Here is a 72,089-nt window from a genome sequence, read left to right as displayed (position 1 = left end):
TCTACCTTTAATCGGCATGCTTGTAATATGAGATCGTAGACTTTTTCACGTTATCTTTCGTGATAATCGTGGTTTATCAAAAACTAACGTGAGACCACGTTAAAATTGATTATATTAGAAGTGGACTCATCGTATATAGTACCCAAAGGCTCTTTGATTTCACCACGCGTTTTCTTTCCAAAGCAAGAATTGAATCGCCAACCGATATTGGATCTTTCATGTGCGGCCAAAAGTAAGCTATTCACCTGAAATTTTGTAATCGTCGAATACAGGTACTTATCGGTGTGTTCCAGAGAAACTTTCATCATTTATCAACGCAAAATAACAGCGTAACTGACGTCGCCTGTCCGGCCGGTGTTGACTGCTTTGCTTGCTGGCCTGTGGGCGCTGTTGCTCAGCGGTCCACCGTCCGCCATTCCCCTCTACTGATTCATTGTTGGCAATCTTCAATTATGGCATATCAGGTTTTTTAGTGTACGCTTGTAGCAATCAGCATCATCGCATAGCGGATAAAAATACCGCAACTGCGTTGCAACATCAACTGTGTACACTGACTGAAGGAGAGATTGTTATCACTCCACCGTTTATCAACGCGTTGTATAATAATAGAGTGCGTCTGCATTCCCGTTCTTATGTGACAAGTGTGTAGTGAGTCTACTACTACCGCACTGCTGGCCGTCGCTGCTATTTAAAATGCAGTTCACGTTCGCACACTTTTCGACGTCTATTTTTAGTGAAGTTGTACGCTGGAGTCCGGTTGGCCGCTCATTGTGTTGAACCACACTTTAAGCCACTGTTCCATTCTAGACAATCGCCCTTGCCTTGTCGCGTCCACAATCTAGAGTAGCCCACAAATGCACCGTGTTCTTTGCCTAATCGCCCGCTCATCCATCTTGGCAGGGTCGAAATGTGCGGAAAGTTCGTTGCATATTAAAAGTATTGTGTGAGGAATAGACGCTTAGTGAATCATAATGATGATGAATGTGGCGGTAATAAACAAACTTTTATAGTCCTATGATCTCATTTTCGTATAAGGCATAATATTGTATACTCGTATTAATGAGCTTATGGAACTTTCAAAATATTTACATACTTATGTGTGCATTAGTGCATATTTTACTGCGTGGTGAATAAAAAATAGACAAAATATAATAATGAAGGGCTAGCTTTGGATAGAAGCTATTAAATACTTAAAAATGCATATGCTTCTTTTTAAAAGCGGGTCGTAGAATCGCGTGATAACTACAAGTACATATATTAATTTTGCTAAGACATCTTTTTTACTGACCGATATTTAGGCTATAAATTCAACCGGAAGTTTTGAATTGGTATATAAGGTACATGGCGGCTAGGGTAAGTGTTGATCTGATTTTATCCATTTTAGGCACAAGGACCCACTCTTTCTTAATTTCTTTAAGATACGTACAGGATTTGAGAACAAAAACATGTATTAATAATCGAAAATCACTTTATTGTTTATCAAAATATTTGCATACGTTTGAACCAATTTTCGAAGCACTTTTGCCGCACAGATTGAGGGGTTCCAAAACATGAGTTTTGAACGCATCAACCGCCTCTTCAGGTGTCGAAAAACGTTGACCTCTTTGTTTATTTTTAACATCTGGGAATAGAAACAAGTCATTCGGTGCCAAGTCAAGACCATATGATGGATTACTTCATTATCGTGGTAAAGATTGATCCGTCTTCGACGGTTGGTTTTTTGTATGCTGGTTCCACTACTGCCTGTAGTTGCTGCTATCTTGGTCATCCTGCAATATTAATTTGCGCACAGCATCAATAGGAACAACAACTAATTTTGGAAAACTTTAACAAAATCCCTCTTGGAGTGACCTGCAGCCTCGATTGTATTGATTCACTATAAAATCGATAAACATTAGTCCTTGATGAAGTTTTATCATCAAAAATTGAATTAAGTTCAACCATGTACTCTTGATGAGTTAATCCAAGTCGAAATTTGCTAAAATTATTAGCGCGAAAACGTTCGAGATTTAAATCCATTTATTGGCCGAGCAGAATATTTTAAGTTACTGTAAACACTACAAATAACGCTCGTTTGTCAAAACGTTCTGAGTAAGCATACCACCAAAAATGTAAAACTTTACGGTGAGATTGTGAGTTCCCAGAATGCAACACTAGTGTTGCCAAATACCGAACCAAAAATGCAACCTACGCATCTCACATATTGTCCAGTATATACGGTATCAAGTGAACCAGAAGTTCGAAAATCTTTCTGTTAAATGTATAAAATATATAATGGGATCTAGGGAGAGTAATAAACCGATGTTATCGATTCTTCGCATAACAATATATAATTTTTAGAAAAAAGATGCTCTCTGACCTTCATTTGGTTTCCTCACAGATTGAGCGATAGTCATAGACACTGTGATCGACGCATTCGATATATGGCGACAAAAAAATTTATTGTTCGATTTTGACTATTTTCTAGCCTGAAATTGTATGCCTTAAATACCCTTTTTGTGCAAAGTTTTATTTCGATAACGTCATGTGTTCTTGATTTATATACTGTAAGGTGAAATAATACTATGGAATTAAAAAGTTGCTATATGGGAAGTAGGCGTGGTTGGTGGTTGTAGATCAGTTTCACCCATTTTCATAACGTAACATTGGGACTGTTATGTCATATGGGATTGTTATGTACAAAATTTAGTTGAAATTGCTTAAGTACTTCCTGAGATATAGTAGTACTTCATCCAAAGGTTGGATACGCCTTAAAAACCTTCCGTATCATCTTGGGTGCCAAATTTAATGTCTTTCAGGTGTTACAAACTACTGTTATGTGAACACATAATACGGTATTTAAATATCAGTCACTCAAGAATCTTTGCAATGAAAGAACGTGTATGAATTGTTAAGTGGCTGATAATTCGAAATATGGCGAATATATATATATGTTTTTTTCTTTCAAACTCATCGTTATAACTGACAACAGTCATGATTTAAAACATTCAACTTGGATAATAGTTTCGGCACTATCAGTTGATGATTTACAGGTAAACTTCATTAAGGGCAGTCCCTACCGTACCGGTATATCATTATACTAAGTACTACATATAAAGGGTGATCCATTTTGATGTTCCCTACTTTTTTAAAGAAAAAAACACTGAAACTTCAAATTTAAGGGGGAATGTTTATTTTGAGATTTTTTCTTTCAAATGTTGGTCGCGGTTACGTCTCAGATGGTCCATCCGTTGAGTCTAATTTTTGAAGACTTTGACTCGAGCATTCGACTGGTAATTGGCGTGGCGCCGTCTGTTGAAGCCAACTGTCGCCGAGACCACGAGCTTCAAAATCATAGACAGTTACGTTCTCACCGGCCTCATTTTTGAAGAAATATGGATTGATGATATCATCGGCACACAAACCACACCAACCGTTGTTTTTTCTTGATGAAATTGCTGATTTTAAAATATATGTATATCAATGCTCTTCGTCCCAAATGCGACAATTTTGCTTGTTTTGAAAACGTCGGATCTTCTTGGAACTTTCCAAGAGCTCATAGAGCGAAGCGATGTTGCTTGGTAAGGTCGAGCGGCTTCAGCACTTGCACTAGTTTTATTTTGTACGTTTGCAAAGTAAGATCTCTCCGTAAATTACGATAAGTCGTTCCAACGTCAGTTCGAGTTGCTGCGAACGGCAACGAATCGACTCTTCGCGGCCTTCGTGTATATTCTCAGCTACGGCTGCTATATTTTCTTCACTGCGTGCTGGATGTGGTCTATTCGGTCAAATATTATCCAATAACGAACGCTGGGTCTCAAGATGAGTGATGGTGTTGCGAATGCATGTTCAGTGGGTTGATTATGTTGACCATAAGTTGAGCGAAGCGCGCGAAACACGTTCTTTACAGAACGTGAATTTTCGTAGTAAAGTTGAACGTTTTGTAAATGTTGTTCAGGCGTAAGTCTTTTTATGATAAAATGCCAAACAATGCTAAACAAAAATAACATGACAGCTCGACTCGACTCAGGCGTGACCTGTCAAAAAAAAAAGCTTTCGAAAAAAGTACTTTTATTGGATCACCCGTTACTTACACTATACAGGAGATTAAGAAAATTTCTACAAGTCTTGCGCCTGGCAACATATCTCTAGTTCCCTTCAAGCTTACAAAATTACACAAACTACAAATAATGACGGTGATAGTGTTTGATATAGTACAGAAGTTTTTGCTTACTACCGTGAAAACGTTCCGCCTATTCGGGAGCCAAATCATTTTCTAACAAGATCTTATTATTCACACAGCGAATATCGGACAAATATTTGTATGGTTTATAAGAAACTTCATTAGCTATGTAATCAAATTTTTACGAAAACTGTTGTACTGAGATTTGAAACAAAATGGTGGCTACGATTGTACATTTGCGGCCATATTTCGTATATTAGTATGATCCTAGTCCAATTTTGAAAAATTGTGTATACAAAAGGCTCAATAATGATGGAGGAATCCACAAAGCGCTTTAAACTCAATACGAATCTGCTTAGGTATTTTGTTTCTATTTCTGCTGTTTCATCTGGATGCACAACGGTTAGTTAAAATCCCTAAAATTGAGGAAACGCTAACCTCTTGATGGCGAAGAGCTCACTACATCTCTTCCAATTTACCTCGGAACGGAACATCTTTCCGAGTATGAGTGTTAGTTGCAGACTAGAGCTCGCCAACCTCTTGTGGGGTTCATCCATTCAGTTCATAGTAATCAGCGGAGCTCCGACTTGAACACATTCTGCTGATACTGGGACAGAAGTGAATTTTCACAAGGTCATAAGCTTTATATTTTATGTCCGTTTATCAGGCATAATTTGTACGAAATACTACCAGAATTGTGTCCATGTCCGGTCATTGGACCGTTTTAATGTCCGGCTATAAGAATTTATTGTGTATGAAAATATTAATGAACAAGTAAGGAAGGGCTAAGTGCGGGTGCAACCGAACATTTTATTATACTATATTTTTTAATCAAAAGCATTGAAAAACTTTAAGGTGTAAAACCAATCATATAGAGTAAAGTCAGCCGGATGTTCGAAAATCCTGATATTAGTTAAATGGGGGCTAGGCCAAATTTTCGCTAAAATTTATCAACTTGTATTTTAGACACAAAGATACACTGTTATGAGTAAAACACGCTCTCTTATTTTCATTGAGATAACTCACATATTGGCTGATATATGCGGTACGTAGTCCCACCGGAAGTTCGAAAATCTTTACATTAAGTATATGGGAGCTAAGGGAAGTATTGGTCCGATTCAACCCGTTTTTGACACACAGACATATCATAATAAGAGGTGGATTATTCCTTAATTCAGTTATATAAATCACACTTTGACCGACATTTTCGATCAAAAGTCAACTATAGGTTCCAGGGTCTAAATATTCGTACTTAGGGGCTTGAAACAATTTTTGCTCATAAGATTGCACACACTAAAGACATTAATCGTGCAAAGTTTTATCCTGTTATAATAATTTCTTCTTGATTTATATATTGGAAACTGAACGAGTCAAGTGGGGTTTAAAATTGAGCTATAAGGAAAGTAGGCGTGGCTGTTATCAGATTTCGTCCATTTTCACAATGTGACATACGAATGTAAAAAGAATGCCGCGTACTGTGTGTTGTCGAAATCGGTTGGTCGGTTCTCGAGATATGGGATTTCACTAAAAAGTAGGCGGTGCCACGCCCATAGTCCAATTTCCACACTACTACACATAAGGCTTTCTCATACTATTTCTCTTGTAAAATTTAATGTCTATGGGATATTTGGTTTTTGATTTATCGCCCTTCGGTAGAAGTTCTTATAAGATTTGTACTCAGCAAAATTCGAATGAATATTAAACTTGTTAGAGGTTTTCCCTATCGTGCGACTTTTTTCAACCTGCTTCTGGAGAAAATAGTTCGAGCCGCAGAACTAAATAGAGAAGGTACCATCTTCTATAAGAGTGTACAGCTGCTGGCGTATGCCGATGATATTGATATCATCGGCCTTAACACCCGCGCCGTTAGTTCTGCTTTCTCCAGACTGGACAAGGAAGCAAAACAAATGGGTCTGGCAGTGAACGAGGGCAAGACGAAATGTCTCCTGTCATCAAACAAACAGTGAGACTTGGCACTCACGTCACTGTTGACAGTCATAACTTTGAAGTTGTAGACAATTTCGTCTATCTTGGAACCAGCGTAAACACCACCAACAATGTCAGCCTAGCTACTTCGGACTGAGTAGGCAATTGAGAAGCAAAGTCCTCTCTCGGCAAACAAAAACTAAACTCTATAAGTCACTCATAATTCCCGTCCTGCTATATGGTGCAGAGTCTTGGACGATGTCAACAACGGATGAGTCGACGTTGCGAGTTTTCGAGAGAAAAGTTCTGCGAAAGATTTATGGTGCTTTGCGCATTGGCCACGGCGAATACCGCATTCGATGGAACGATGAGCTGTACGAGACATACGACGACATCGACATGGTTCAGCGAATAAAAGACAGCGGCTACGCTGGCTAGGTCATGTTGTCCGGATGGACGAAAACACTCCAGCTCTGAAAGTATTCGACGCAGTACCCGCCGGGGGAAGCAGAGGAAGACAAATTGTCGCAGTACTTCCACTCCATTGGAAGGACCAAGTGGAGAAGGACCTGGCTTCGCTTGGAATATCCAATTGGCGCCACGTAGCGAAAAGAAGAAACGACTGGCGCGCTGTTGTTAACTCGGCTATAATCGCGTAAGCGGTGTCTACGCCAATTAAGAAGAATATCAATGAAATTCTTTATTCCTGTGAAAGTATATTCGTTCTACTCCATATGTCACCATTGCATTCCGAAAAAATTACGGTTTGGTGCGGTTTATAGGACGGCGGCGTCATTGGGTCGTACTTCTTCCGTGATGATCAAAACCGGCACGTTACTGTGAATGGGAATCGCTACCGCTCAATAATAATAATATTGGATGATATGGACTTGGATAATATGTGGTTGGAGCAGAAGGGCGCCACAAGCCACACAGCGAATGTCACAATCGATTTATTGAAAACAAAGTTTGGTGAACTTGTTCTGTCACGAAATGGTCAAGTCAATTGGCCGCCTCGGTCGTGCGATTTGACGCCGTTAGACTACTTTCTGTGGTCTATGCCAACAAGACAGCGACGATTGATAAACTTCGTACTAATATCGAACGTGAAATTGCAGCAGTATCGGCCGATTTATGCATTAATGTATGCTTGTGTCGAAAATTGGATTCAGCGTCTGTACTTCTCCGTCGAGTTCAATACATAATGGCATCGAATGTATTTTCACAGGAATAAAGAATTTCATTGACATCCCAAACCAAAAACGTTTTTGTTATACTCTCGCAACAAAGTTGCTAGGGAGAGTATCATAGTTTTGTTCACATAACGGTTGTTTGTAAGTCCTAAAACTAAAAGAGTAGATATAGGGTTAAATGTATATACCAAAGTGAACAGGGTGACGAGTAGAGTTGAAATCCGGATGTCTGTCTGTCCGTCCGTCCGTGCAAGCTGTAACTTGAGTATATATTGAGTGATGAAACTTGGTACACGTGTTTCTTGGCTCCATAAGAAGGTTAAGTTCGAAGATGGGCAAAATCGGCCTACTGCCACGCCCACAAAATGGCGGAAACCGAAAACTTATAAAGTGTCATAACTAAGCCATAAATAAAGATATTTAAGTGAAATTTGGCACAAAGGATCGCATTAGGGAGGGGCATATTTGGACGTAATTTTTTTGGAAACAACCCGTTACTAAGTTTTTTGTACATATCTCGGAAACTACTATAGCTATGTCAACCAAACTCTATAGAGTCGTTTCCTTCAGGCATTTCCATATACAGTTAAAAATGGAAGAAATCGGATAATAACCACGCCCACCTCCCATACAAAGGTTATGTTGAAAATCACTAAAAGTGCGTTAACCGACTAACAAAAAACGTCAAAAACACTAAATTTTACGGAAGAAATGGCAGAAGGAAGCTGCACCCAGGCTTTTTTTAAAAATTGAAAATGGGCGTGGCGTCGCCCACTTATGGACCAAAAACCATATCTCAGGAACTACTAATCTAATTAATTTTACAGCAAAATAAAAAAAAATATGTAAATGACGGATAATGAAATCTCGATTATCACTTTATCATGCGAGAGTATAAAATGTTCGGTGACACCCGAACTTAGCCCTTCCTTACTTGTTTTATTTATAAAAACTTTTGTAGCACTATTATTGAAAAACCCGTTATCTTAATTTAGTACTTAGTTTTGGCACTTTATATGTTTTCGGCTAATGGCGATTTGTGGGCGTGGCAGTGAGATTTTCTTTGTACTAAGGAACTCACATACAAAGTATTATCAAGATATCTCAATTTTTACTCAAGTTACATCTTGAACGGACGGACAGACGGACGGACAGTCAACCGGATTTCAACTTTTCTCGTCATCCTGATCAATTATATATACATAACCCTTTAATCTATCTTGCTTAGTTTTAGTTGATACGTACAACCGTTAGGTGAACAAAGCTATAATACTCTGTAGCAACTGGTCGCATGAGTATAAAAAGTTGTGTTCATGAAATTTGTCCTATTATGGGAGGTGTCCGATTACAGGAATTTCACTGTATAAGTATTCATAATAGGAAAGCCATGTCTCATTTGGGAACGCAGCTCTGATCATTACACCAAGGCGCCAAATAGCCTAATTATCGCTTTGATAAAGAGCGAAGTTTTAATTAGTTTTACATGTGAAATTAATATATTATACATGATAAAATGATAACTATGATCAGTTATATAACCAGCGACCATACGTCAAATCGAGCAGTTAATGTTTATATAAGCTTTAATTAGCAAATTATATGTATGTATGTATGTATATAATATAATCGATTTTAGTTGTATAGTCCATATATATATTTTGAAAGTGGTCTTCATCATTGTAATCAATTGATTTGCTTTGTAACATTTTCACTACAATTCCAACTATTCCACTGGCTCGAGCTCGTAAAAAAGCCGGCACATTAAATTACTCGAACAAATTCGTGTTTACATAAATACGCAGCTGCTTCGGCTGCGTTCGTTTGAGGCTTTTTTGCACAGCATATCTCAAGTAATTTTACTACGATTTTTCGTGGCACATTCATGACTACTCGTACATACAAATGCACGTGTGTATGCGGGTGGATGTGCGGATGTGCGGGTGCGGTGAGTGGAAGCACTGGCCGAGTGAATGGCAGCTGAAATGTGTATCCGGTGCGATTGCAGTGGGCAGCTGGGCGCACAGGTGGCCAGCAGTGGCCAGTTTTTATTGCGAGCTACTTGCCACCACAATCAATCGCAGCGCCACGACGAGCGTGTCTCGGCGCCATATGAGTGAGTAACTGTAAATGCACGAGCACTACTGAATATAGTGAATATATGTAGCGCTAGTAGCTTTGGAAAATGTATCTGTTTGTGCAACTCAAAGCGTAAAAAATATACATATATATGCATGTATATGTATATATGTATCGAATATCAAATTTTCCGCAATTAAGTAACGCGTTTTCAGTTGGAAGCGATTGTGGTTGGCTTCAATCTAACGGTATGTTACACTAATTAGCACAAATTCCTTTTCGAAACCAAACAATTTTCACTGCCCGATCGATACACTTGTAATGTGTGTGCGCTTTTTCGGTGCTACGCAGCACCACTTGCCACCAACATAGCTGCCACATTACGCAAACATAGCACAATTAATTGCAAAACCGCAAGAGTGGAAAATATTAACAACAAAACACATACGCACAGCTAATAAGGAGCGTTTTATTTGCTTTTTCAGCGTTTGTTTGCAAGCGATTGCAAAAATTTCGTACGCGTTGTGCGGAAAGTCGCGTCTGTTATGCCGGAAAATTTACAACGAATTGAAGCTATCAACTCAACGCTGTTCGGTCCCTGCACGAATTTAGCTGGCTGGCTGACCCTTCCCTCCGCCAAGCGATAAGATAGTAAGCGCTCTGCAAAATGTCTGTAATGTTGCTGTTATTGTTGTGATCATTGTTGTTGTTGTTGTTGATTTGTTTTTGTAGCCGTCTTCATTCGTAGTAACAATGGCACAAAAGAGCGGCTGTCTGTGTTGGCTACAAATGTTATTATTGCTATCGCACTGTGTTTGTTGTCGCACGTAGGGGTTGCTGCCACTTCGGGAGCCTACAAATCAATCCGTCTCCGAAGTGAGCAATGTTGTTTCTTTTCTGAGTTTTACCCTTTTACGCTTCAGGATTTCTAATATTACCGTTTTTATTATATATTAGCGAATAAAGTGCAAAGAAATCGCACTGTCATAAAAGTAAATATTCCTGGTCTATTGCCGGAGGCACTCCAAAGAAGTAACGGGACGAAATTTTGGTACTGCACATATTATTTCTATTATTCTTGCTATGTACTTAATGCTCATACTAATATTGCTTTTAATAAGCTTCTTCAAAGCTTTACTTTCCACGTTTACTCGCAGTGGTTACTCGTAACTTTAGTGTTTTGCTGTTGTTGAGTGGTGGGTGTCTATGCTACTGCTACTGAGTATTCGGAAAGCTTTCCAAGCTTTTATGTTACGCTTTCACACAAGTTGGCGGCACTAATGAATTTTAGTTGCGTATACGGCACGGCGTTTGATATTTTGCGGTATCTCTTATATATAGTATCTTATACGGACTTATCTAAAGCTTAAAGTTAAAGGGACGAACGGATGTTCATAGGTTTATCATATTTGGTTTAAGTGAAACTATATCATATCATACCAATAACTTTCCATTTTCGGAACTAAATCTGTTTATCAATAAATTGTTTTAAGATTTCTCAACTATTAACCGATATTTAAACGGACGGTTGGAGGATGGAGCCATGTTTAGAAGTTTACGCGAGTGAGGAAAGTTCTCTAAACGCCTTTCATATGGGAGTGGTCAGAAACGATTCTTTTATATATGGCTCAAGCACTTCTGGTATTATACCAAGTATCCTCTGGGTAGCCAAAGAACGTCGTTTGAAGGCAAGCCAAAGTGAGAAGGCGAACCATCCTTACTTACGGTTGTGCGCTGGGTTTGGAACTCTCCTCGTAAAAAAAAACACTTCTTTGGACAGCCTCGGATGAGAGAGCCCGCTTTTGATGATGACACTGCTAACGTATTAAGGATTACGATTTAAGGGAATACACCTAGAATGTCGGGTCTCTTATTTGGGAAGGTGCCGCTGTCCAGCTGGTTGACGTTCTCGAGAAACAAGTAATGAGACGAGTAGATCCTTGTGGCATTTACTACAGTGACCATATAAACGAGCGCAAATTCGGTGTGGGGTGCTGGTGCTGGGAGAGAGGCTCCATCGCCGAGTTCTGGCATTAACCCCAGTAGATGAACGTTTAGCCACAACCAGAACATGGTCGAACGAAAGTATGCCCGAAAGCATGTGTTCTCTAATCAGTGTGGCTTTAGACCTGAAAAATCAGCAACTGACCAAATCTTGGAAAAAAAACCGTGAAAAGGCGTGTCGACACCACCTCTTCGTTCATTTCAGAGCACGAAAAGAGGCTGGCTCTATCGTGCTATTTCTTCAATCTACACCTGCAGAAAATAATTGGAACTGCAAATTTGAATAGAGAAGTACAACCTTGAATAAGATTGTACAGCTGCAGTTGAAAAATAAGGTCCTCTTTCGACGCACAAAGGAGAAAATTTACTCACCATCCCCGTCCTGCTATATGGTGCAGAGGCATGGACGATGACAATATCTGAAGAGTCGACTTCAAGAGAATGATTCAGATGAAGATTTATGGTGCGAATGGCAACGGCAAATACCGCAGTCGATGAAATGATGAGCTGTACGATATATACGACGACATTGACATAGTTCAGCAAATTAAGCGGCTGCGGTTACGCTAGATCATGTTGTCCGAATAGATGAAAACACTGAAGCTCTGAAAGTATTCGACGTAGTACAAACGGACGGACTAATCATATATTACTGGATTTTGCGATTTTGTCTCGGCCTTTATTCCGCCCTACGACTAGGTGATGCTAACTTCAGCAATGCTTAAAAAAAAACTGGGCGAGGTCAGGTAAAGGAGAACCGGTTTTATAATAAGTTCGAAGGCGAACTCAAGACACACCGTCTGGTGAAGCTAGGACATAAGCGCCAGAGGTGAGTCTCTTTTGATTTCATTGGTATCGAACAGCTATTTATTTATAACAGAGGAAACTCCCCTACTTCTGTACCTATGGGCAGGAGAGAAGTTCTTAACATCACCTTGGCATCAAGGGAAATTTCATTCTTGATCCGTGAATATGAGGTTCTTAATCGTAATTTTTTTTCTGATCAAAAGAAATTAGTTTTAACTTGCATAATTAACCATATACAAACTTTAGAAGCAACAATTGGAACTTTTTTGTAGGAAGTTTCAATCAACTTTCCAGGTTGCGCCTTAATGAGACTATAACCTATCCGACGTCTTCAGTTATATTAGGTTGTCAGCGGCATTTTCGCTAGTTGGCGCTGAAAGCGCGTAGTTCTAGTTTTATTCGTCGCATCGGGTCATGCTATACCTTTTTGGAAAGCTCATTTCGCGCGCTTAATTGATTGTCGTTTCTTTTAAGTCGTTCGTGAGTTATAGCGTCGCAAACATGGAGCAAAATAAAGAGAAAATACGGCATATTTTACAGTACTACTACGATAAAGGCAAAAAAGCATCTCAAGCCGCCAATAAAATTTGTGCAGTTTATGGACCCGATACAGTTTCCATTTCCACCGCACAACGATGGTTTCAACATTTTCGTTCTGGTGTAGAGGTGGTCAAAGATGCGCCACGCTCCGGAAGGCCTGTCGTCGAAAATTGCGATAAAATCGCTGAATTGGTCGAAAGAGACCGGCATAGTAGCAGCCGTAGCATCGGCCAAGAGCTGGGCATGAGTCATCAAAAATTCATTTCAATTTCAATAAAAAAAAATTCAATAAAAATACAGCAAGACTTTTTTGACAACTCATTACATGTATGTATGTAAGGTAAAGGGAAACCCCTTTGGAGGGTTTTTTACATTGGAGCTATCTGGACGTCGAGTATTGAGGAGTCGCTTAAGTTACTCTCGGACGCTCACTTTTCACGAAACCAATTTAGTGTAGTCCATTGGAGAGCTTCGAGAAGGCTGCCGTCTTTGACCTTTTAGATGAGCGCCGTCTCACATAGATTCTGAACTCATTAAAGCCTGTTAATTAACTAGGACTGGACGGTATCATACCTGCGCCACTTCAGCGAGTGGAAAAATTGTTACATATCTTGTCGGACGCAAATTGCCAAAGCTGTGTGTAAGAATGCGAATTGGAATCATCTAGGCACTTTCTTTTCAACTCTCTAGCTCTTAGGTTGAATAATTTCGGTTGAAATATTTTCGACGAACCTGGCGAAGTTGGAAATCTGCGTTGGATTTTCAACCAAAATTTTTCAAAATCTCATGCTCACAGCTTTAAATCGCCCAATATGCAATCTACCTTGTTGAAGTCCCAATTTTCGCACCTTACGACTGTACACGTATTTGAATTCGTATATCAAGATCTCCATAAACAACATGCAATTACTTGGTCAGTGCGTGCCGGCTCCCATCTTTGATCTTTGCCGCTACTCAAGTGCTGTTTGTATGTTGTGTGAGTAAGCGCCATTTCAAAGCGCACATAACGGTGTCTGCAGCCACATCCGCAGCTAATTCCTCCTAATAAGGAATCCGAACCGCAATCAGTGCTGCATGGCTGCTTCAGCCCTCACGGCGTGTCAAGCGGCGCCTACCCATCTTCCGGGCTTCTTCGACTAACCGTTAACTTATAAGCACACACTGGCTGCGCTGGGGCGAAGAGTCCGTACGCGGCGCCGGCTAATTGTGATGCAGTTGCGTCTGCGGTTGCCAGCTGTTCCACTTAATCCTCGCTTGTTTGTGTGCGTGTGTGTGCGTGTACTTTGTTATTAGTGGATTTGCAGTTGTGTTTGTGGCTTAAAGCATCTGCAATGTATTTATATACGTTGTGTGCTTGTCTGTCTGTGCGCTCGCTTTGTTTTTGCCTGTGTCTTTATGCGCTCTTAATGCACTTCATTGGCAAGTTGAAGTTTCCAACGGTTGCACTTAATTAATTCCGAACTTTTTTCCTCACAAGCCCCCCTCTTCTTTCGACTTTTCATTTGTTAACTATTTGTTGTTGTTGTTGTTACCTGCAAACGGTATGCACTGTTGCAATTGCGGCACTCACTGCATTTGCCGTTTATTTGCCAAGGCAGCGCTGTTGTTTGTGTTGTTGCTGCGGTTCAGTGTTTGTTTTGTTAGTTGGCAACTAGCGGAAGATCTCAAAAATGTTATTGTTTGTTTTTATCATTCCCACTGCACGTTTTTGCCCAGCGCTCACGACTCTATCTATTCGAATTCACTTTGCAGGTAATTTACCTGATGGCACAATTCGCACCAACTCAACGAGAGCGTACGAAGAGCGTACCATCACACCACACCCCCATCACCTCATGCGCATCCCAAAGCGGCCGTTAGAGTACTTATGCAGTAATGTTCAATTGCATTAATTAATTTCGCTTGGTTTACTTTGTGGTGAAATTACTCGTCGTGCGTTCCCACCCCCTTAAATACCAGAACGCATTTGTAGGAATATAACCAAGTAGCAGGGTATGCAAATGTTATATTATTTATATTCAAACTATGTTATGCCGCTCTTTTTGGAATTTATTATAATTTAAGAATAGATTTTGCAAAAACAAAGAATATCGGAGCGTCTATTATAACCCGTTAACTGGTTTACTGGATACTTTGATAATTGGATCGGTTGCGCACCACAATGTGCAACAAAGACGCTAATGCCACGGTATCGAAGAAGCCCGAAGGTGTCCATTCTCCATCGCGCTCAACAGTTGGAGCTGTGCCCAACCACTTTATGGAAAATTTCGTGGAATTTAAGTGGAAGCCCAAAACGAGGTGACCACCGATCCCGATTTCCTAAAGAAAATTTTGTTTGCCTCCAAGTTCGTGCGATTTACCACAGCTGAACTATTTTTGTGGGGTTCTGTGAAGTCGCTTGTCTTCGCAGATAAGCCCGAGACTACTGACTCCTTGGAAATATATATTCCGAGCCAGCCATGCAATCACTTGTCATCAAACCATTTGAAATATAATGGAAACCCTTAAATTTATAAAAAAAGTCAAAGTCTGAAGCTTAACCGAACTTTTCCTGCACTTTTTTATTTTTATACCATAAGTTTATTGTTTTAAATACACCTATGTTTAGAATACTAAATCATAGAAGTGTTTTGAAGAAAATTAAACATCTAAACATGTTTGTGATGGGTTAATGATTTTGTCGATACATCATATATCCTTCTTCTTTACTACGGTTATTGCCGAGCTAACAACAGCGTGAAAGTCCTTTCTTCTTTTCGCTTGGTGCCAATTCTTCTCCACCTGAGTGGAGGTCTTCCTCTTCCTCCGCTTCACCGGCGGGTACTGAATCGAACATTCAAACCTTGAGTGTTCTCTTCCATCCAGACAACATGATCTTGCCAGAACTATGTCAATATCGCAGTATATCTCGTACAATCCATCGTTTCATCGACTGCGGTATATGTCGCTGCCAATGCAAAATTTCATTTTCGTCGAAATGATAAGGAAATGTCTAAAAAATTTCAGATGATGTCATTTTCCATGCTCGAACCATTATCTCCTAGGACCTTTGTCCTCACGGTTCATCCGAACTTGTCAGAAAGAGGACTTTACAAAACCATATATCAATGCAAATCAGTGTTGAAGAGACGACCGACTCTGTCGTTCCTAATTTAATTTTTATTGAAACCACTCGTATTACTTGTTGGTGTTTTGATGCTTTGAAATGTTTCAGTAAACGTTTCCAAGATTTAAAACAAAATTTAATATTTCTTCTTTGCATTTTACGACCGATGAAAAGTTTCATTTTCAAAGGAATCAACAAGTCAAACTGACCGATGGGTGTTTGCGCCACCAGAAACAGTGATATTTAAAAAGTTCTGTTTCTTTTGCGACAGACCTTGTATGTCGTTGCCAATGCGTAAATGATCTAAAATCTTCCGCAAAAATTTTCGCTCGAATACTTCTAAGGCTGATTCATCAGATGATGTCATTGTCCATGCCTTCGCACCATATAGCAGGACGGGAATGATGAGGAACTTGTCGGAAGAGGACTTTACTTTTCAATTGCCTAATCAGTCTGAAGTAGCACGTGTTGGCAAGTGTTACTCGTATTCTGCGTTGGATTTCAAGGCTAATATTGTTGGTGTTGATGCTGGTACCAAGATAAACGAAATTATCTACGACTTCGAGGTTATGACTGTTAATAGTGACGTGGTGTCGCGCATGCGATGACGGCTTGTTTGATGAAAGGTGATATTTCGTCTTGGAGTATATTGAAGAAGTCGCACGATAAGAAGTCGACTTGTCTGAAACTTCGTTTAGTATCGAACGGCTCGGAGAGGTCCTTCTCGATCCTGACGGAGCTTTTGGTATTGCTTAACGTCAGTTTACACAGCCGCATTAGTTTTGCGGGAATACCAAATTCAGACATCGCGGCATAAAGGCAGCTCCTTTTCGTGCTGTCAAAAGCAGCTTTGAAATCGACGAAGAGGAGGTGTGTGTCGATCCTCTTTTCACGGGTCTGTTCCAAGAGAATTATTGCCTCACAAAAATTATATTAAAATAATAAAACAGATAAATAGGTGAAAGGACTCTTAAAGTTATGAATTGAATACAATTTAAAACAGTATGAAAGCTAAGGATCAGTGTCTAAAGTTCAATGAATGACATCTTATAATCCTTGTCCTTGGTGTCTAAAGTTTTAAAAATTATAGAGAGTATCACTACGGTTACCAATCTGTGATAATGACTTATGACTTATAATAAGGCCTTACCATTCTCTGTTATCAAAGCAATGAAAAAGAGTATTTCTCAGCAAGTCTGTATCTTTATGTGGTTGTGCGAATAATTTCATATTGTCAAGTTTATTGTTGGAAACCTTCAGTCAGGCAATTATATAGTATATTTTCTCATACTAAACACAATTTTCGTACATAATCAAACTCTGAATCAGTTTAGTTCCAAACAAATACATTTCTACCACACTTGCTGGCCAATGCATCTAGTGTGACGCCATGAATAAATTTAACAGTTGGTTGTAAATATAGATGTCTTGAGTTAAATTAGAAGTCCAGGCGGTGGACAACTGTGCACCGTATTTTTTCGCACATCTAACTTCATTCACCGGCTCCACTCCTCCGGTCGATTGCCTTCATTCTTCATTCAATTTCCTTTTATACTTCAAGTTTATCACTCTCACGTCCATTGAGTGCACTTTAGTAAAGTTAAATTTCTCTTGTACTCTGTTAAATTACTTGCCTTTCCTACTTTGCTGGCTGGTATTTGGTCAACTCACCGCTCGCCGGTTGTGGCCATTTTGCTGGCTTAATAAATTTGGCGCAGGTCATGGCAGGATGGAAGGAGTCTGCCAGGTAAGACGACAGTCAACATTTGTTGCTTGTCCTTATTTTGCCACTGGTTACTGTTATGACAGTCCATGTTTTTGCTTTTCTTTTGGCTGTTGTTGTGTACTTTAAGTTTTGCTTGTGTTAAAATTGAATTTTTAAATGAGTTTCAGTGATTTCTCGTTTAAGCTGGGGAAAGTGTAAATTTATGTAAATCGATTCTCTCGCCCTCAAGTAGCCAATCTAAAGCTAAAAATGAACCAGAAGGCGTGCTGAACTCTGCAGCTGAAGAGCAAACCTGCGAGCATGCAGTCATTTAAGGAAATAAACAATGCATATAAAAATGCTAATGAAGGCTATGCAAATTAGATTCATACGGCGTAACTGGATGGAATCAAAGATGTGATAAAAAGCTCTCAAAACATCGAGATACGTCAAAAAATAAAATTCTCTTGCATGAATTATATACATGAATTGCTTGAGGTGGCGGGTGTATGAATGTATAGATTACAAGGGATTGGGAAATGGGCCTACCTTAACTCAACTCAGGTTTAAAATGTTTAATTATTTGTCCCCCTGGAATTTATCATTATCTGGGTCCTTTCGCATTTCTGACAATTATAAATATCCCTTGCATCGAATTTTATAATGCCGCAGCACATTTTAGCGTTGAAAAAGTTTCTTATAAACTCTATTAGCTGCTCGGAGTCAGCTTAAAGCCTTTAGGTTCGTCTAACTTCCCCAAATTATGCTTTCGATCCTACTCTTTGACCAACATCGCAAAAAAAATTTTTTCGAATAGTGTTTACCGCCCTGGAGGGCATGTCGAGCAGGTGCTAATGAAAAGCTTCTCGTAAAATCTATCAGCTATACAAGGTCTAAAACGATGTACAAAACGCAAGGTGGTAGGAGAGTGAGTTTTGTGAGGAGACAAATAATTGAAATACCTGTCAGAATATATATTCAATATATAACACACACAGCGTACAATTATTAGGTTGTCAAATATCTCCCTTCCGCCTTTTTGTTTTTTGACTTTCGCGGCTATGTATAAAGCGTTACAGAGCTCGTATTTAGCAATACTATACATCTTTGGTCTTGACATAACCTACAAAACGACGCTATGCTTGATTAGTTATAGACGTGTAAACATGAAGTTCACTAACGCCGAAATTCGCGCTATAATGAGGATGGTACCCTATCACTTCGAACTGCGGAGGAATGGTTTCGACGATTCAGAGCGGGTGAAAACGGCACCATGGATAAGCCAGCCGACGGAAGACCTGTGACGAAGAATATCGAACAAATCATGGAAAACATGGGGTTAGACCGGCATGTGGAATCTTGTGACATCACCCAGAAGACAGGGGTTAGTCACCAAACCATTTTAAACCATCAGCAGAAGGCTGGATACACAAAAAAGCTTGATGTTTGGGTGCCGCATGATTTGACTCAAAAAAACCTTCTGGACCGAATCAACGCCTGCGATATGCTGCTGAAACGGAACGAACTCGACCCATTTGTGAAGCGTATGGTGACTGGCGATGATAAAAGGATCATATACGACAATATCAAGCGAAAACGGTCGTGATCGGAGACCGGTGAATCGTTCCAAACAGTGGCTAGGCCGGGATTGACCCATATGGCCAGAGGCTTAATTCTACCATCTACTGTGAACAACTGGAGCGCTTGAAGTAGGCGATTGACCAGAAGCGTCCAGAATTGGCCAACAGGAATAACCACCAGGATAACGCCTGAGCAACACTTCGTTGATGACTCGTCCATGGGAGGTTCGCATCACCATACAGCCGTCTAGATTACCACCTGTTCCTGACAATTAACTCAAAAGAAGCGAAAAAATGGTTCTTCGTAAATAAGCATATTTGAACTAAAAACAGATTACGAACGAAACGGCGCATATTTGAACTAAATCCGATTACTGTAACGGCGTTGAATAAAGAGCAAAAAGGCGGAAGGGAGATACATTATTGTACAACCTAATATAAGCTACAGAACGGTAATGAGCATCACGTATGAAGATCGATTTGAAGTGTTTGTATAAATGACTCTTTAGAACGTCGGCTTGCATTAGAGATCTTCGATCTTTTTTAACGCTCACTTGTTACGTGTTTAACAAGGTTTTTGTATATAATGTACATCATTCCAATCTAATAGACAGACAACTTTTGTTCGTATTTAGAGAAAATACGTAAGTTGTACGGCCAATGGGATTTAATCTACCTAAGCCTTGCTAGTAAAGTCCGCACGGTCTTAGTTTTATATAAAATATTATGCAAAACGGCGGACTTGTGAAAAATAGTTCAATTCTTGACTGAAGAAAATTATGAAAATTTTGTAGAAAAAGTTATACTAATGACGATGAAGCTACAGTTTAAATATCAAATGGATACGTGCGATCATTGTCAGCCGATTTGATAAAAGCGTTGTTGATCAGAACCCCTTTTTCTTTTGCTTCTATACCAACTGAACTAATATTTTTAGGATCCTAAAGTGTACTTAAAGTTAAAAAGTTTTTTCATCATATAAAATTTGTTCATTAAAATCTCCCATTTCCTCTATTGTTCCTTATGCTACTTTGAATAGGGTATATCAAGTTTCCCACGAAATTTGTAGCTCCCAGAAGAAAGCATCAGGCTCTATAAAATATATAACGGCTGAACCCTTTGGAGGTACTTTTTTCAATATCCCTTTTTTGACAGATCAGACGTGAGTCGTGTCTGGTTTTTTTTTACTATTCGCAACACCATCACCCATCTTGAGACTCAGCATTTATTATTGGATAATATTCGACCAAGTAGACTACGTCCAGTATGCAGTGAAGACAATATAGCAGCCGTAGCTAAGAGTGTACACGAAGACCGTGGAGACTCGATTTGGCGCCGTTGGCAGCAACTCGGACTGACGTATGGAACTTAAACTTAGCACATTTTACGTCGAAATCTGAAATTGAAAGCATACAAAATTCAAGTTTTGCAAGAACTGACCTCTCACCTTCCAAAGTGACATAGCTTCGCTGTATTGGCTCTTGAAAAGTTCCAAGAAGATCCGATGTTTTCGAACCAAGTTTTGTTCAGCGATGTGTTAAATTCGCTCGATGAGTACGTAAGCAAGCAAAATTGTCGGATTTGGGACGAAAGGCTACCTGAAGAGATTCAAATGCTGTCATTATATCCTACAAAACAATGGTTGGTGTGTTTTGTGGGTTGGTGGAATCATCCATCCATGTTTCTTAAAAAAAATGATGCCGGTGAGAACGTAACCGTCAATGGCGACCGTTATTGTGCCATGATAACCAACTATTTGATGTCTGAAATTGAAGCTAGTGATCTCGACGACATTTGGTTTCAACAAGACGGCGCCACTTCCCACACATCGCAACAATCAATAAATTTATTAAGATAACACTTCGGTGAGCATATGTATAACTCACGTTTTGGGCCGGTCGATTGGGGATATGTAAAGTCTAATGTCTATGAGGATAATCCTGCTTCAATTCAGGCCTTGGAACAAAACATCATCGAAAATTGGACTTAATGGATGGACCATCTGAGTCGTAGCCGCGGCAAACATTTTAAATAGGTAATCTTCAAAAAATAAATGGCAAATAATGTTCTTTCGAATGATAATAAACATTCCCCATTAAGTTTCAAGTTTCTGTGATAAAAAAGTAGGGAACCTCAAAATGGATCACCCTATACAAAAATGATCGCCAACGAGCTAAATCGAAATAGCCTTGTCCGTCTTTCCGCACTTGTTTGCGTATATGCAAAATAGTTCCTCAGTTTTTGAGATATCGATCCGAAATCTTGCCCCCACCGTTTTCTGCCAAAGAAGCTGTTCATATAGCTGCCAAAAACTGAAGGATCAGAATTCAGCCCTTGTATGGAAATTTTGTTTATTTTCATGAAATTCGACATGAATTACATTGTCCAAAGCAGCGATGAAATCTCTGAAAAAATTGTTCATATTGTATCGCTACTGTATGGAATATTTTGAAGAGTATTATTACTTTAGTGCAAACGAAGTTGACATTTTTTTTTGTAGAATTTGAATCTGGTCCGTCCATGGTTTTTCAGTTAACTATTTAAAACGTAGTGGTCATTTATGCTCAATCTCAACTTCTTATGACAAGAACGTTAAACTTTAGTTCCTTTAGGGTTGAGTTGATTAGTCGAAGAGAACGAAACCCATTTACTTCCTCGGACTCCGACTCCTCCTATTTGGCTTCTTCCTTCTGTTCGACAGAGCAGAGACAGAACTCCTTGACTGACAACACAATCTGGTGCCGAAGCAATAGTCTGGTAAACCAAACGATACGGGGGTCAAATTAGCAACTCCATCTTGGAATTTCGCACGCAGATCTTCGAAAGCCTCTAAACTGGCACGATCGAATTTCAGTTAAATTTCATTCAGCTTGACTAAATCATTGTCGGCAACTAAACACAAATGGCAAATATTCATAATGCTACGAAATTTCCAAATTTCAATACTGCCAATTCCGAATCCACACCCTTGGACCGTCTCCGCATTCAGCTTAGAGAAACTATTATGATAACTAGAACTGCTGCTTTTATGTGACTCACTTGCGTTAACTTTGCGGTTGAAACTTTTCCAAGGTGCAAACTTATCGCAGCGAGTATTTAATTCATTTGCAATGCCAAAAGCGACAACAACAAAACCACCAGCAGCAGCAATGGCAGCAGCAACGGGAGTCTAAGCGGCCACCATTGATACAGCAGCAACATCAACGGCATCATAACCATCAGTAACAAACAATAATCATTATACTGGAGATTATCTAAGTCGTCTACTGCGTTGTCTCTGCGCAGATACGAACAATTGTTTCTGCTGCCTGCTAATGCTGTTGTTGTTGTTGCAGTGCGAGTTTTGCAAGTTGGCAAGTACGTGGCAAGCGTAACTGAAACCATTAAAATTTTAATCGCAAATGCTTGAGGGCAAAAGAGTGTTGCCAACTGTGCTTATTTCACAAGTTTTTGAGGCTGCCGACACAAAGGCATTTTTTGGAGCACAAACACGGACGTTGCGTTGCGGTGAGGGCAAACGACTGGCTGATTGTTAGAAGAGGCACAGACGTACTGTAAATTAAAAGCGACTGAGCGTAAAGGTGAGTTGCCAAAGTGAGGGCGTAAGGGTTGCCGTGTGTTTTGACTGCGTGCGATAAGTGTACCGGAGATGTGTATGCGCGTACTTTGAGTATGTGCCACGAGCTGTCTGTGGTGGCGTGCGAAAGGGAGCGTGGCACGTCTAATGTGGATTATTATTGCGGCGCACACACGCACACTTGAGCTCGTTAGTTATAATAATAATAATTTTTGCTGCAAAAGTTTTAAGTTGAATTTATTTAAAGCAACAGTCGTGGCCGCAACTGAAATTGCCGCAGCAAAAAATGCTTAGCGAGCGCGTTACCAAAACAGAAAGTCCCCAAAAGCAGCAAAAGCTGCCACGTAAGAAATATACTGCGTAGCATCGAGCGCCTGTGGCAACACGGCGTTTATTTTATGCGAATATGGTGAGCCGAGCAACGGAAGTGGCTGCTCAATTAAAGCAAACCATTTCAATTCAAATTCAACCTAAATTTTATAGAGGAAATAATTGCGCCGAAATTGAGTTGTGGTGCCACGCCGACACGCTTCTTATCTGCCGGCATATTTGCGTGGAATAAATAAGCGTGGCAGCAATGAAATGATGTTCAACTTGCGTCCCATTTAATGCTTAAAATTCAAACTCAGGCATTTAAGTCGTAAATTTTACATTTTGAGGACATTAGCCTTTTGCCGACTACCAACTTAGTGGCACCCGCTCGCTGTCCGCTTCAATTAAGCAACGTTGACTGCATTTCCATGGGGACATAGCGGCAAATGCCATGACCATTGTGGAGGCGCACTAAGCATTCTGACTCCCACTAATTTATGTGTAATTTGAATTAATTCAGGAGCGGTCATGCATTTTTGGCATGAAAACATCTCGCACTCATGCAAAAACACTGCGAACCTGACTGCCACTAAATTATACTATGTTATATACCATACATACATATTATACCCTCATTTGTGGTTGTAAATCTTAGACGCTCGCATATCTCGCACTGCTTTGACTGCTGATTTGTGGGGTGTGCCGGCCGGCATATCGTAGTTAATTTACATATGAAAATATTTACGCTGCGCAATTCCACGAAGCGCCACGCTGATGATTAGCGTGTTTTTGTAATTACCCAAGAGCAACATTGGCAATGATTGAGATGAGACAGTTAGTGGCTTTGTACAATGACAAAATACTTTTACACACACTTTACATATATAAAATGTGACTATATAACTGTACATTGCCTGTAATTTATAATCGGCTCAGACTATGCTTAAGTGGCTGACACAAAGATAATTAATATACAAAGTATATCTTAACACACCCAAGGTCTACTCAGATGCCTCTTCGATGCAAATATTTCCAATAATTTCGAATCAATGTACAAAAGAACTTTGCTAACTTGTGTAGAATGTCTTGTTTTCTAGTAGAATGCATTTGCGAGCCGCTAAATTTTCACTGATTATATGCCTAGGAGTCCTCTGTCAGCTATTGTCTTGAATGCGCGAAGTCAGTCCGTTGGTACTGAGTATGTTTAACACTCCTGTCAGCTGGCCACGGATGAGATAGGGTCTAAAAGTATGTTAATATTTAAATCTTGATTCTAATTCTCGTTCTAAAATATTTTTGAAAATATTAAACTATATGAATATTCAAGGCTGCAGATCGCGCCGAATCTGTTTCACTTATTTTCCGAATATCTTACTTTTGTTTTATAATTAAAAATATATCGAAGCTATGTATATCGAATTTAATTAAACTTTTCATATGGAATTGGGTTCAAGTCAAGTCTAATGCAGCGTCTATCAAATTGCATTAAAGCAGCAGTAAATACATTTCTTCAGATTACAGCCTTCTTCAGACAGGTAAATATTCACGCCGTTAGCAGTGCAATACTGGCTGAAAGTTTTGGTAAAGGTTAGTTGTTAAATTTGTCTGCAAAAAAGCCTGCTTCAACAGATTTGTGAAAAGATCTAAGGGCTCTGTTGATAAATGAGGTTTTCTTGATTCATGCCTAATAGCTTTTGTCGTCTCAGCCGACCGGCATTCTTTCAAGTAAAAATCAAACACGGAGATCAGTCCCGGAACAGAACCAAACCTAATCAAGGCAACTTCGCTATTTAAGATGATTGAAGATATTCAATGCTTATTCCTATAAAAAGACAGAAACAAGTTACCTAAGTGAGACTGATGTTGATGTTATCCAATTTCAATACTGGATGAGGTTGGGTTAAAAGCACATATCTCGCTCAGTTTTAATATCAAATTGACCAATCATAGCGAAATGGAAATCCTCAACTCGACGAAGGCATTGTTCAGGATGTTCATATGTTAAATCGCTATTTAGAATAAATATTTTAACAAAGAAACAACAATTATGTAAGTTACAGTACCATGAGAAACCGAACTTTAATCCTATTTCCTTTAGAAAAACTTATTAGAATAGTGAAAAATATGTTTCTTGTCCAATCCGTTTTAGTGTTGAATCGTTTGGAACCGGAACGGAGGCCTATTTTCGGTAAAAAAAAAATCAGCTAAATGCACTGGCTTCGCATGTTTGATGTCTCGGTCCTTCAAAAGTTATAGTGCGATTTCGACAATATTTGAACATGTGAAATACGTATACCTTGAGAACACTGATAACTTCATTCATGTTTGATTTATACACCCTAGAGTGGAATAATCGGATGGAATTTGAAATTGTCATACATGGAAAGTTAGTGTGGTTTGATAATCTCACACTTCTTCTTCTTTGTTGTCGTAGACACCGCTTACGCGGTTATAGCCTAGTTAAAAAGTTCTTCCTTTTCGCTGTTTGGGGCCACTTCGAGATTCGAAATGTAGATAGCTCCTCTACACTTGGTGTTCCCAATGAAGTAGAGGTCTTTCTCTCCCTCTACTTTTCTCGGCAGGTACTATGTCCAATACTCTCAGAGCGTAGCTGCTGTTTCAAAATTCGCTGAATTATGTCTATGTTGTATATCTCGTACAGCTCAACGTTCCATCGTTTGCGGTATTCGCCGGTGCTAATGCGCAAAGGACCATAAACCTTCCACAGAACCTTTGTTCCGAAAACTCGCAACGCCGCCTAGTCAGATGATGTTATCGTCCTTGCCGATGCATCGTATAGCAGGACGGAGATGATGAGTGACTTGTAGCATTTGGCCTTTGCTCGTCGAGAGAGGACTTTACTTTTCAATGACCTACTCAGTCTGAAGTAGCACCTGTTGGCAAGAGTTATTCTGTGTTGGATTTGCTTTGCTTTTAATGCTGGTTCCAAGATAAACGAAATTATCTACAACTTCGAAGTTATGACTGTCAACAGTGACGTGGGAGCCTAGTCACGAGTGCGACGACTGTTTGTTTTATGACGGGAGATATTTCGTCTCGCCCAAGGACCCATTTGCTTCGCTTCTTTGTTAAACCTGGAGATAGTAGATAACGGCGCAGTAGTTATGGCCAAAGATATCACTGCCATTAGTGTATGTCAGCAGTTGTACAATCTTCTAGAAGAATTTACCATCTCTATTCAGCTCAGCAGCTGGAATTATTTTCTCCTGGAGTAGATTGAAGAAGTCGCACGAAAGAGAGTCGCCTTGTCTGAAACCTCGTTTGGCATCGATCGGCTCGGAGAGGTCCTTCCCGATCCTGACGTCAGTTTACACATTAGTTTTGCTGGGGATATCAAATTCAGACATAGCGGCACAAAGGCAGCTTCTTTCGTGCTGTCAAAAGCCTGAGGTCACACTAGTAAGATTCATTCAGTTGGTTGACGGTGGGCTTTAATCCTTAACACAGTACGGTCGATAGAACCTTATATGCGATGTTGAGGAGAGTTTCCCTTTCTGTGCAGGTACTAAAAAATCAATTTTGAGTAGCATCGCTGAAGTTTGCAATTCTCACTTTTGACCGGTTTTTAAAGGAAAATGCTCCTATGTGCGACGGCGAGTGTTGCCAAGCTTACTTATTACACCCGAATCTATAAAGTCCATCCTTATTATCGTCAACAAATTTGGGTTTTTGGTATGTAATGTAATGTTCCTTTTAGGTTATACATAATTCTGTTCTCATTTCGATTAAAATATGCTGTTAAAACAATCTCTTATATATCATCAACATTTCTACGACCTCCACAAAGAGCCACAAAATGCGAGTATCGAAAGTTTCTAAGGAACTCCAACAATGCTCTGTTAATCATTATTCAGGACTTAACAGTTGCAATTATTTAAAGAAAATAATTTTTTGAGCTTTAAGGCAAAAGCTTCTTCATAAAAAGCGCACATTCATCAAACAAGTTTGCTGCACTCAATTTAATTTGACAAAATCTAAACTAAGGACTTCAAAGTTCGCTTAAAGGAAAAGTTTAAAATTTAAAACCAAAATTTAGAATTCTTGCAAGTATTCACAGACCGCTCCATTCTAAGCTAAACATGTAAGGGTGACACTAAATTATCGGTGTTTATGCAAATTTAATGATATATCTGCAACAACTTAAGCGGCTATTAAGTCGAGAAAGCAACCGAGCAAGACCACCATGTGAAAGAGGAAAGATGCGAAAGAAGCGAACATCAAATGCATACATACTATATATAATACACACATACGCGTCTCGTTTGTCGGGCATTTAAGTGATTCAATCCAACTTTTGTGGGCCAACTTTAAACACACTAAATTATATATTTAAATTTATGCCAATGCTCTACAACCGAAGAATGAAAGCACACACTTTGACACACATACCGACACCTTCGTGTGGTGTTCATTCCTTGCTTTTCGATTCTGCTTGCTGCAGCAACGTGTAGTGCAATAATTTGAAAAGTGGAAGAAGAAGTTTCAATTTGGTTTGGGGGGACAGCAAGAAAATGTGTCTGTTCTCTTGCTGCTTGACTCGTCTCTTCATTTTTACAAAAGTGAGCATGTCCGGTGGATACAGTTGGCGTTGAATAGGTGGTACTACTTTATTTTGTAAGTACTTGAATGCAATTTATCCCTCTAGTTTTGTAAGGCATATGGTGGAAGGACTGTGATCTCAACACACATTTTTATATAATGGGTGATCCATTTCGAAGTTCTCTAATTTTTAAAAAAAAAAATCACAGAAGCTTCAAATTTAATTAGGAAAGCTTACTGTCATTCGAAAGAACATTCTTTGTTATATATTTTTTCAAGATTATGTCTTTCAAATTTTGGACGCGGCTACGTCCCAGATAGTCCATCCATTGGGTTCAATTTTCGATGACTTATTCGAGCATTTCGACTGGCAACTGGCAAATGACACCCGTGATGTTTTGCTCCAAAACTTGAATCGAAGTGTGATTTTCCGCATATACTTTAGACTTTACATATCCTGAATATGTAATATTGAAGAAATATGGACAGATGATTCCACCTGACCACAAACCACACTAAATCGTTGTTTTTTTCTGGATGAAATAGCAGCTCTTGAACCTCTTCAGGTTGCTCTTTGTCCCAAATGGGGCAATTTGCTTGTTTACTTACCCCTGTTGCCAGAAATGGGCCTCATCGCTGAACAAAATTTGGCTCAAAAACGTGGGATCTTCTTGGAACTTCTCAAGAGCCCATAGAACGAAACGATGTCGCTTGGGAAGGACAAGTGGCTTCAGTTCTTGCACAAACTGTGTTTGGTACGTTTTTAATTTAAGATCTCGACGTAAAACGCGCCAAGTCGTTGCAGCGAATGAATCTAGCCGTAGGCTGCTATATTTTCTTTACTGCATGCTGGTCGTGGGCTATTTGGTCGAATATTATTCAATAATGAGTGCTGGATCTCCAGATGGGTGATGGTGTTATAAGTAGTACGTTCAGTAGACCCATTGTGTCTAACATAAATTGAGCGAATCGCGCAAAGCACATTCTTTACAGTGAATTTTCGTAATAAAGTTGAACGATTTGTAAACGTTGTTTAGGCGTAAGTCTTTCCATGATGAAATGCCGAACAATACTGAAAAAATAACATGACAGCTTGATACTACTCAGGCGAAATGTGCTCATAAAGGCTATTGAAAAAAGTACCTCTACTTGGATCACTCGTTAGTATTAGTATCCATTTACAGAGTAAAGTTGAAGAACGTGAATGACTTGCTCTTTCCTCTTATTAATAGAGTGACAGCCTCTACATTTGTGATGACAGTTCTAAGGAATTTTGACTAATAAATGGCCACGTTCCGAAAAACTTTAGACTCCCAATCAAAGACGGTAGAATTGACGTTTAATTTATAAAAAAGTTATTACCAGCACACGACTATTTAACGAAAGAGCTTTTGAAGCCGACGGACTAATGACTGAGATATTCAAATACGGTGGCGAGGAATAAATAAAATATTTGCATTTTGCTATACCACTAGCTTGGTTAAAATAGAAAAATAGCTCTCAGACTAGTTTATATTAAAGTTAACGATAGGGCGATCCATTATCATATGAGATAGACTTTGAAAATTTGAAAAAGACGGCTTGGATATTGAGTGGATTCAGACTCGCCAGTTCTGAAATTAGTCTGTGTCGCACGAGCTGGTAGTAGCATATAATGTGAGGTGCCATGTACACAATGGAAAGACATAGAGAACAGAGACGTAGTTAATCAAGAAGAAGAAGAATTCAAGTTTAATACCCAAGTCTTCTTGTCCTAATCCCTTTAGAGGAATAACAAAAATTACTCTTTAGGATTACAATTTAATAAGTTTTTAGTTGAATAATATTTCAATGGGCGGAGATGGGTGGACATAGGCTTATAATTCTACTACCCTGACAGATTCTAGTTCTGAAACTTATAAAAATAGATTTTCCGTCATAATATCCGAGAATAGGTAAACAAAAAGTTTTACAAAACTTCATTCCCAAATAAAACCATCTTTTTGCCGCAGACTGTATATGTATGTCCAAGAATGTATGTTTCATGGCTGTTGCTTATGTATATTTTTTCCGAGCAATATTTCTTGGCCCAATTTTTCTACGTTCGTTTTGTCTTTTTCTTTCTTCTGACACTTGAAGGTGCTCGCCGGAAAATTTTTGCACCGTTGTCAGTTTTGCCCTAAAGAAGCTGCAGTAAGCAATCACCCCCAGCACCAGAGGCAATACTCGCATTCTACATTTGCTTGTTGCGGAAGAGAGGGATTGTTGCAACCAGTTGATGTGGAATGTCGGCGTTGAAGTGCGTTAATGTAAATGCGGGTATTTCAATCTCAGTAATATAATAACGTAACACACACGTACACAGGTACATATATACACATACATATATTCTGTGAAAAGTTTAAGCCGGTAAACAAACAGTTGAAAAAGATAAATTTTGTTGCAAGTGTGATTGCCGGAAGAAGGGAGTTGATGTGTGATGCTTTGCGGCAGAACATATTTTGGGTTTGCTAAGAGAATTCCGCACATTATTTTGCATTGAGCTACTTAGCATAGACATACATATGTGCATGTGTTATTACAAGTGCGCTAGTGATGGTAGTCCTGTAACCATCAATATTAAAGGATTTATGTGGACCACAGCTATCATTCATAACTTTTTTTACTTCTATATTAAATTATATTCAGTTATATACTAAAGTGAAATATACAATTTACATCTAAAACTAAAGTAAGATCTCTCAATTCGTAAAAATCTTGAAAACAGTTATGTCACCGGCAACGGAGGCAGTCGATGAAACGATTAGTTGTGCGAGATATACGACGACATTAACATAGTCCTGTAACATGTCTTGGCTGGGACATGTTGTTCGGATGGAAGAGAACACTTTTGATTCCGTTGCAGAGATCAGGTGGAGAAGAACCTGGCTGCATTTAGTATCTCTAGTTGGCGCCAAAGGAAGAAACGATTGCCGCGCTGTTGAAAACTCGGCTATAACCGCGTAAGTGGTGTCTACACCAATAAAGAAGAAAAAGAAGGTATAGAAAATAAATCTAAAACGTTACTAATAGAAGAATTAAGGGGTTACATGAGTTTCTTCGGGTAAAACACTTTTTAAACAATTTTTTTCTCATATAAAAATGAAATATTTTATTAGAAATCTTGCCAACCGACTTCAAAAACATAATTTTCGAGAAAAACGCGCTTAGCCTACCTGCATCTCCGAAACAATTTCTCGGCTTAATTTGAAAATTTAGAACAATATTCTAGAGGTGTTGTAGAATTTAATTTAAACAACAAAAAATCTTTTTTTTTGAAACCCGTAAACCCATGTAACCCCTTAAAAAGATGTCAAGGAACGCATAACCATAATACTTTCTATAGAGTTATCGAAAGGTCTGTACCTGTGTTTTACTACTTCATTTACCTTAAATGTGTTTCGGTTCTATTGAATAACATTGTAAGGAAGAAATAATGGAAAATATTGGACATTTTATTTTTGCCTCCAAAGCGGGGAAATGGTATGGTACCAAGATTTACATCTCTAACACAAACAGCGTACATATTACTACATACATATACAACAAGTGTATGTAAAGGGTGTTTTTTGGGTGTTAGCTTCTTAGAAGGATGACTAACTAATTCCTGTCAAAATAAGGTATAATATTTTGGAAATTTATGGTCATTTTTAGTTTGAAAAATAACATTCAAGGCCTGCGGATCCACGCTTAAAAATAGCAAATTATTTTTCAAAATTAATTTTTTGTCCAACGTTTAGCAGCATTGCTCTATTTGGACTGCGAAGAATTCTGAATGGACTCTCCAGGGCCTTCTTCATCCAAAAAAGCTACTGTTTACCGTAGTTTACGTGTCGGCAGCCGATACTTTTCCGAACCAAAAGATGGAGTCAGACTAATCCATTCTTGAATTTCTGGTTCAATTTGAATCACCTAAGTGCCAAAAGCTTACTCCAAGACATTCTGCTTTCAATAAACCATACAGCATCTGTAACAGTAATTTTATAACAGGGTATATTAAGTTTGTCACGATGTTTGTAACACCCAGAAAGAAGCGTCGGAGAACCTATAAAGTATATATATAAATGCAAGTCCAGTCCCTCAGTTTTTAAGATATTGTTTTGAAATTTTGTAAACGTTATTTTCTCTTCAAGAACCTGCTCATTTGTCAGAACTGAACGATCGGAATCAAGTTCTTGTATGGAAAACTTTCACATGTGACAATGTATCTTCACCAAATTTGGTATTTATTTTCTAAGGCAACAATGTAAAAAAAGATCGGATCGGTTAACTAAGAATATGGCTACCATAAAAAAAACGTGAACACATAGTTACTAAAAGAAATGCACCGGTGAAGGGTATATTAGCTTCGGTGCAGCCGAAGTTAACGTTTTTTCTTGTTTTATAATAATATCAGCTAATGTTGTTTGACATCGCTGTCTTTGGGAATATGTCGAAACAATCTATGATGATAAACCAACAACTACCAATCTATTGGATATCAAATTCATTGCTTTTTTAAATATAGTCTCGGTGATCACGTGTCTGAAATGTTTGCACTAATTTTTTTGTGTTTTACTTGAAAAAAAATACTAACGCTCTAAAAAAGCACCCTCTGAACAAATCTGTATATCCTTTGAATGACATAATGTTGAAATTGTTTATAAATACAAGGTAGTATGTTCAAAAACGTTCAAAAAAGTTCAAAAAATAACGTATATATGTTTGCTTGGTTGTTGATAGAAGCTTAACAGCTGCATAAGACATATGCAAGGTAAATGTAAGTATTAAATATTTTACTCGCTAAATTGTCTAAAAACACACCCTGCTGGAAAGTAATCTTTTTGGGTCAGTGCTGCTATGAGCAAAAAACAGTAAGACTTAATTTTAAAACTCCTAATTTATTCTTCTAGATCTATGTCGTCCCCTTGCCTTCAAAGTAGTCCCTGTTAGGCCCAACACACTTGTGCCAACGTTTTTTCCAACCCTCGAAACATTTGTTAAAGTCAATTTCCGAAATAGCCATTAATGCGCATACCAATTCACGTTTTAATGTCTTCAATTGACTCAAAAAGGTTTCCCCGGAGCTGTCGTTTGGGTCTCCTGAATAGCTAGAAGTCACTCGTGGCATGATATTAGTTGCAAAAATCAAGATTTGTCGACCCATAATTCCAGCCTCTTTTTACGAATAGCTTCGCGCAAATGTTATGCGGCGTTAGTCAAATAGTATTCCTTGTTGACAGCTTAGCCGTTCGGAAGGAGTTCGGAGGGCACCACACCTCGATAATCGAAGAAAACTATCAACATAACCTTGTTTTTAACCTGCTTTGACGTGGCTTTTTTAGCTTCGGCTCACCTTTGCCACGATGTTCGGCCAATTGATCGTCTTTCTTTAAGTCGTAAGCATTGCTCCAATACTAATCACCAGTAATAATACGTTTCATGACATCCTTGTAGTCGGAAAGCATTGTTTTGCAGATGTTAACGCGACTCTGTTTTTCGAAAAAGTTAATGATTTTGGAACCAATTGTGCTTTCACATTTCTTAAGCTCAAATAATCTTTCAAATGGTTTTCGCTGAACCCTCCGATATTCTAACGATACCAGTAAGATCTCAGACTTTTAATCGTCAATTCGCAAGCACTAATTTCTTTCTTTTATTGACGTTTCGTTCCTCTGTTGATGTTGATGCCTGTCCTGGACGTAGTTCTTCGTCAACGCATTCTCGATCCTCTTTGAAAAATTTGTACCAATACAAATCACTTTTTCGTGGAAAACAACTATCACCGAATGCCTTCACTTACAGTCTGAACGTTTCGTCACCAGTAACGTTTACGACGAATATGCATAAAACTCAGATGTTTGACTTTTTTGGGCACTGTTTCGTAAGCATATTAAAGTCAGGGAATGTCAAGTATTATTTGATGTTCTCTGGTATAGTTACATATATAAAATACTTAATGAAGTGCCTTCTTAGTTGTTAGTGGTCGCTGTGGTTCCTGACTTCTATACTTCTCTTCTTCCTTCAATTAAATTGGCCGTCAGCGTAATCAATATTTGAAGTATGCCGTTGATTTGATGGTCCTTGGCAGGAAGAAACTTCAGGTCTGTTCCGATAACTTATAACGGGATGTTGTGGGAACAAACAACACTTCTTCCATTATAAGCAAATTTTGATCACAAATCTCCCTAGATTGGATTGATGTCAATAATTGATCAGTAAGCGTTTTGCGACGGATCTTTCCGAACGGGCAACCATATTTACAAGCGTTCATACATATCATCTGTTCACATATGCATAAATAAGAAAGTCTTTACGTACGCTTCGACGACTTTTGCTTAGTCTCGTTGTCTTCATTCACTTAACTTTATTTTTGGTTTTCGTATTTGATTTTATTTTGTTTTGTGGCAGGTGAGTGCATAGTCTTTATTTGTGCAGTTGCAGCTTTAAATTTATTTATTAAATAGAATAAGGATGCACACACACACACACACAAACGCACATGAACGAGTGTGTATTGTAAATGGCAGAACACATAACTGTGAAATATGCAGAATGCTGTCAAATATTTACAATTGCACACTCACAGCCGAGGCCAAGCACGAAGAGGCGAAGAAAGATTTTGTCATTTTATCACTTGGCCATCTTCACATGGTTGGCTTTTTAATCGCTTTAATTTTGTGTTTGCCTTAGCTGTGCTTATGTAAACATGTTGCAAACAAATGTTGCGTACACATGTATGCAAAGGTAGAAATTATTTTATTGCAATTAAGCAAAACAAATTTTGGCCCGGAGCGCAATAATTTTGTGCATTTTGGTTGAGCGTGTTTTTTCTGCCATTTTGAGCATTTCAGTTCGAGCAATTTGGCATTTTATGCAAACGAGGTAATTTAAGATTTGCTTTTCAAATTCAATAACGAACTTGCTGGACAGACATGCATATTAACAGCCAATTAAATGGCTACAATCTTCGTTGACCTATATACACACATGCATATGCACTTGTATGTAAACAAAGAGACATAAATGCATAAATTTCAAGGCGATTTCCTCTATCTATCGGCTTTGCGCGCATGAAAAGAAATAATTGTTTAACAGCAAAAAGTAATTTGAGGGGATTTGTCAACTTGATTGATGCAAGAACGGCTTGCACACTCACATTGTGATGGACGTCTGTTATTATCCAATACATATGGCATCTCCTCGGGATGATCTTTAACTTTTGATAAGAGGAATATTTTCTATGTCAAAAGTCCGTACTAGGCTTGATTCTGATTGTTCGGTTTGTATAGCAGCGACGGATAAGGCTTAATCAACTCAGCTCATCACGCTGATCATTTAGATGTACATTGTGACAAAAGTACTAGGAAAATGTAAATCAAAACCAAAATATTTAATTGTTCATCAATATTTATTTTGTCCCCTTCGAGGTAATCCCCACCAGATGTAGTGCGAAAACGAAGCAATTTTCATAAGCACTTTTTGGGATGGCCTACAGTTCCTTCAGCGCATTTTTTATCTCTTCGATCAACTGAAAACGGTTTCCACGGAGCGGCAATTTCAATTTGAGGAACAAGAAAAAATCGAGCAGAGCCAAATCTGGTGAATTCGGTGGTTGATCGTTGGTATACATTGCTTTTGCGGCTTTTAATTTGGACACAATCGTGGTTCGATGCGATGGCGCATTATCACCGTGAAAATCCATGAAATATTCTTCCACAATTCCGGCCGTTTTCGACGAATTTTCTCACGCAAACGCCTCAATACGTTGCCATAGAACTCCTTATTGAAATTCATGATGCACCAAACCACGAATATCGAAAATACAATGAGCATCACCTTGATTTGCGAGCGGCTTTGACATGATTTTTGTGATTGCGGCTCGTTTTTTCCCCTCCATTCCCATGATTGTTGACTTGTTGTAGGGCAAACTCATAAACCCATGTCTCATCGTCTATTATAATGATTTTCGAGCAAGAATGCCTTTCTATACCTACTAACGTTTTAAAGTAAGAGGACTTAAAAAAAAAAAACAGAACAAATGGGTTTTTCAGCAAAGTCAATTTATTTTATTCAAAATAGTCTCCTTCTGCTTCAATACACCACGGTCCAAAAGTATTTCTTTCTTTTATTGACGTTTCGAGCCTTTAGAATGGCTCTTGCAGAACGCTTTTTCTTGATGCTGCATTTTTCCAAAAGGAAGAAGTCGTGGTGCCATTCGACGAGGAGTTTTCTATGACTTTGGTCACCTCGGTCACAAGCGTATCGATGAGACCAATAAAATCTTTGTGGACAATTTTAAAAACTAATAACAACTATCACCGATTTTTGGTTTCACTTACAGTGCTCAAGCACTCTGGCGTTTCGTCAGGATCAGAAACGTTCGACTCGTCACAATATTGTCTTTTGACTTATTTAATGATGTCCTGCGAAAGTCAGGATTGTCAATTTGGGTCGTCAGTCAATTTATGCCAAACCGTGCACACACCTTTCGAAGCCCAAATATTCGGTCAAAACGATAAATCGATGTTTTGAGAAGTTCAATTCCATTTCCATGAATTTCAATGATGATTTCGGCTGACTTTTGTAATTGAAATTGCAGACAAATTTCGATAGAATTTCCGGGTGACCAAGAATTTGATTGGCCCACATGTTGACCGTCATTTTAAGACTACTTTGAAAACGTTCCACTCCTCCACTTTGTTACGGGATAGCAATTATCGCCATAAACTTGTTTCATCAAATGAAATTTCGGTAAAAGTCAAATTTTTAAACAAAAATGTTGGCTCTTTCTTCGAAGCTCATTTTCGACCGATAACACAAACATACCCACACTTAAAACGCAATAACTTCCAATCAATGAAATGTCATGAATTTCTCCACTTTACAATCGATAAAGATACCCGGTCGACATTGTGGGGGGGCGCTAGATTCAAAAAGTTTACTTCACACCTTAAATAACCAAAACCATTTGATCTTCTAACAATCTCCCTGAGATTTTCATGTCCATATCCCTCAGTTTTTAATACTTTTCAGTTTAGTTGAAAGGTCAAAGGTCGTCCAGAACGGGACATGTCTTTAACGATCTCTCGACTGTCTGTGAAGGCTTTGTACTCATCATATCACGGTAAGATATTTCAACATTTGCTCGAAATTTGGTTATAAATGCAAAATTGTAGACAAATTCTTTGTTCGATATATTACCCATTGTGAAAATTGTACCGACTTAAGCAGTTGCTGTAAATAAACTGCTGCCGATAGTAGTTAATCCGAGTTTCAACATAGTTGTGGGTTCTTCCTCAGCTTATCCGGGTGGGTGCTGCGTCGACTACCCTTTGAGCTTTCGTAGTGTTTCCATTCATTCGGATTTGACATGATCTACCAGCGCAGCCGCTGACTGTTTTTTTCCTTTTCATTGGGGTTATTAAATGGGGAGAGAAGTTTCGCTTTTTCACTTCAGCTCAGCTTTCAAACGGAGAGCCGTACTTGGTCTAAGACCGAAAACTGCTTGAGCCATATACAAAATAATCTTTCTGAAATATCCCAAGTGGATGGCGCTCAGAGAACTTTCTCACTTGCGTGAACTCTACATGTGACTCCATCCATCTTATTATAAATCTTAATTTATAAAAAAAAAGTTATAAAAGATACAATATATATTTACAACAAATCCAATTTGTCATGAATTTACGACTTGGTAGATATTACAAATCTTACTGGTTTGGCTATTAACGATAGTTTAATCGCTTTAGAAAATTTTGAACTGTCCAGATATTACTTCCGCAGAAAACGAATTGATTTTAATGTAACTCTAAAGTTTTTAATATCATGTTGCAATCTTTTTGCGATCTAGCTAACGTGTCTTGAAAAAGGATTCCGCGATTTTTGTGGGAATACAAAATAGTGAATAAAAATATGTTGAGATCCTCTGCTATCTTCTGATTGCAACATGACGATTTTGTGTTTTTTTATGATATGAGTCGTTCTGAGTTCAAGTTTTCGATGACTTACCACATTCACTGGATGCTTTGTGTCAAAGCAGACTATCCAAAACATTTCTTCAATATTTTCAACGATTTCTTAGCCGTGATTCCATTGCGAACATAAATTATAAGCAAATTTAAATTTTTTTTTAATGGTAGAAATCGGAAGATGAACTTTTCGCGTCGTAACCAAACAGTTGGCAAATGAATTGACATGACATATTAAACATCACAAGAACATAACAAAAGCTTGTCACAATCTAGAAAACTTGTTCATGATTGATCAGATACATAGAATCAACGCACGAAATATGATACGGTTCTAAATTAAATTAACTCAATTCGAGATAAATCGTGAGTCAAATAAAACATTCACGGTCTGTTTAAACCTTCATTGATATAGAAACAACAGTTGTCAAAATAAGTCTCCAACTCATCATCATCGAAGGTAAAAACGCAATGAATGATGTCGTATAACTTTTATAATTAAATCATCTGTGTAAAAAGATAATTTTTGTCCCAGTGTAGTAGATACTATTCTAAGTTAATTGGGGCATTTCGAAGGAATTTAATAATTTTTTCATGCCTTGGATTATCAATCTAAATTTTTTGTTATCACTATATTCACAATAACAAATTCTATGAAATCAACAATCGTCCCAAGTTGCGGCTGTGCCAAAACTGTCTGACCTATGTACTCATAATCCGCTTGCTGGTGACTCAAACTATAAATTTATCTAAAAATGCTCTTCATCACAGACGATTTAATTAACCTTAAACGCAAAAACTAGAATACTGACAGCGCCTTGAAGTTTTAGCTCCGAGACTTAGCAGCTTTAATTAATACTGACACTAGTAGTAATGGGTTGATTAAGTGCGAAGGGTTTAGTAATAAATATTTTATCAAGTGGAATAGTTAGAAGAAACCGTTGCGAGACAAAGTGAAAGAGAAAGTGAAGCGTCCACTAATCAAACAAACTTCATCCATAAGTTATGGCTTCTATCTGCGATAAATCTGATACTTACAAACATAATTTCTAGTTTCACTTCTTCATAACTCAACTAAACTCGATAACAACAACAACAGCTTTCAATCTTCATAATGGCAAGTTTGGTTGTTGTCTAGTCGCGCTGTTTTTGGTGTGAAAAAAATTGCTTCTGCTCCAGCAGCTTCTCAATATTTCACTTTAATCTTATAGTTTCCGTCTCATAAATCTTTGAAAGCACCTTTACTTGTATACGCGTGCAATGGTCTCACCCCTGGCACCTGCAGTCTTAAGAACTCCAGCCACTTGCGATTACCTGGCCAACGCAGGTTATCGGACGACACCAAAGCCGGCCAATGAGTGGTGGGGTTTGCCAGCCGCTGTGTTGGCAGCAACGTGCACGCATCAAATTTCTTTCAGCTCCGACTTCGTATAGTCACAGGGTGGGAAACAAGTAAGGAATCAGTCTTTGTCGCTCCCGGACGCGGAAAGCGCGCAAACTTTTCCCATCAAAAGTTTTTGGTGCAAACGCTGTGGCAAGCAACTCAGCACGCTGTCTAGCGAGAATACGAGTACTACATATCCATTGCCAACACCGTATCACTTTCTCCTCGGATGGGAGTGAGCACAAAGCGCAGAAGATACAAATCGCACGAAGCCGATCAGCCAGCGGAAAGTAGAGTAAATAAGATTCATTTAAATAAGTTTAAAAGACAGTTGTAAAATTATTATTCTAATACGATCTAAAGACCATAATCGCATTGGTTGAGAGCCATTGTATCGGGTGATTTTTTTGAGGTTAGGATTTTCATGCATTAGTATTTGACAGATCACGTGGGATTTCAGACATGGTGTCAAAGAGAAAGATGCTCAGTATGCTTTGACATTTCATCATGAATAGACTTACTAACGAGCAACGCTTGCAAATCATTGAATTTTATTACCAAAATCAGTGTTCGGTTCGAAATGTGTTTTCCGCTTTTTTATCGACAAATTTTGTTCAGCGATGAGGCTCATTTCTGGTTGAATGGCTAAGTAAATAAGCAAAATTGCCGCATTTGGGGTGAAGAGCAACCAGAAGCCGTTCAAGAACTGCCCATGCATCCCGGAAAAATGCACTGTTTGGTGTGGTTTGTACGCTGGTGGAATCATTGGACCGTATTTTTTCAAAGATGCTGTTGGACGCAACGTTACGGTGAATGGCGATCGCTATCGTTCGATGCTAACAAACTTTTTGTTGCCAAAAATGGAAGAACTGAACTTGGTTGACATGTGGTTTCAACACACAGCTCGCGATTCTATGGCCATTTTGAGGGAAAACTTCGGAGAACAATTCATCTCAAGAAATGGACCCGTAAGTTGGCCACCAAGATCATGCGATTTAACGCCTTTAGACTATTTTTTGTGGGGCTACGTCAAGTCTAAAGTCTACAGAAATAAGCCAGCAACTATTCCAAGACAACATTTCCGAAGAAATTCGGGCTATTCCGGCGAAATGCTCGAAAAAGTTGCCCAAAATTGGACTTTCCGAATGGACCACCTAAGACGCAGCCGCGGTCAACATTTAAATGAAATTATCTTCAAAAAGTAAATGTCATGAACCAATCTAACGTTTCAAATAAAGAACCGATGAGATTTTGCAAATTTTATGCGTTTTTTTTTTAAAAAAAGTTATCAGCTCTTAAAAATCACCCGATATAAACCGATTTAAAGCTAAAAGAAGAAAACGTTCATTAATCGTTTGTAGCAACTACAAGGTCTATCAAGCAAAAGAAACAGAACTTTTAAATATAACTGTTTGGACAACGGTGGGTATATGAAATAAAAAAGTGATCTCTGTTGACATTTCGTTTTAAGACAATTGATAACTACAATCGATGTTATCGATCAAAAAGTGACAGCAGCTTTTGGTCATCGGTCGTAAATGCATTTTGAACAAAGAGCAAATATTAAATTTTGTTTTAAACTTGGGAAAACGTTTACTGAAACATTTCAAATGATGAAAAAAGTTTATGGTGATCAGTGCCTATCCTGTAGTAATGTGCATGAGTGGTTTATGCGATTCCAAGAAGGTCGTGAGGACCTATGTGACGATCAGAAGTCGGTCGTCTTCAGAAGTCAAAAATAAAGACAATGCTGATTTGTTTTTACGATTCCGAGGGTATTGTACACCGAGAGTTCGTCCCACCTGGCCAAACGATTAATGCTGTGTTTTACCTTGGTGTTATGAAGCGTCTTTTGTCACGCATTCGTCGTGCTCGACCACAATACCGTGAGGCAGGGTCTTGGCGCCTGTTGCACGATAATGCGCCGTGTCATCGGTCGACGCTTGTCACTGATTTTTGACAAAAAACTCCATATTAACCATTAATCACTCACCCTACTCACCTGATCTGGCACCCTGTGATTTTTACCTATTTGGAAAACTTCATTTGCCCATGAAAGGACACTGGTTTCAGGACATTTCAGCTATCCAAAAGACGACGACCGATATTCTCAAGAGCATTCCGAAAAATGACCTTAAACACTCATTTGAAATGCTAATTGACCGGGTTAAACGCTGTATCGAAGCACAAGGAAACTACTTTGAATAAAAAAATATAACTTTGAAAAATATTAATTTTTGTTGTTTGTTTTTAACAGTCCTGTTTCTTTGCGACAGACCTTGTATATCACCTTCACAAGTGTAAAAGTTTCTATGCAAGAACTTGATTTTGATTGTTTCCGTTTGTGTGGCATCTTATGGTATATTGGTCCGATATCGACAGTTTCGACAAGTTAACAGTTTAAGGAGAAAAGGAAAAGTGAGGACATTTTCGCGATGAAAGGTCAACGATAAAATGTGAACATGGCTAATTGTATCAGCTAATTATACTGATCATTTATATATGTTGGAAAAATTGATATTTTCTTATATCAGAAACCCATTTTACTAATGAAACATTCGGTGCTCGAACCACCCCAAATAACAATGCGAGAGGGGGAAGTGCCAAATTATCAGAGATAATATTCTACACTGAAGAAATTCATTATAATTGTCCCATAATTTCAAACCACGACCATATCGGTTGAGATTAGTTTCGGAAAAATAAGTGTTGCGATATATAACCCACCTAAACACAATATCAAAATGGACTTGTACACAGAACTTATACTGCAACACCATGGAAAAATTCATCACGGGTGGTGACTTTAACGCAAGACACTTCAATGGAGTTAAAAAGTTACGGACACCGAAGGAGGAGAGAGCTATTTAAAGCTGCTATGGCTACTGGATGCGACTTATGTCTACTGGCAAGCTGACTTACTGACGTTCCGACACAATAAAAACTACCTGACCTGATCGACATTGTCAACAATCGACAAATATCTAAGAAATTCATTGCAATGGAAAATGGAATGGATGGAATTAAATTCGGATCACTTGCCAGTATATCTAATGCTGAATGGCCACAACAAAATCAATAAGGTGGTATCCTTATCTTTCTAATAGGCATAGGGATTGGAAGTATTTCAAAGTTATGCTAGACAAAATATTGATGATGAAGTAAATATAACAACTCAAGATATTTTAGAAAAATGAAGTTCATACATTTACGAAAACTATTCAAGAATCAGCTTGGAAAAAGAGCTCCTGTTCCTAAAGAAAAGAACTTTTATACCAAATATCATTCCGATATTTTAGAACTCATAAAAAAGAGAAACCCACGTTAAAATGGCAATTCACGAGATTTCCTCCTATAAAAGAGAAACTAAACAATTTATTTAAGATTCTCAACACCAAAAAAGTTATTTACAAATCAAAATATTTCTAATTACATATATTGAGAAATTAAGGCCAAACAAACATACGGATTATTCCCTTTTGGATAGCTGGTAAAATATCTTAGGATGCCAATATTGTCGAATACGTCCTCAGAAAGCCAAACGGATCCTGGGCCAGAAGCGACGAAGAAACAGCGAAGGAACTACTATACTGTATCTGCCAGAATACCAAAATGAGACTCCTGACTAACAAAATCAGTACATTACGATTGTAACAATTAGAGAAATGAGACAATCGTGACAAGCAGCGACTGGATATAAAATACTACAAAATAAACGTTAATCGGCAAGAAATCACCCTTAACAACATCAAATAAAATCCTAGTCTACAATCAAACTTTGAAACCTATTTGGACATCTGGAATTCAACTATGGGGATGCGCTGCCCCGTTATATATCGAAGCAGTGCAAAGATTCCAAAACAAAGTTCTGCGAAAATTGAAATGCCCCGTGGTACATATGCAATTAGGATCTGCCTCGTGATCTTCCATTTAAAAATAGTTCGGAAGTCATTCGAAATCGAAACATGCAAAAAAAGGTTACAAAATTTTGTAAACACTGAAGTCCGACAGCTAGAGAGACTAGAAGTAGCATGCGCAGACTGAAAAGAACAACCTTTCATGATCTATTAAGAATCTATTATAAGAATATAACAAATATCATTATATTTAGTTATTAAGTTGTCCCGGGCTGGTGGAAGTAATAGTTCGAAGGTGTCTGGTGGATGTGGTAACACATCTTATTCAATCTGCAAAAGCTTTCGGAGAGTCATCAAACTTGTATGAGGTCTCGCATTATCCTGGATAACCTTTTCTATGGATCAATTCTGGCTTCTTGTGTTTAAGTGCATTACTCGATTTAGCTGGACACTTCAGAATTAATCGTGGTGTTGTCGGACAAAAGCTGAAAATAAACGATTCCTTTGAAATCCCACCAAACAGACAACATAATATTTTTGTATTGACTATTGTCAGTGGTTTAGCTGGCTAATTCTTTTTTTAGACCCTGATCTCTTTGCACTTTACATTTTTGTAAATAACCCACTTTTCGTCGCCAGCAACAGTGTGCTTTAAAATCGATCACCTCTTTAACGTTTGATAAGCAAGTCAAATTTCTTTCTGTAAGAACATGAGAAACTCATATGTCCAGCTTTTGAAATTAAAGGGTCAGTAATGGTAATCTTTTTAAATTTTGTTTTTGCATTTTCTGTTCCCATATACCCTTAGAATTAATGTAGAAACCCACTACATTATTGGAAGGTTTCGAAAAAGGCCCAAAAATAGTAATACCGCTCAACGTTCGGAGCGCTCGGAGTGCGCATCTCAAACTTTAAACGCGTTTTTCTCAAGACACACTTTTTTAAACTGGCGGACATGATTCCGGTCGAACTATTACTCAACCGATTTTGCTTAATTTTTTTTTTTGAAATGTTCACAAAAAGTTTATGTAAAAAAACATGGGGAAAAAAATCAAAAAAAAATCGTTAATTACTTTTTATTTATCAACATTTTTCATGATTCTAGATAGTAGAGACGATAAGCATTCACGTACTTTTAATGATCCAAACATGAGAAATCGTGTCCGCGAGTGAGAAAACGCATCTTTTCACCCAGCCATTTCTCCGACAGATGTAATCAAAAAATTCCGAAAAATTAGTTTAAACACTCCATGATATACCTCACGATATGTGAAAAAGTTCTATTGTAGAATAAAAATTTCTATAAAAAAAATTTCAAAAAAACAGGCCAGATGCCCTACCGACCTTAAGTCTAAATCGGTCGCGATCTCGTGAGTTAAAATTCGACGACGATAATGACATTAATTTATCCCACATCGGCTAATGAAGCTTTATCCACATCGGCACTTCAAAGAAATCGTCATCGATTCGAGTTGCCTTCTCTGGGCATCAGTCGCTAGATTACCTTTTAGGAGTATGCTCCTGTCTTGAGACTCCTAACGACAGTGTGAATGAATTCGGAAAAAACCTCGCTCACTCCCCATATAATGATACTGTTCAAAACTATTAAAAGCGTAATAAATCTGGGTATAGATTTATTGCTCTTTTACGTTTACGCCAGAGACATTAAATCTTACAACCGAGATGGTATGGGAGGACCTTATGAGAGCCCATGTGAAAATTGGACGGTGGCTTGGTACCGCCAACGTTTTGGTGAAATCACATATCTCGGAACCCGACCAACCGGTTTCTACAAAATTTGGTACAAAGTATTCTTCTCATATTCCTATGTCACAGTGTGGAAATGGGGAAATCAGACTACAACCACGCCTACTTTCCATATAACACAATTCTACATTCCACTTGGTTCTTTCACTTTCCAGTACACAATTCAAGAAATAATTAATATAACGGCAGACAATTTTGCACGAATAATGCCTTTGCCATATGCTACCTTATGACTAAAAATTGTACAAATCCAATCAAAACTGTTCCAGTTCCTAGGTACCGAATATGTGGACCCCAGTATCTATAGTTGACTTTTGCCGGAAAATATCATTCAATGTGTAAGATTCACAATTGAAATTTAGAAAAAAATCTTTTCCTGACAATAATGCCTGTGTATCAAAAATTGGTTGAATCAGGTCAATACTTCTCTGAGCCGCCATATACTTAATATAAAAATTTCGAACTACCAATTTACTTGATGTTGAACATATCAATATTTGAGTTCTCTTATTGAAAATAAGTGTTTTGCTTATACCAGGATTTTCAAATATCCGGCTGACTCCATATGATTTGTGATTGTATGTGAGGTACCTTAATGAAACCTGCGGATATTTTTTTTAGTACATGGTTGTTAATAGATAAAATCAGGTCGATACTACCCCAACACCTACATATATACTACCTATAATGATTTTCGTTTTTCTAACAAATCTTATGGCCGAATTTGTCGGCCACTTATGATTTGTATAGAATGTATGTACTATATACATTATATAAAATTGCTTAGATTCCGATCCCTTAGCTGGCGTTTTACCTCTTAAGGTATTTCTTTGGCTTTGATTCTTGGATGTTGCAAAAGTTCGGTTTCATCCGAACTTAGCTCTTTCTTACTTGTATATATGCATTCTCCCTGCGGGTACGGGGGGGACCCCTCTGGATTCGTGGGGAAACGGAATATACCCGCGGTAAGGTATGCCTGTCGTAAGAGGCGACTAAGATCCTGGCCACCAGTCCAGGGCTGTATGGAAGCTCAACTGGTCGTAGCTTCGGCTACAAGGTCAATACCAAAGACTTTAACCTGGTACCACGGGGAGCAGTTGCCCCTGGAGTTCGCTCCAGTCTGCTCATTGGGTTTGGCCCTTTATGGAGATTCGTGGTGGCTGTGGTTAAAACCCAAATCGCGGGAAGAACTGACTTTGTCAGTCGAATGTGGAGTTGCATTGCAACCGGGTGCCGGACCCAAAGTACGGCAGAGGTTTTAGATGGGCCTCGAGCCCTACCAAGGTGGTTAGTGTGTCCATGCCACACTGCCGATTGGTACTGAAAATCGTTACCCAGTTTTCAGGGCGCTGATCGACGCATTGTATTGATCCGTTGTGCTTTTGAGCACCGTGGAATTAAGCTGTCGACAGCAGGATCCCACGTTAAACACTATCAGACGTTGTATATATGCATATAACTCCATATATATCTCGATTAGTTTTAGGTGTTACAAACACTTTTGGGCGAACAAAACAATTATACTCTGAAGCGACATGTTGCGAGAGTACAAAAAGCAAGAGGTGATAAGCGTTTTATATCAAGCGTTTGAAGTGCACATAATATACACAAGGCTCAAATGTACATACATACATATATACGGACACACAATTAAATATATTTATGAATCTAAAGATCGTTATTGATTTACTGCTGCGACATGTTAAACAATTCTGATAAGACAGTTACGCTTGCTTCGACAATTCAATTACGTTTAAACGCGACTGAATATATTTTTTTTATCTTTTTTGACATTTTACCTTTTAATTCCACAATGCCGAAAATAAAACCAGTTGAACGATGCGACATGTATTGATCAATTTGTGCCCAATAAGACGCCACTAACTGAGTCATTGGGTTAAACTCGGAATATGTATGTTTCTTGGCATATCTATCAGATTTAGATAATTTAACAATATTTTTATATAATCACGAATTTTTACTCACATATTAATGATTGTTTATTACCAGATCTTCTTTTGTTTTAAATATAAATCGCGTTGTACCTAAGCGTATTTAAGTATGTGTAAATGTGTGTAAATTAACACATCGCATTAGTTGAGTAAACCAAAGGAAGAAAGCGAAAAATCGTAAAATTGATTGGCGATTGTCAATAAAAATTACTTGAACCACAAATAAATAAAAAACAAATATTATTCGAAATTAATTTTTAAGTATACTGCTGGAGATAACTAATTTCTACATACTTATGTACATAGAATATACAGGGTTTTCCAATAAGAGCAATATTATTTCAATAAAAAGCAAGAAAGAACGTTAACTTCGGCTGCACCGAATCTAATATACCCTTCACAGGTGCATTTCTTTTAGTAACTATGTGTTCCGATCTAAGCAATTTTTTCGGAGATTATATTATTACCTTAAGCAGTAACCCATGTCAAATTTCGGGAAGATACCACGTCAAATGCCAAAGTTTTCCATACAAGCCCTTGATTCCGATCGTTCGGTTTATATGGCAGCTATATGCTATAGTTAACCGATCTAAACAATTTCTTTCGACATTACATTATTTCTATGAGCAATAACTCATATCAAAATTTCGTGAAGATTTATTGTCAAATGTGAAAGTTTTCCATACAAGAACTTGATTCCGATCGTTCAGTTTGTATGGCAGCTATATGTTATAGTGGTTCCATATCGGCAGTTTCGACAAATGAGCAGCTTCTTGAAATGACGTTTGCAAAATTTCAAAACGAAATCTGAAAAACTGAGTGACTAGTTCGTATATATACAGACAGACGGACAGACAGACAGACGGACATGGCTAAATCGACTCAGCTCAATATACTGATCACTTATATACATATATATTTTATAGGGTCTCCGACGCTTCCTTCTGGGTGTTACAAACTTCGTGGCAAACTTAATATACCCTGTTCAGGGTATAAAAACCCACATACAAATCGATACAATAAAGTCCTAATACAAGTATAACATCATTCAAATGGCCTTCACGACTTCTTTTGCAGGCACGAATTCAATGAACCCAATATTCGTGTATGTATCCACTAAATAAAGTTGTGTGTCATGAAAAGCACGTTCTATATTGACTTCTAAAGTTTGAAGAGAGTCTGGTCTATTGCTAAAGACCAATGAATTCAAATAACCTCACAAAAGTTGTATATTTTTGTTAAATCACAACTCTTGAAATAATCGAATCTCCAAATTTTTGTCGCAATAATTCGGTCGTTCACGTGCTGTGTGGAACGTAACCCCGTGTCGACCTTCTAGTTGGAACCAAATGTTATCAAGTTCAACTGCTTCCAATTGCGGTCATAAAAAGTTGGTTATCATCGATCTACTATACTTATACCGCTTTCCATTGACAATAACGGTGTCACCAGCTTCATTACAAAAGGAGTACGAATCGAAGATTCCACACGACCAAAACCAAACCAAACTGTCAATTTAGGTGAATGTAATGGCTGTTCTTGAATAATTTATGTATTTTCTTCGCACCAGAATCGACAGTTTTATTTATTTACCGCACCACTCAGATGAATGTCAGAATCAACGAAAAGATGGCTTTCTTAAAAATATCGTTATTTTTTTCAAGTTATTCCAAGATAAAATCAGCAAATTCGTGGCGTTTACGGTGGTCCAATGATTTCGGTTCTTGAGTGAAAACAATTTTTTACGGATGCAAGCCCAAATCCTTTGGCAAAATCAGCTGTAGTTTGAGACAGTCTTAATTCTTGAGAACGACAAATTGCGGTATTCAGCAAAACTTGCCTGAACGACAGCAATATTTTCATTACTTGAACATTATGTAACGAAAATGTACGCTCCAAATTATTATGATCTTAAAAAGTCATTGTTTGCTGTGATCTATATTTAATTAATGGTCCATATGTGATTACAAATGAAGCCGGTCATAATGTTACATTCAATGTGGACCACTATAGAGCCTAAATATTTATAAAATTTGACGATCTTCTGTTTCAAGGACATTACCATAAATACCTTAAACATAAAAAAATATACGAGTTTGGATGTGATACTTCTGTAAAAGTTAAAAAAATAGATTTTTCAACAAGCGTTGCAATATGCTACAGAAATGAGATGTACCAACGTTCTTATCCGAGTTTCTTTTGTCACGGGATTTTTTTTTTTGGGGATTTTGTGGCACTCCCATAATATAATCTGCCGATGTGCCTTCTTACCAGAACCTCGATCTCGATAAAATCTTAAATCTATTTAAAAACAAGTAAGGAAGGGCTAAGTTCGGGTGTCACCGAACATTTTATACTCTCGCATGATAAAGTGATTATCGAGATTTCATTATACGTCATTTACATATTTTTAAAATACCGTATTTTTGTAAATTTTATTCCGATATCATCATTGGTTCCTAAAGTATATGTATATTATACAGAGAAGGCATCAGATGGAATTCAAAATAGCGTTATATTGGAAGAAGGCGTGGTTGTGAACCGATTTCACCCATATTTCGTACATGTCATCAGGGTGTTAAGAAAATATTATATACCGAATTTCATTGAAATCGGTCGAGCAGTTCCTGAGATATGGTTTTTGGTCCATAAGTGGGCGAGGCCACGCCCATTTTCAATTTTTCAAAAAAGCCTGGGTGCAGCTTCCCTCTGCAACTTCTTCCGTAAAATTTAGTGTTCCTGACGTTTTTTGTTAGTCCGTTAACGCACTTTTAGTGATTTTCAACATAACCTTTGTATGGGAGGTGGGCGTGGTTAATATCCGATTTCTTCCATTTTTGAACTGTATATGGAAATGCCTAAAGAAAACGATTCTGTAGAGTTTGGTTGGTATAGCTATAGTAGTTTTAAATACGTAAAAAAAAGTAACGCCTACTTTTCCAAAAAAATTGCGTCCAAATATGCCCCTCCCTAATGCGATCCTTTGTGCCAAATTTCACTTTAATATCTTTATTTATGGCTTAGTTATGACACTTTACAGGTTTTCGGTTTCCGCCATTTTGTGGGCGTGGCAGTTGGCCGATTTTGCCCATCTTCGAACTTAACCTTCTTATGGTGCCAAGAAATACGTGTACCAAGTTTCAACATGATATCTCAATTTTTACTCAAGTTACAGCTTGCACGGACGGACGAACAGACGGACGGACAGACGGACGGACGGACAGACAGACATCCGGATTTCGACTTTTCGTCACCCATATCAAATTTGGTATATATAACCCTTATCTGACTCTCTTATATATATACATATATAAACATTGTTATGAGGAAATATAAAATAAGCTAAAATTCAAACTTAGCAAATACATATTTCGAATATAACTAGACTCTAGCTCGAAAAATGAAGAAATCTATTTCTTATTGCCGACTCAATCTCTCGAGAAAACTAGTTTGGTCCAATGCTCTGTCGAATATTGTAGTGTTATCGAAGAAGAAAGACAGTATAAATTAGTGAACATAAGAGCAACAGGCATTCAGCTGAACCTTCTCAGTTTAATCACCTGACTTAATTTACTCCCTAGTTAGTACTTAGTGAATTATTTATTTAATATTTGAAGTTGCTTATAACATGTCAGCTGTCAAATTTACGTTATCTAGATTTTCCAATGTTTTCCAACCTATACATACAGACAGGAGGCTATATCAAATGCAAATAGTTGAGAAAAAATTTTGTTTACTCGTTAATTCTTTTTTAATCACTACGACTCTGACTCTGACTCTACATAGACAGTTGTTTAAATAGTGTACTCAACTCCAGTACAGTAGTATTAGCTGGTGTAAAGTGCATTCAGTGCACGATAAGCACTCGGTGAGCTGCGGATTCAAATCCCATAACAAAAAGTATATAAATGCACCCATAAATAGGCTTTTAAGTTAACGCTCAGAAAACATTAGGCTCTGCCAAATTTTGGAGATTTTCTGATCTAAAACTTGAATTATTAAGGTTCGGAAGCAGAGGGCCAACCCTTCTGAGAGAAGAAACTCGGCCCAACATCTTGAAAATCATAGTTACGTGCATTCTTAGTGCAAGTGCCACCATCTCGGTATATGGGAGCACTATACCGTACTATCTTATCAGAATGTTAATGAACACAAACGCAATGAATCGATAGCGAAGTGTTCAGATAACTGTGAAAACGTTTTTACTAAATACAAAAGTTATTGTTTGTTGTAGCTATATTAAGTTTACTATTAGAAATGTAGGCTAATTGTGGCTCTCAACTGTAATACTTATCACCTAGAATTAGCTATTGTTGTTGAAAGCACAGCTGCCACCTTCGAAATCGATCTATTGAGTTGCCGATAGGCAGTATAAGTGACCGCATAGACGTGGAAGTAGTGACGGAAGGCATCGGTCATAATCGGCTTCACCATTTCTCAGAATATTAGTCACAGTAACTGAAGTTCAAAGCAAAACAAATTAAATTGCATATTATTGTTGGAAGTCAATAATAATTAAATATGTCCGTGGATGTGGATGCGGAGAAAGCCAAGCAGGCGCCAGCGTTCGATGATGTCGATTTTAGCAGCGGTTTCGAGACGCAATACCTGCAGGAATATCGCCCCTCGAAGGTGGTGCGTCCGGCACCCCCCGATCCAAGTTTGGCTTGGTATCGAGATACTGCAACGGTGATGGTGGTTTGCTTTCTCTTCGTGGTGCTCATGACTGGCTCTGTGGCGCTGATTCATTCGATTTTCTCCGCTGATCCCACAACCATAGTGCTGCTATTGTTGGGATATTTTGTGATGGCGCTCATCTTCATTTGGTTCGAAGTGTTCAGCAAGAATTTGCGTTGAATATAAAATAAGTAAAACTGGGAGAACTTGGGAGAAGTGTTACGTGAAAAAAATATGGAGTGCTAAATTGTGTAAATACCAAATATAAGTGTATATATGTATGTGTATATATTTACTCGTTTAATATGGCCTTATAATACTATATGGATATGATGAAAAATTAAAGTTTTCATTACACTGGAAAAAATTTATGGAATGAGATTTTAAATTAGACAATTTATTCGGCTTCAGCTTTGGCGGAACTTAAAGAATCCCATAACTAGGAGTAGTACTATGGTCAAATTGTAGATCACACAAAGCACGATGCCAGCGGTTGTCCAGTTGCGATACCAAGGCGGCGGTGGATGGCGGAAAATCGATGGTTCATTTGCTATATCAGCGAGTGTTTTATTTGCTCTCTCACCTGAAAGCGGAAGTTCAATGTCGAGCCTTGTGTCTGGACATTGCGTTTTAATGGCGGTTGTGTTATTGTTGTCAAGCAGATTTGTGGTCGCGGAGATCTCGCTGGGTAATATTGTGCCTGAATCCTCAATGTGTACATTTTCACAATTATCCAGGAGAACTTCGGTAGATTTGCTGAAATGGAATATTTTTTAATATGAGTTAAATATTTATATAAGAAATCAGCTGTTAATAGAAACTAAATACGATTATCCTTTCCCTTCTTTGATCCGTTTGACATACACTCAGACAAAAAAAACCACGCAGTCGAAAATTTTCTAATATTTAATTTTTATTGCTAAAACCGTTCGTCTTTGCGCATGCTTATTGTGGTACTTGCGGTATTTTCTTTTGAGTCAGTTGTAAAATTAAACAAAGTTGAACATGGTGTTGTCAATAGAGAAGAAAGCATAAATCATAATAGGTTGTCAAAAAAGTCTTGCAGTATTTTCGCTAGTTGGCGCTGAAAGCGCGTAGTTCTAGTTTTATTCGTCGCATCGGGTCATGCTATACCTTTTTGGAAAGCTCATTTCACGCGCTAACACGTGTTTGATTGATTGTCGTTTCTTTTAAGTCGTTCGTGAGTTATAGCGTCGCAAACATGGAGCAAAATAAAAAGAAAATACGGCATATTATACAGTACTACTACGACAAAGGCAAAAATGCAACTCAAGCCGCCAATAAAATTTGTGCAGTTTATGGACCCGATACAGTTTCCATTTCCACCGCACAACGATGGTTTCAACATTTTCGTTCTGGTGTAGAGGTGGTCAAAGATGCGCCACGCTCCGGAAGGCCTGTCGTCGAAAATTGCGATAAAATCGCTGAATTGGTCGAAAGAGACCGGCATAGTAGCAGCCGTAGCATCGGTCAAGAGCTGGGCATGAGTCATCAAAAATTCATTTCAATTTCAATTAAAAAAAAAAATTCAATAAAAATACCGCAAGACTTTTTTGACAACCATTATAAAAATAAATTCTCCAAACATCAAATAGCTCGTGAAATGGGCATAAGTGATTGAAGTGTGCGTAATATTATTAATAATTATACGAATTTTAATGCATTAAATTGAAAAAGGGGAGTGGAAGTCCGAAAAACTTAAATTGAACGCCATGAACGACAAATTAAGCGGATGTGTCTTACTGATAAATATTTCAACTCAATATTTTACCAAACTGTTCGGGTTGAAATAACTACACGTTCTATTCAAAATGTCCTGAATAATCATGGATTACGAGCCCTGCCCTGCTACAGTGTGTCGTTAGAAAGCTGTGTTTTACCCACCGTAAAGCATTCGCCCTATCCACCAATAGTGTGGGGGGCTATAACTAAGTTTGGTTATTATTATTAAAAGATCTGTGAATATCGAAAAATATATTTGCAAATGTTGGAAAAAGCTTACGGTGTTTCAGTTTCATCAAAAACACAAGCCTACGAGTGCTACAAAGCTTGCAAAGACGGTTGAAAGATTGTTGATCGTTCTTGACGACTGTCGACCTATTCCACTGATGAAAATATTAAAAAAATGAAAGATATGGTACTTAAAAATCGTCAGGAAAGTGTTAGAGAGGTGGCAAGAGAGCGCGACATCTCTCTCGACTCCGTTCGAATGATTCTGGTGATTATTTTGGGTATGAAACGCCATATTGCTCGATTTGTCCCGATAAAGGTCTCTTTGAACGTGCTTGATCGTGCGAGCATTATAACTGCAAAAATAATATATATAAATATAATGATGCTCAGTTTTTTTCGATATTCATGGTTTGGAGAGAATAAATTTGTTCTGGAGGGACAGAACAAAAAACTATTTAGCCGTATTGAGGCGTTTGCGTGAGAAGATTCGTCGAAACGGAACTGTGGAAGAAAAAAAACTTTGAAAACGACCAAATTTTTTGAAGATTATTTTTTTTGTATCCATTTGGGGTCCATCAAACGAATAGAATTATTTCAGGAAGAGGACGTGTTCTACAGAATACTAAGAATTACAAAAAAAAAAAAAAATAATTTTAATTTGCTTTGTTTTGTATTTTATTTTTAAATAGAGAATTTTTAAAACGTAAAAACGCCTTGAGCTTTAGCAATTTGCTGAGGCGGATAATACGAGTATCGATAATAACAAATTCGCTCGGTTAATGTAGGCTTTGTCATTCGCGATGTTTAACATCATAATTCATAATTTTTTCATGAAGAATACCAAATTTGTTGACGAATGATATTGAAAACCTATATATTCATCAATTTTATAACTTTACTTTTGTCACTGAGGAGTAACACTCTTATTACGCTTCATTTTTCACAGCTAGCCGTCTATATCCAAATTAATTTCATATTTGGATACCTCATTATCTTTGGCATCAGAAAGATGTTCGAAATATGACTTAGTACATTGCGTACTGAGAGTATGGAGCAATTCTCTTCGTCAGAGCTTGAATCCGTTATATATCCTCCATATTCCGAATATGAGAATATAATATGATCATCGCTTTGGATGTCTTAAAAAAGTACGGTTACCGTTTGGCATGGGTCCTCATGTTAGACTGATCAGCCTCCTAACCCACAAGAATGCTTTTATGTATAATAATTTGCGAACAAATATCACTTTGGCCAGATTTTTTTGCATAACATTGACGGACATATTGACATATAAAACCTTCAGTGAGCTGTTGAGGTTTTGTATATCTTGAAGATTTTTTTCATTGTTTTTTATTTCTTATTTACCGATTATTATTTTTTTATTCCATCACAGTTTTTTGTAGTTATATATTGGTAGTCGAAAAATATTTAGGTATATCACTTTTTGCCATTCTGGTCTAGAAATTTAAAAAAATCTAATTATATTTCTATTTTTATTTTCAAAGTTTAACTATTCAAGAATATGTGTACAAAAGGATTTTTCAAAATTCAAATTATTTTCGGAGATATAGGCATTTTTCTGACCCGGCATCCAAACTGGTTCCGGCCGAAACTAATCGAAGAAAAGATTTTACGCGAAACTTTAAACGCGTTTTTCTCAAAACTGACTTTTTCGGAACGATACCCACGATTTCTCAGGTTTTACTGGACCGATTTACTTGAAATTTTTATAGAGTCTTCTTTATAGGCTTGTCTATGGTTGGAACTAGCCCCATTCCCAAATTTTTATTTTTATTATTTTTAAAAAATTCGAAATAGTCAGAAAAAGTGATCCAAAAAAACTTTTTTTTTCAGGCAGTCGCCATTTTGTGAAAAAAAAAATTTCCCACTTTTTCGTAGTTCCGGCCATTGCGACATTATTCTAGATTAATAATCTTTTTTTGTTTGGTTTCAGATAACTAGGAGGGTTGAAATCATGGGTATGGTCACGTGGAAATTTTTAAAGCCCCCCTACTTTGTCAGCTCATAATTTTTGAAATTTTTTACTTTTTAATTTTTTTCTGTACTCTTCTAAAATTAACAAATAACTAATAAAAAAATGGATAGTAAAAATATTAATTGCCTTTTTTTACGATACTTTAAAAATTACCTGAAGTTCATGCTTCTAGACCAGAATACCCCCTTAATCAGTGTAAATCGAAATTCCGAAATTTCCAGAACGGAAGCGAACGAACTATACGAAATGATACAGCATCGTCTCCGTAGTTCCTTTTACGTAATAACTTTTATAATAATTTATTGCTGAAACATTTATAATTTTAACGTAAAATGCTCTCACGAAGCCTCTGATTATCTTAAAGTTTTTGAATACATTATATTTCTCACTTATTCCAACAATAGATCTTTCTTCTGAATCACTTATGCTGCGTTTTCATTTCGTTATTTGGACTATTCAATATGTTATTATTATTTGTGATAGTTATACTATATTTAATTTCTTCGAACGGATGTCGATTTAGCCACAGAGAAATGACAAGTTTCTTTGCTTTCTCTACTGATTTTTTTATATAATAATTGACAAATTTCAACTAGTCTGTTTTGTATTCAACTTTTATTTATATTTCTGATCGCTTTTTCAAAACTAAATAGCACACACTTCAGCAACAGGAATTCAGGTATTTGGAATTATTTTAATCGATTATTTAATTAAATTTCTTAATCTTGCTTCGGATATGAAGTGTAATTCCTCAACAATTCTTGTTTGTCGTGTTTTGCTTCTGCATTAAATGTATTTATTTATTTACCTGCTTTTCTTCTTCATTTTTGAGAATTATGCGAACTGGGACTCCGAACTACAGCGCGTCACTTAAGAAACTGTTGCGGCAGCAGTGAAATGTAAACTTAAGTCCTGTGTGGCCAGTATCTGAAGCGGAAAGTAAAGCCAGTTCAAAATGTGTGTATGTGAATATGTAGTATATAGTACACGCAGCAAAAAATAGTGTGAGAAGTCTTCAAAAATATTATTCTCAATAAGGTGCTATTGGGAACGCATTAGTCTTCAACTTACAACTTTCGAATACATTTATAAACAATGGTGTTAGTTAATTCTAGAAAAAATATTGATGATTTAATTGCAGATTGATCAGCTATAAAATGTTCGAACAGTTGAAAAAGATTGATATACCTTTGTAGTCTTTCGGGTACAAGATATGCCCGCTATTAGTATCTTTATAGATCATGCTTGAATGAACTGTCATTCCCCATAAAGAGATTCAAATAATTATTAGTCAAATGTTCCTTCGCGACTAATTGTGAACTCATTCTGAGCTTGCCGCATTTTCTCATAACACATATGGTCATAAATACATACTACATATATATATATAAGTAATCTTTTATATAAACTGTACGAATGGATACATATAAACAGAAAAAATAAATATGCTGATCAAAACAAAGCTCGAATAATAATAAATAAGCAAATCTTAAAATTGTTTACGCGGCGTATTTTGATAGCAAGAATGTTTGCTATATTACTGGTCATGGGTGCTTTCAGTTGCAACCGGCTGCAGTGCTGCCGCCGGTAAGTGTCCCTAAAGTAGAAACACTTGACTGAGCACTTGACAGAGAATTATAGAGCTGTACGAAACTGGAGATGTGAAATGTGGGATGATGCTTTGGAAATAATGAAATTTGGAATGTAGTCATATTCTGAAGATCATATATGTACATACAGCGTCGGACAAATCAATAAGAACACACGCTGTTAAAAACAAAAAGCAATAAAACAGTTCTATCCCAACCAGTGAAAGTTTAAAATAATATTATTGGCTACAAAAAATATAATCAAAGCCATTGTATTGTTAAAAATTAATTCGTAAAGGTTAAATGGTGAACTACTTTTGAGAGAACAGAAACTACTTCAAATAATTAATAAATATGATTAAAACGGAAGGTAAAATTGTTAGCATATTCAATATTTTGTTGAATAGCCATTGGTTTTTAACACAGCTTGATACCTTTATGGCATTGAGTCGACTAGGGAGCACAAGTAATCTGGGCTAAGGAATATCAAGCTTCTTGGATATTTCCCCACAATTCTTTCTAGTTTTCGACATAATGTTTTCAATCTTTTGCTTGACAACTCTCCACAAGTTCTCTATTGAATTCAGGTCTGGATATTGAGAAAGCCAGATTAAACGTCTTAATAGCAAAGAAATCAGTTTTGTGCAATGGAGTCCTGTTGAAACTGTTACATTAGAGATATCTTCCATTCTGTAAGAGGGAACATAACTTCTTTGAGTATGCGGATGTAAATTAATGTGTCCATATTTTGTTTTATCCAGTGCAGAGGACCCACTTAGCATCTGGACTCCTCATAGCATGATGCTTTCATTGCTATACTTAAAAGTTTTTGCAGTATATTTGGCCTGAAATGCTGCATTTTTCGGACGTCTTACCCAACATTCACTTCCAAGTAAATTCATTTCCGTTCATAGTACGTTACGCCATTTTATTCGGCGATTTTAAAAGACATTAGTTTCTGCGAACTCTATCCGTCAGCTGCGATGGCTTTGTATCATAACGGCACTTTGCGTGCTGTTCTTCAATAAAGTTTATTATACCCTGAACAGGGTATATTAAGTTTGTAACACCCAGAAGGAAGTGTCAGATATAGATATATACCAAAGTGATATACATATATAAATGATCTGTCTGTCGAGCTCCGTCGATTGTCCGTCCATCCGTCCCGTCTGTCCGTCTGTCTGTATATATATGAACTAGTCCCTCAGTTTTTAAGATATCGTTTTGAAATTTTGCAAACGTTATTTTCTCTTCAAGATAAATAAAGACATTAAAGTGAAATTTGGCACTTTACCGGAATCAAGTTCATGTATGGAAAACTTTCACTTTTGACAATGTATTTTCACCAAATTTGGTTCAAAAATGGAAGAAATCGGATAATATTTTACAAAGGTTATGTTGAAAATAACTAAAAGTGCGTTAACCGACTAACAAAAAACGTCAGAAACACTAAATTTTACGGTAGAAATGGCAAACCGAACGATCGGAATCAAAATGGGCGTTGTATGGAAAAAACCATATATTAGCACTTGACAATGAAATTCGGTATCTTTCGAAATTTGGGATGGCATTAAATATGGGTGAAATATAATATCTTCCAAAAACGCTATTTTGAATTCAGATGCCTTCTCTGTGTAAAATATACATTAGCCATGATAGCGGAATAAAACTTACAAACTGAAAAATATAAATGACGGATAATGAACAGAAATCACCTCGTGAGAGTATAAAATGTTCGGTGACAGCCGAACTTAGCCCTTCCTTACTTGTTTATAAATAGTTTTTCCCAACTGAACGAGCACAAATTTGAACATCAGTCTCCTACCTAATCGAGGCAATTCTAATGAAATTATCATCTGCACTTGTAGGTAGTTTTGTCTTCATCGAGCTTGGGGCCTGAATGTTGAAGATCTTCTAATAAGTCTTGCAATTTTCCGAATACTTTGACCTTCATTTTTCAGTTTTTTGCTACTTCCCACTCTTCCGTGCTGCAATGCTTCGCCTTACTCATTATTTCCTAAAGTGTGAAATTATTTGCAACGAGCTTTAGTTCGTTTCTATAAATGCTTACCGAGACAAAAACAAATAAATGTGCCTTGTTACTTTATACAAAAAATACAGGTTTTTCTTCTGTTCTTATTTTATTGTCTTCCTTCACACGCTTCACATTGGCAGTATTCGGGCAATTCCCAAAAATCAATTAACTTCCTAGATGCCAACCATATTTTTATATGCGAATGAAGTGCCACCTGATCCTCATACAAAAAAGTATAACAACTCAATTGAATATTTCTTGATTAAGTGTACTTTTTTTTGTTCGAGACTGTGTAACAAGACTGCATATATGTTTACAGTTTTTCATATGACATTCGAGTTTAATGTTATAGAGAAATATTTACTGGGTGGGATATAGCACTCTTATTCTTCTGTTGCTATGATTCATAACACTAGTTAACAGTTATATTCTGATTGGTAGAGGCTGTTTCTTGCTAACCTCGAATACCCCATAGATTTCTTAGCACATCCGTCGCAAATCCTTCCTTCCTCCAGATTTGTGGAGTAGTATTATATAATTGTAACATTTTGTTGCATTCTCAAAAACGATGTGAAAATAAATGATATTTCTTTTGACCCACTAAATAATTCAGCCTCTGAAGGATCAGAGTCAAGTAGTTGCTCTCTTAGTCAGAGGTGAAAAGACACGAAGACCCTATAAAATATATAAATAAACGATCAGTTTATCAGCGTCCTTTTCTCGTCAAGCAGTTGCTCATTTGTCGGAACCGCTGCCGACTGAACCGATTAAACTTTATTTTAAACTTTTTTATTTGTAAAGAATATTATAGGTTAGCTTAGGTACAACTGAAAATAAAGTTTTTTCTTTTTATTTTATATTTGCTGAATCTACGGTGTGTAGAGTGTTTCTTCCTCTGCGGGTGTTTTCGATTCTCAAGAGGGAATGCAGTTTGCAGCAACGCATTTGCATTAATTTTTGTGTTAACAATGGATTTAGGACAAAGGCTTTGGAAATATTAGTGGAGTGTTTTAACTACTATACTCTAATATCCAGACGATTTTTGGCAGCTAAAAAGGTGCTGATCCATGTTTTTTGGATTAAAACGGTGCTGTTCATCATTCATGTTTTCTGTTAGATTGGCTGAGAGGCGATAATAAAGCCGACTTGAATGCATAGTATTTAACTGTGGAGTACGACCTAACATTGATATAATACAGTGGTTCTTGTCTAAAATGCTTAGAGGTATAACGAGTTCATCGTGGTACATTCGTAATGGATGGGTATTCCCGCGCTATTTACCCTAGATGCGAAGAATGCGTTCAACTCCGGAAAGTGGGTAAGCATAATCAAAGCTCAATATCTCGAAAAAATTACAATGAGCTTTTTTGAAAGTAGGATATTGTTATTTGACACGGACGAGGGCACTCAGAGCTACACTATCTTCAGTGAAGTTCAACAAGGCTTATTCTTAGACCCTGTACTATGGATGTAGATGATGTTCCAAATTAAAATATAAGAAACACTTCGGGTAGTGCAAATAAAATATAATATATAATGCTATATCAAGAATGATGACTAATAGGTGCTGCGTGCGTTCCAGCCGTTAAGCTTTAATAGCAAAAGCAATGAGTTCCGTAATATTGTATGCAGCACCAATATGAATACACTCAATAGGTATAAAAGCATATACATACAAAACAAATAAACACTGTGCATAGGCTCATTACTATACGAGAAACAAGTGTTTTCAGAACGATATCAAGCAACGATGCTGAAGTTATAGGTAGTATGCCGCCCATTGACATCTAGGGAGACGAATTCGCACGATTGAACCAGTAATCAGAGCCGTCTGTAGACGTAAAAAAAGGGGACAGAACCAAAAGTGGCAAACTTTAACCAGAGGACGGTGGAACCACAGATTGATTTCGAACATCCATTCGTGGATAGATAGACAACATGGGGATTTAGACTTCCACCTAACCCAAATACTGTCCACCCAGTCGATATCGATGCTTTAAAAGCTATCTGTTCCAATTCCATATCGACCTTAGTCCGTACTGTCCGACGTGTCCGGATTGCAAAAAAGACTCTGAGCACGTATTCTTTCAATGTCCTCGTTTTTCAAATGGTAGATATGAGTTAGGATTAGGTTACGAGATTACAATCTACACGACGGCTTCCGATGCTTCCTCCTACTATAAAACTAAAAGTCATGTAGTCAACACCGCTTCTACCAGCCTTCTAAAGAGCAACGTTTCGCCCAACAGGCCCCACTAGAATCCTGAGCTCGTCTAGTCAAAGTCCAAGAAATTTTGAACATGTGTGAAAGTGACCCCAAATTTTTGCATAACGTAATCACAGGTGATGAATCATGGATCTCCGAGTATGATCCGTAAAAAGGCCGATGAAAGGCAAGGCTATTCCAAAGAATCCTTTCCGTGACACCTTCAATGCTTGGAAATCGGGCTGGCAGCGCTGCATCGACGAAGAAGGAGCCTATTTTGAAAGTTTTAAAAGAAATTATAACCAATCGTTGTTCAATAAATTTCTTTAACTCGACTCCGTCCAATTACTTTCCGGACAAATCCTGTATATCGTCAAATATTCCTCTTGTGACCAAATAATTCATAAATAACCTGTATATGTACCTGGTTTTTAATACTCATTTAATTTATATTAATTATCTAATTCAACAAATCCTTTAGATTTGTAACGTAAATACATAATGAGGCTTAAACCATGCAGGATTGTTCACTTGTTAGTCCAAGTATAGAGCAAAGATGAGTGCTTTACCCTTAGTTTTTAGTTTTAGTTCCGGCTCAGATGCAGCGGAAACGAATAATTTCGCGGAAAATACAACTCGGATTATTAAGAGTGCAAGTTTTCATATTTTCGTAACAGTTAAATTTTATTTTTTTATTAATTATTGACACACCTATGCTTTAAAAGATATAAGATTCTACACAACCGTTTCGTGAAGGTGCGCGTTGGAAACTGAGCCTGAGATGAGAAACTAATCAAAGCTGAGCAGGAAAAAAATCATCCAGATAATAAAAGTGTGAGCCAAAACCGCAAAAGCCTCACTTTTTATAAACCTTTTAAGCCCGTCTTGTTTTACAATTCACTTTTCACAAAAGAAGTGATAATTGAAGGCAGCGATTGCCACAAACATGTTAAAAATTGGGTTTGAACTTCTACATGTATGTATATAATATTATATATGTGCATATACTTTTATATAGATGTTTATATATGTCAATATTTGTATGTATAATATTACTACGTAGTTTCAAGCTGTATGTATGTATGTATATAAGTATATAATACTTGATAAACATCAGAGAAGAACATGAAATGAAGTGTGAATATGTGAAAAGCCAACGTCAGTAGGTGAATAAACACCGAATTACGTGCCCACAAATACGTAAATATTTAATAAAATACATATTAACATGCTCAAAAATGCTATGAAATGAAAGAATTTTCTGTCTCATATTTGTATGTTCTAAAATTACCATCCAGTTTGAATTATTTTAAGTGATTCATTGCATTTACAAACTATATTATTCAGTATTTGTTATTGTAGGTTAAATACAGGGTGAACTGAGAGTCAACAAAATGCGAAATAGGTTTAGAAATTTGACGAGAACGGATCATGTATAACTTAAACTTTAAGGGATCTCAAATGTTGAACATGTAAGAGTCTATATTCGCAAAATATCCAGTTGCTAATTAAATGCTACGGAGCTTACTACCTTTACCAACAAAACCAAATAACTTTTAGTTTAAATCCAAACCAGTTACTTAAGATTATCTTATATAAGAATGGTTCTGTCTGAAAGGGGCGATATTGTTTAATCGCTCTTCAGGAATCAAAAGAATGTAATCGGTACTCCACTCAGTTTCCTTTACTTGTCTTTAAGACCTCTTGTCGAAAAAATCTTGGAATTTCCATGAGCAGTAATTAGTACGACAACGAGTGCTATTCTGAATCTTCGATAAAATTATGGCATGTTATGGTGAATTAAGTGCTGGCAGTAAATCATATGAAAACACAATGAAACTGAACATCTAACCGAATATCAAGGACTTCACTATTCACTGTTTGGCGCCAATTGGAGATTCCAAGTGTATCCAGGTCCTTCTCTACCAACTTTTTCCAACGGAGTGCAGGTCTTCCTCTTCCTCTGCGTCCCCCGGCGGGTACTGCGTCGAATACTCTCAGAGCTGGATTGTTTTCACCCATTCGGACGACATGACCTAGCCAGCGTAGCCCGTGTCTCTTAATTTACTGAACTATGTCAATGTCGTCATATAACTCGTACAGCTCAACGTTCCATCGACTGTGGTATTCGCAGAATCATCAGATGATATCATCATCCATGCCTCTGCACCATATAGCCGGACGGGAGTGATGAGTGACTTGTAGAGGTTGGTCGTTGCTCCGTATACTTCTCAATTGCCTACTCTGTCCGAAGTAGCACTTGTTGGCAAGAGTTATTTTCAGTTACATTTTGAGGCTTTGACGACTGTTTGTTTGATGACAGGAGATATTTGGTCTTACTTTCGTTCACTAAAGAAAGCAGAACAAAGGGATCGGTTATTATGGCCAATGATATCGATGTCATTGGCGTACGTCAGCAGTTGTACACTCTTGTAGAATAATGTAGCTTCTGTATTCTGATCTGCAGCTCGAACTATTGTCTTCAGGAACAGATTTCTTCAATTTACGATAAGGAGTCCCCTTATCTGAAACCTCGTTTTCTATCGAACGGCTCGGAGAAGACATTCCCGATCATGACTGAGCTTTTGGTGTTGTTCGACGTCAGTTTACGCAGCCGTATTAGTTTTGTGGGGATACCAAATAAAGACATAGCGGGATTAAGGCAGCTCCTTTTTGTGCTGACAAAAACAGCTTTGAAATCGAAGAAAAGGTTGTGTTTGACGATCCTCTCTTCACGGGTCTTTTCCAAGATTTGACGAATATCTGGTCAATTGTTGAGTTTCCAAGCCTGAAGTCTCACTGATAAGGTCCAATCCAAGTCCAAGTTTGTTGACGGTGGCTTCAATCTTTCAGACAATACGCTCGTTAGAATCTTATAAGCCACGTTGAGGAGGCTTATCCCACGGTAGATGGCGGAGTATGTGGGGTCTCCCTTTTTGTGGATTGGGCAGAGCACACTTAAATTCCAATCGTTAGGCATGCATTCGTCCGACCATATTTTACAGAGAAGCTGATGCATGCTCCTTATCAGCTCTTCGCCGCCGTGTTTGAATAGCTCAGCCGGCAATCCATCGGCTCCCGCCGCTTTGTTGTTTTTCAGGCGGGTAATTGCAATTCGAACTTCTTCATGGTCGGAGCAATGGAACGTCTGCTCCATCGTCATCGATTAGGGAATCGAGTTCTCCATCTTCTGGTGTTATGCTTTCACTGCCATTTAGCATGCTGGAGAAATGTTCCCACCAAAATTTCAGTCATTTAATCACCTCTGGGTTCTATAAGAGTAACCTTTTGTTAGTCGCCACATCTTTTTGTAAATATTTCGAGCATTACCCCTGACAGCCAGCTTGTCAAGCTCTTCGTGCTCACGCATTTTGGCCTCGCTTATTTTTTTGTCTGCAATACTTCTAGCTTCTGTTAACCCAGTTTCTTTAACACTTCGCTTTCTTCCGAGTCACTTGAAGTCTATCGAAAAGCCGGAACTATTGTATGTATTCCCGCTATATGACAGTAATTGATCCATAATTACACTATTTTTGCAAATATTCTTTAGATGAGCAATAATATCGGTTCCTTCCTTCACGTCAAACATTTTTATAGTGTCTATAAATATTTGAACACAAACGGTATTTTTAAATCCATGTTTCCCCTTTTTTACATTGGAGAATCGTCATTTTAAAAAAACTTATCTGGTCTCAAAAATTAAGTGCTAAAAAACTGAAAAGTCCCATTTCCGTTCTAAAACCTAATTGTTGACTTACCCATTCTGCGTAGTGTTAAAAACAAACTTGTGACCCTCTATTTATTTATAGCCTCAGTTCGCAGCTTATGTATACATATGCTATTATTTTTCGAATTAACATCAATATCCATGGGTATAAATAAAAATAAATACGAATTCCTCGCTCATGGCATTTGCATGAACAGATTAATAACATACAGCGAACATAATTACTTTCAATGTGGCATTAGCGGAAAATTAATTGAAAACTATACTCAAACTAAATTAGGATTTGGGAATTTATGTGCTTTCCTAAAATTAGATAATTTATTGGCAATGAAGCGGCTCAGTTAGCAATGACTTGATTTGGGCAATATGGAGCACAGTTAACCGGGTTAAATTCCAAAATAATATCAAAGTTGAGTATAATAGAAACATATTTTGTAGGGAAATTTATCTTATTAAAGATATTACATATTATATTAAAAAAACAATGAAAATTCGACATTTAATGTGTTTGAAAATTTGACTTCACATCGTACGAAGTTGGGATTAATTTGCCCGTAAAACAAGCTCCAATTAGACTTGATCTGGATTCCCGGCCACAGGAACATTTTCGGTAACGAAAAAGCAGACGAGTTGGCAAAGGCAGAAGCTTTCCTCAACGAATCCGAGGCGGAGCTAATACCAAACCCGCTAGGATCGATCAAAGGAGAGATCAATAGACAATTTCAACAAGTTGCAAATAACAGGTGGAAAAACATTACAAAATGCGTCATAGCTAAACAATTATGGCCAACATATGACAGGAAAAGAACCAACGACTTATTAAATAGGTCAAGAAAAAGTATCTACAGAGTAACAGCTACCACAACAGGGCACTGGCCATTTGGGGAACATGCGTCCAAAATGGGTATGCCCTACAACGACATCTGCCGAGGCTGTGGAGTAGCAGGGAACAAGGAAACAATCTTCCACTTTCTCTGCGAATGCCCAGATCCGACACAAAACACTTGGAATCCATCAAGCACCAAACCTTGAATGGACTCCCACTAAAAGCATATCAGACATAAGTAGTTTCATCGAAACCTCAAAATGGTTTGAGAGAGAAGGTGAAACGTAAAAGCAGATACAGGAGGTTCTACGAATAGTGTATCAAATTGTCACATCAAGTGCTAATTGAGCCCGATAGGGCTGCACTCCTACCTACCTACCTTGCTCGTAAAGAAAAGTATTTATCCAGTCCATAAAACTTACTTTCCCATGAGAACAATCCATCAGTAGTTCGGAAATGTACTTACGCAGTTAATTGCAAAAAGTAAACTCCTACTTTCCAAATGCTTCTTACCATATTTTGCAAAATTTCTTGTTGGTTGCTAGTGCTGCGAGAGGAAAATTTTTCTTTGAAAGTTCTACCAAATGATTTCAATGTTGTCATAGAGACTGGAATACAATTTTTAGCTACTTTTAAACAGAATACTATGCATAGTCGAATCATAACTGTGTCGAATCGGAAACTGTGGTACATTATTGTTTTTCTAGCAAATATTTGACTTATTAAAATTGTCTCTTCCGGTAAACAACTTTGACATATCCGGAATATACATGTGCATTGTGAAAAAAAGACTCGGAAATTGTAATTAAATTTCCCGGGTAAATGATATTTCAAAAAAAAAATTGCTAGTTTGGTAGAATTGTTCTTAATTACTATGCCAAATATGAGCGCGATCTGTCAACCAGTCTGTTAAGAGCACCTGCTTAAGCGGGCACACTAGAGGTAGTGCTTTGCGATTGCGAGAATTTATCCCAAATTTTGTATTTGTATTCTAATTTTGTGTGCGAGTGCTGGAAAATGCTTACGGTGATTCCGTTTTCCGTTTCCGTGGTACAAACCCATCAAAAACGGTAGAGAGATCGTTGAAAACATGCCTCGTTCTGGACGACCTTCGACCTCCTCAACTGATGAAAACATTAAAAAAGTGAATGATACGGTGCTAGAAAATCGTCAGGCAAGTGTTAGAGAGATGGCAAGACAGCTCGAAAACTCTCGCGAGTCCGTTCGAATGATTTTGGTGGATATTTTGAGTATGAAATATATTCTTGCTCGATTGGTGCCGATAAAGCTTAGCTGCTTGATCGTCCGTATTCCGATCCCACAACCATGGAGAGCATTATAACTGGAATGAAAGAAAACAACGGGCGGATACCAAACAAACTACGACAAAGCGATATGTGTGATTTGGTGCATTATGAATTTGTTCCGAAGGTACAGACGGACAATAAGGCCGTATTGGGGCGTTTGCGTGAGAACATCCGTCGAAAACAGCCGGAACTGTGGAAGAACAATTCATGGATGATAAAGCACCATCGCATCGGCCCTCGATTCACCAGTTTTGGCTATGTGTGATTTTTTCTTGTTCCCCAAACTGAAATTGCAGCTCCGTCGACATCCGCATTACATCTGTTGGGAATTAATTTGAAGGCGACAAAGTAAATAATTATGAATAAATAAATATCTTGCGTTTTTTCAGATAAGTATTATCTGTCAGAAAGTGACACGAAATGGTCTTTTTGCAGGAATTATTGGACCATTCTTCTTTAGAAAAGCATCCGGCCATAATGTTACAGTCAATGGAGAATACAATAGAGCCATGATTAATGACTTTTTCGTACCTGAATTGGATGATGTTGATGTGGATCTCTTTTGGTCGGTTGGACGACGGCGATAAATGCCACACAATCAATGAAACTATAAATTTATTGAAGGAAACTTTTGGTAGACGCATTATTTCGCGTGACCTTCAAGATCCATTTACCACCGCTTGGCTATTGTTTGTGAGGTTATGTAAAGTCGTTTGTTTACGCAGATAAGTTAGAGATGACTTACGTTTTGGAAAATAATATTCGGGTGATACGATCACGAAAATGTGGTTGAAAATTAGACCTTTCGGTTGGAATTTATTCGATCCCACCACGGCGGTAATTTGCCCGAAATCATTATTAAAACATAATGGCAATGAAGCTGAATTCCTGGCCAAAATACTGGTATAAAAAAACAGCCTTTATATGTAAGTATTTAAAGGATCAGATTCACAGGACGAGTTGAGTTCCGGCATCTCCGTCTGTGGAAGCTGTAACTTAAATAAAAATGATATAACGGTTTTGTTCAAAGCTAATAAAGAAACAAAAATTAATAAATAATTGCCTCAGATATGTTAAATGATGGTATGAGAAGGATTTAAGGGAGCCGGTTGCATATAATCTATCTCCGAACTTATTCGACCAATTTGAATCAAATTCCGTACCTAACATTATTCTGGGATTCCCATTCCATTACGTACCGCAACCACGCCTACTTTTTGTGTAACACAATTTTAAATTCCAACTGATTCCAATGACTGTATCGGCATACAATTTTGCACAGATAGTGGCCGTTCGAAATTGGACTATAATTGTTCAAACCCATTGATACCGAAAATGTGTACCCTGGTGCCTATGCCTGACTTTTAGTCGAAATTGTTTATCAAGGTGTAAAATATAAAGGGTAATCCATTTCCGGGTTCTATACTTAAAAAAAAACTCAGAAACTTCAAATTTAATGGGGCCGCACTACGTCTCAGATGTTCCATCCGTTGAGTCCAATTTTCGATGACTTTGACTTGTAACTGGCGACTAGCAAATGGGATTGTCCGCATAGACTTTACATATCCCCACAGGAAAAAGTCAATCGACCGGCCCAAAACGTGAAATTATATGCTCACCGAAGTGTTCTCTCAATAAATCTATTGATCGCCGCGATCAAGGTATTCAATTTCACGGATAAAAGAATCGGTTATCTTGGCTCGATAACGGTCGCCATTGACGGTTACATTCTCACCGGCATCATTTTTGATGAAATATGGACCGAAGATTCCACCGGCAAAAAACCACACCAAACCGTTATGTTTTCTGAATGAAATGGCAGCTCTTGAAAAAATTTATCCACATGGAACACCTGTGATATGTTAAAGCTTTGCGATATTTTAAGGCTTTCATAGACTTAATGAATATGAATGTTTCGGTCTATAACGTGGGTCCTTATCACTAAAATAATGATTTCCGTTTCACCGGTCGATTCAACGCTCATACAGGGTCCGGCACTCGAACTAATTAAAACAGCCATAAATTCAGTTTGGAAATTTATTTTTATTTATTTTAAAGTACAAAATGTGTGAAAATAATCATAAATTCAGGATCAATTCACTTTTGCTCGATATGACCACCTCTTGCCTTAACTATGGCCTTCAGACGGTCAAAAAACGAATCGCAAGCTGCCCGAATGTGACTTCTCGGTATTTTGGCCCACTCACGGACAATGGCTTTCTTCAGCATCTCGAGACTGGTGTATTTTTTACTTCGGACCTTACTCTCCAAAATGGTCCAGAGAGAATAATCCATTGGATTCGCATCTGGTGAATTCGAGAGCCATTGCGTGGTCGTAATGAAGCTCGGAACGTTGTTTTTCAGCCATTCTTGGTTCACTCGCGCTTTGTGAGACGGTGCTGAGTCTTGTTGAAACGTCCATGGTTTGCGACCGAAATGTTTGTTTGCCCACGGCTTCAAAGCAGCCTGCAGAACACTTTCCCGATAATATGTCGCATTTACTTTGACGCCAGGCTCGATGAAAACAATTGGAGAGCGCCCATCTGCGGTGTGAGGTCAAGTAAACCCTATCGTTTTGAAAGTTTACGAATTGCTCAATTGGAAATATTTTTTCGTCAGGAAACACAATGTTCGTAATTTGACCGCTTTCGGCTAGCGAAGCAACTGCTTGGCTCTTTCAAGTTTTACTTGTTGCTGCTTCGGTATGAGATCATGGGTTTTTTGGAGCTTGTAAGGCTTGACCTTGAGCTTATTTTTATACTCTCGCACCAAAGTTGCTAAGGAGAGTATTATAGTTTTGTTCACATAACGGTTGTTTGTAAGTCCTAAAACTAAAAGAGTCAGATATAGGGTTATATATACCAAAGTGATCAGGGTGACGAGTAGAGTTGAAATCCGGATGTCTGTCTGTCCGTCCGTCCGTCTGTCCGTCCGTCTATCCGTGCAAGCTGTAACTTGAGTAAAAATTGAGATATCATGATGAAACTTGGTACACGTATTACTTGGCTTCACAAGAAGGTTAAGTTCGAAGATGGGCAAAATCGGCCTACTGCCACGCCCACAAAATGGCGAAAACCGAAAACGTATAAAGTGTCATAACTAAGCCATAAACAAAGATATTAAAGTGAAATTTGGAACAAGGGATCACACTAGGGTGGGGCATATTTGGACGTAATTTCTTCGGAAAAGTGGGCGTGACCCCGCCCCTACTAAGTTTTTTGTACATATCTCGGAAACTACTATAGCTATGTCAACCAGGTCGTTTCCTTCAGGCATTTCCATATACAGTCCAAAAATAGAAGAAATCGGATAATAAACACGCCCACCTCCCATACAAAGGTTATGTTGAAAATCACTAAAAGTGCGTTAACCGACTAACAAAAAACGTCAGAAATACTAAATTTTACGGAAGAAATGGCAGAAGGAAGCTGCACCCAGACTTTTTTAAAAATTGAAAATGGGCGTGGCGCCGCCCACTTATGGACCAAAACCCATATCTCAGGAACTACTCAGACCGATTTCCATGAAATTCGGTATATACTATTTTCTTAACACCCTCATGACATGTACGAAATATGGGTGAAATCGGTTCACAACCACGCCTTCTTCCAATATAACGCTATTTTGAATTCCATCTGATGCCTTCTCTGTATAATATATACATTAGGAACCAATGATGATAGCGGAATAAAACTTTACACAAATACGGTATTTGAAAAATATGTAAATGATGGATAATGAAATCTCGATTATCACTTTATCATGCGAGAGTATAAAATGTTCGGTTTATAAACAGTCACCCCAACTTAGCTCTTCCTTACTTGTTCAATATGCGTCAGATGCTGTGGTCGGATTTTTTCAGTTCCTTAGCCATTTAATTGGCACTTCGTCGTGGATTTCGCTCAAGTCGCTACTTCAATTTCCGAACCAACTCACGTGACTTTGCAGTCTTTTGATGACCACCTCAATGGCGGTTTGCGATGCTACCAGTATCATTGTAAAGAGTGATGGTATGATAAACAAAAACTTTATTCACATTAAGTGTTTGAGCTCACGAACAATCTGGCTGTGATTTTCTTCTAAATATAAAGCAATCATACAAAAGGCTTTTGAACACTTGTGAACAATACTCCGAACTTCATTCAGCAAATTCAATATTCAGGTGAGTTACCCTTTAATAAATATAATAAGGTGTGAAGCATAATTTTTTGAATTCTTTCATATTTCCTTAATATAAAGTTTTGCCTGAAAATATTACCATGGCGCTGGTCATTGCGAGAGTAAAATGAGGTTATATCCGAACTTAGTAGTCTTTGAGTAAAATTTGTAATGGCATGTAATTTGTAAATGTACGTACACACATTTGTGTATAAATATTGTCAATTATTTTAAGTACTAATCAAATTGATCTACAAAATTCAGCAATATTAAATGTAATAATGTATTTAATATAATATTACAATACAAATTATCATTAATATTATATAATTACAATTACAATGAATATTGCTGAATTTTATTGATCATTAATAAGTACTTATATTATTAAGAAATTACTAAATTGCACTCAAAGCGGTCATTGAACAAATCGCCCAAAAAAGTTGATTTGTAACAATGCAAATTATCGTTAATTAAAATCCGACGCGTTCGATGGCGTCAAAAACTAATTGAATCAAGTTGCCGCCAAATTGCTGCATTGATGACGGCACTCCAAAGAAAAAACTGACAAAGTTGAAAACGAAAACCGCAATTAAATGTGAAATTTGTTAATAAATGTCGAGCTTAGCATTTGCTTGCCATTAGGCGAGCACTTCGGCAATAAATAGTTTGTACACTGTGTCACCACACCGCAGGTCACCTGTGAGACTAATTCGTGTACATAACTCATTGACTAGAACACACATAGTCAGGCACGCACACACATATGCAAAGGTTAACGCTTCCATATTCATGCAATTTAAGTTCAGCAGACTGCATTGGGCTAGTTTCAGTTGCAGCGAACCAGCAAATTTTGGCTCACTCTGGTGTTTGTCGTTTTTTCAATTTGTCGCACTCGAAATTAAATTGAAGCGAAGTTTGTCGTCGGCAGCGCAGCGGCTCGTAAATTATCCTGCTGATATGAGCGAGTGAATGGCGGAAAAGTGACGCTCAGCGAACGGTGGCTATTGGCCTTCAGTCGATGGCTATATGCTTGTATGTATGTATACATATGTGTAGTTGTTTATGAATGCCATTGTGTGGTCGGTGGATTCAATATTAGTAGCCAGGCAGAAATA

General features: G+C 37.7%; 3 protein-coding genes across 6 annotated transcripts in view; 1 reads left to right on the top strand and 2 right to left on the bottom strand.

The window, feature by feature from the left end:
* The window catches only part of LOC126753113 (uncharacterized), a 22,451-nt gene extending 12,523 nt beyond the window's left edge, over nt 1-9,928 (bottom strand). For 2 of the 3 annotated variants that reach the window (XM_050464289.1, XM_050464295.1), the window contains exon 1: nt 9,810-9,928. The gene's annotated coding sequence lies outside the window, so the exon portion shown is untranslated. Of the gene's footprint in view, nt 1-9,805 lie in introns of all 3 variants that reach the window. The other variant, XM_050464290.1, reaches the window with a different exon arrangement.
* Nucleotides 9,929-50,767: 40,839 nt separating this feature from the next.
* Nucleotides 50,768-51,524, top strand: LOC126753121 (uncharacterized). The gene has a single exon (XM_050464306.1). The coding sequence runs from the start codon at nt 50,998-51,000 to the stop codon at nt 51,331-51,333; it is 336 nt and encodes a 111-aa protein (XP_050320263.1). The 5' UTR covers nt 50,768-50,997; the 3' UTR covers nt 51,334-51,524.
* Nucleotides 51,419-61,677, bottom strand: LOC126753119 (uncharacterized). 2 transcript variants are annotated; one of them, XM_050464303.1, is made up of 3 exons: nt 61,523-61,677; nt 55,932-56,050; nt 51,419-51,909 (listed from the first exon to the last, which is right to left on the bottom strand). In XM_050464303.1, the coding sequence occupies exons 2-3, from the start codon at nt 55,946-55,948 to the stop codon at nt 51,561-51,563; spliced, it is 366 nt and encodes a 121-aa protein (XP_050320260.1). In that variant the 5' UTR covers nt 55,949-56,050; nt 61,523-61,677; the 3' UTR covers nt 51,419-51,560. The 2 variants fall into 2 exon arrangements, with proteins under 2 accessions (XP_050320260.1, XP_050320261.1); XM_050464304.1 differs by lacking the exons at nt 55,932-56,050; nt 61,523-61,677 and adding an exon at nt 55,277-55,690.
* Nucleotides 61,678-72,089: the final 10,412 nt, after the last annotated feature.

Source organism: Bactrocera neohumeralis, chromosome 3, assembly GCF_024586455.1.
Source record: "Bactrocera neohumeralis isolate Rockhampton chromosome 3, APGP_CSIRO_Bneo_wtdbg2-racon-allhic-juicebox.fasta_v2, whole genome shotgun sequence".
NCBI lineage: Eukaryota > Metazoa > Arthropoda > Insecta > Diptera > Tephritidae > Bactrocera > Bactrocera neohumeralis.
Note: the sequence above shows the minus strand (reverse complement) of the source record. Positions and strands in the feature narration are given on the sequence as shown.

Excerpts from the sequence above, each read along its gene's own strand:
- LOC126753121 (XM_050464306.1), top strand. The coding sequence starts at position 50,998 with ATGTCCGTGGATGTGGATGCGGAGAAAGCCAAGCAGGCGCCAGCGTTC.